The sequence below is a fragment of the Balaenoptera ricei genome, chromosome 20 (assembly GCF_028023285.1).
Source record: "Balaenoptera ricei isolate mBalRic1 chromosome 20, mBalRic1.hap2, whole genome shotgun sequence".
NCBI classification, from domain to species: Eukaryota; Metazoa; Chordata; class Mammalia; order Artiodactyla; family Balaenopteridae; genus Balaenoptera; species Balaenoptera ricei.
The window spans coordinates 17,755,452-17,816,399 of record NC_082658.1 but is presented as its reverse complement, the minus strand read 5'-3'; the positions used below and the strand labels follow the sequence as shown (position 1 = coordinate 17,816,399).

Sequence of the window (60,948 nt, the reverse complement as noted above, 5' to 3'; positions counted from 1 at the left end):
GGAACTAGCAACAGAGAAGGAACATAGCTTACTATCATAATCTGTGCTTTCTCAGGAAGCTGCCAGCAGCTGCCAGCAGACATGCTATACACCAATTAAAATGACAACCAAGAAAGAAATAAAAATTAAGTCTTGCCATGGTTTGGCTGATCATACCAGTATGGTCCTCTGAGACATCCGCCTCCTCTCACCCCCAAACAACCTTAACTTTTATCATAAATTTGACAAACTGTACAGGTATATTACATTACACTGCAATTTTAATCCACTCTAATTTATTAGGGGATTGATTATCTACCTTGTATTATATATACTAATCTTATGGATATACTCTTAATGCTTATTAGACTGACAAAGAAATTAAGAAGAAAACAGTATACTGAATGGCTGACGGTTTAATGGGAGAAGTCTCAAGACAACATAGAATACAAGATAATGGAGGAGAGGTGAAAAGAAACAGTTTATAAGAAAAAAATACAAAACATTTAAAATATTTGAGATGAATGAGGATGGGTGAGATGATTGTTGCTTTTCTAATAGGTCAGTTCGTTCGTCTATGAATGGAGCAGTTAAACTCAGGAGAATGTGAAGGAGTGTGGTAGGATGAAGTTAATGCTGTGGCCTTTACAAGTGTAAAGAAGTGCCTCCTCTCTATTCTTGTAACAATCCTAGAGTACACAGACTCTACTGGATAGACAGCATAACAGAACATGGCTTACAGAAGATCTCTTGGCTACCAAATCTGGTCTCTCCCTGCCCCTGCTGACAATCTTATTTCCTGTAAATGGAAGGTTCTAGACCTGTGTGTCCAAATGCAGTAGCCACTAGCCATATGCACTATTTAAGTTTAAATTAAATAAAAAATAAGTTCCTAAGCTGCGCTAGCCACATTTCAAGTGCTCAGTAGCCACCCATGGCTAGTGGCTACCATATTGGGCAGCACAGATATAGGTCATATCCATCACCAAAGAAAGTTCTATTTGAACTGTTCTATATCTAGTATATGCAAGTGTATTTTTTGTGTATGGTAGAAAATAATTAGTCTGTGCTTTTCTTTACCAACCTCATTGTAACAATCTGCTATTCATCTGAGAATACTGTATCCACTTAAAATGTTAATTCTGTTCACAAAATGTAATACAGATCCATTTTCCAAATTTTTAAGGGAAAAAAAAAAAACCCTACAAAGTGACTATCCCTTCTTATAAACCCACCTCCCAAAGACAATCATGACTAATAGATAAGTTTGGGGCATATTCTTCAGGCTATGTTTTTATACTCTAGTTTATGCACTTAATTATTTTTGGTAACAAAGACAGGCTGTGCCCCCTTTGCGTATTCCCCTTTGTAACCAGTGCCACACATTTTCAGTCTTTGCCTTATGAAGCCAAGTGTGCCAGGCTCAGACCTGCCTGATGTCATGCTTTAAGTCATGGAGCTCATCACCAAAGATGACTTGAGAACAAAGTAACATATGGCAAATGCATACCTTGAGAGCATTTCTTCCTTGTTTAGATTCTTTGGTTGGCGACTGTTTTCCAGCCTGACTGCCTGACACTAAGTGCCAGTTTTGTGGAGTGCACATATTTGAGGAATGTGGCTTTAAGCTCTCGGGCTCAGTTAGTTTAAGCAGTTCATGTAATGAATTCATTCAATGTTCTTTCCTTACTGGCGACGTGAACTGCACTATATTTGGAACTAACATTTGCAACCTTATACGCCACTGCCTGGGTATTTAGCCACAAGTTTTGATCCCCGTGAACTGGACTGAGGAAGTTATATGGTGACAGACTTCATAAAGACTGTGCTGAGGAGAGATGTAGCTGGCTTGAAAACCTTCAGGGACTTCAGCTTGCTGCAGCTGTCGAAATGAGGCCATGCGTTCCTCCCACTGGACCCTGCTTACCTGCTTAACGCCTGCCTCGCCAGCTTGAGCAACTGTATTACTTCCACTCCTAGGCTTGCACCATTAATTTGGTAACTATACCTCACTGCTTCCAACAAGTAAAACAAATGTGCCATCCAACTATAAATGACCCAGGTGTGCACCAAACCAAGACCTGAGATGCGAATAGTCAGAATAGCTTTCGTTTTTTTATTTTATTTTTTAAAATTAATCCTTTATTAAAAAAATTTTTTTAAATAGATTTAATTTATTTATTTATGGCTGTGTTAGGTCTTCGTTGCTGTGCGCGGGCTTTCTCTAGTTGCGGCGAGCGGGGTCGGGGGTGCTACTCTTTGTTGTGGTGCGCAGGCTTCTCACTGCAGTGGCTTCTCTTGTTGCGGAGCACGGGCTCTAGGCGTGTGGGCTTCAGTAGTTGTGGCTCACGGGCTCTAGAGCACAGGCTTAGTAGTTGTGGCGCACAGGCTTAGTTGCTCTGCGGCATGTGGGATCTTCCTGGACCAGGGCTCGAACCCGTGTGCCCTGCATTGGCAGGCGGATTCTTAACCACTGCGCCACCAGGGAAGCCCTGAATAGCTTTTAATGTCCCTGTCATCTGTGATCCACCCTTGACCGCTCCAAAAGGATGCTGGGCAAAGGTTCTCATTGGTATGTGAGCATCACAGAAACAACACAAGAGGTGAGAACAGCACCAGCCTTTTCTAGTCATTAACAAAGAATACAGTGTCACTGTGTTCTAACCTTACAATCTGCTATTGGATGTGGGAGGTGTGCATTTTGGTCACTAATCAAAGGACGTTGGTTATTGAAATATTAGAAGAAGCCTGTCAGAAAAGCCCCACAGCACTGGACTTGAAGGCAAGGTTTTGATGCATTAGTTCCATGGCTATGGAATCCAGATAGCAGACTCGTTACAAAAGCTTTCAGAGCAAAAGTATATTATACGAGGCACTGAGACTATAGAATCAATTAAGGCAGATTTGGTTTCTGCCTCATGGAGCTTACAGTCCAGCAGGAACAAGAATTATTGAATGAGTAACTTGAAGTGTGATGAGTCTTCGGAATGGGAAGTGCCAGGGGGTGTAAGAGGATATTACTGGGGAGTCCAACATAGCCTCAATGTTCAGGAAAGGCTCCCGTGAAGAAATGGTGTTAAACTGAGACCCAAAAGATGAGCAGTTGCTAGCCAGGCAAAGAGGACAGGGAAAAGTGTTCTAGACGGAAGAAATGGCATACACAACGCAAGGCCTACGGCTGGAGAGAACCTGACCTATTTAAGGAACTCAAAAGAAATCCAAAATAGCTGGAACAAAGAGAGGTCTTGGGAAGGTAGTGAAAGAGGGATCTGGAGAGGTAGGCAAGGCCCAGACTAGGGAGGGACTTAGGTCACGTTGAAGATTCTAAACTTTAGCTAAAGGACAATGGGAAACCATCAGTTTCCTTATCTGTAGAGTGAGAAGTAATAATCTCAGACTTACCAGGAAACAAAATGAGAAGAATGCAAGTGAAAGGTCTTGTAAGTTATAAAGCATGATAGGAATATTACTAACATTATGATATTAGTAGTAGTAATAAGCAGTGCTGCTTTCTTAAGTAACAGAAGTAACAGTTCAAATCTTCTAAGTGCAAATATGAAATTGTCTTTTTTTTTTTCTGACCGTGCCATGCAGCTTGCAGGATCTTAGTTCCCTGACCAGGGATCAAACCCGTGCCCCCTGCAGTGGAAGTGAGGAGTCTCAACCACTGGACCGCCAGGGAAGTCCCTGAAATAGTCTATAACATATAAAACTCTGACTTAAAGGAACTGATGGAAAGGTCAGAAGTTTATTTCAGTTGAAACTTCCAGTGTGAGGTTCACGAAGCCAGGCATGAGCTGAGCTGTTTGGAGCAGGGTCATGCCATTTATGGCCACATGTATTTCTCAACTCCGCACTGACTCCTCAATGCCACTTCCAGGAAAGATCAGTGTTCTGCCTCCTTCTCAAACCCACCAGAGCACAACGGCTGACACATTCTTTCCCCTTCATTTCTTCCAGCCACAGCTGGGGCCCAGCATCTCCTAGGTCAGCTTTTGTAGAAGCTGTTCCCAAAACATTACACTCTTCTGAGCTCTTCACGGCAAGATAATTATCCCAGTAAGCACCTGCATTATATTTTATGAGAAATTCCTTTACGAGAACACCTTTCCAAATCTGTGATGTTTTATTCTTACAGCGGTTCTGTGAAGTAGGCACAAACGAATCTCACAGAAATGATGCGAAACTGGGGGCCCTCCTCTCCTGTCTGACCGGCACAGATATGCTACCAGGAGAACTTAACTACCATAAATGCTCCACAGTACCACACACCAGAGGTTGCAAACTTGTATTTTGTCTTTGACTTATACAATGCCTTTTAAATCTTTTTGAAAATTTAAATGCCAGCTTTAAAAAATCATGATATTTCACATAAAAATCCAGATTTCCAGCTTTTCTTTTTTTAAAAAAATTTTTATTGGAGCATAGTTGACTTATAATGTTGTGTTAGTTTCAGGTGTATCTAGTTTTTCTTGAAAAATCAGAAGATCTGACATCAATGTCTGGAGCTGAGTACAGACTTATGACCAGCATACTCTACCACAGTCCCCACTCTGACTAGATCCTTTATGAAGGTCCCATGACAGGCCCAGAATATCTGAGTTTGTGCACCCACCCCTGTACAGACCAGGTATCATGAATACCGAATCCCTCCTTTGTGACCCTTTCATATGCACAGAGCTTACTCTGTTTGAATGCAACTTTGGGAATGTTTTGGAGACCTTTATGTAGATGAGAAAACAAGCCTTGGCCACTCCAGTCCATCTCTGGTGGATCTTAATTATTTGCAGCTACTTCCCGAGGGTAAAGGTAAAAAGCTTTTTTCTACCAGACTTCTCATAGGCCACTCCCTTCTGTTGTCTCCTCTATTCCATTCTGGCCCCTTTGTTCGTTCATTAGAAATTCAGAACTTTTTTTTTTTTTAATACTTATGAAGGTGCTGGGACAGTGGCCTCAAATCATTTTTGGAATGAGATGGAGAATTTAAAAAATGCATTACTGGAATCCCACTTCCAAGTATATATCCAAAAGAACAGAAAGCAAGATCTCAAGGAGATGTGTGTATAGCCATGCTCAGAGCAGCATTATTCGTGATAGCTAAAAGGTGGAAGCAACCCAAGTGTCCGCTGATGGAAGAATGGACAAACAAAATGTGCTACAAACAATGTAATACTGTTCAGCCTTAAGGGAGGAAATGTATCAACCTCGAGGACATATGCTAAGTGAAATGACAATCACAAAGAGACACATACTGTGTGACTCCACTTACGGAAGGTATCTACAGTACTCAAATTCATAGAGACAGAAAGTAGAATGGTGGTTGCCAGGGGCATGGGTGAGGGGAAAGTAGAGAGTTGTTGTTCAATGGATATAAAGTTTCAGTTTTGCAAGATGAGTAAGTTCTAGAGATTTGTTACACAACCATGTGACTATACTTAACACTACTGAACTATACACTTAAAAATGGTTGATGGTAATTTTTTTTAACCAGTTTTTAAAAAAGTATTTTAATGCATCACTGGGTGTCAGGAGACCTGAGTTCTGCTAGAGGCTCCAACGCTGACTTGTGCGACCTTCGGCAAGGCACTCTCTGGAACTCAGGTCGTCTGCAAAATGCGAGGGTAGAAGAGAGAATACTAAAAACACCAACCTCAGTATGGGGCAGACGGATGTGACAGTGCTGTGTGAGCAACGGAACGCTCTGCAAGTATTAGATGTGGTCATCAACTCAAACTGTGGTCTCTTGTGGTGACTTAAAATTAGATTAAAAAAAAAAAAAAAAAGTCGAAGGTCTGTGTCAAGTGCCAGAACCTTACAGAGGAAAGAACGAGAGCCTGCCCTCAAACTGCTCACTAGTGGAAAAAATAAAAACAGAACTAGAAAAAAATTTACAATATAATGTGTCACAGGTCAGCTTAACATATGCCAGATTCAAATACATACAACTTAACTTCCCTATTTAATGGGATGAAGGTTGGGTATACACTACATGTTGTTTGGGTAAATCAAAAGTCTCAAATTAGTTAGAACACAAGTTTAAAGCCTGATAATCTTTTCAAGGTGTTTAGTCTAAAAAAGAAAAAAAATGTGTGTGTATTGCTTAGACTCATTTTTTACTGATATTTTAATTCAACAATTAATTTAATCTATTAATGTATTAATTTACTAATTGAATTTAATTAACTTAACTCCCATTTAAATGAAAGAAGCCCTGGGTAGTTAGAACAAAGAGCACTCCTGCTGGCCGGAATGCAGTCTACAAGGAGGAAAGCCCATAAGTGCTGGGGTTGGTGGAGATCAACATCCATACTCTGTTGACACAATTATGCCTCCATAAATATTATCCACAGCCAAGCTAGTCTACTATGATTAAGCTTTGTTTCTTTCTCAGTTTTTTAAAACATTTTTTTCCTGGAGTTAATCATTAATTCAAAACAAAACAAAACAAAAAAATTTTTTTTTTGCTTAGTTTTCCATGTCCCTATAGAATTTATTCTCCACCATCACCAGAGGTGTAAATTTTTCCTCTATTCATTTCATCTGATTTCTTGGAGACGTCCCTTCTGTCCTCCTGCCCCAGTCCTGATTACTCTCAAAGGCCGGCAGCCAGGTTATGTCACCCTGGGATTTCCTTTCATCATCTTGAAGATTCTCTTCATTTCTCACCTCTGTTGAATATCCTGTTTCCAGGATCACGTCTTCCTGTTTCTTGGTTTATTCTCATTTTGGTGTACCACATCCTCCAGACGTTTCCTGAGAAAGGGCATATGGGTAGGAAGTAAAATTTTTTAAGATTTCACGCATCTGAAAACATGCTTACTTTACTGAATTTACAATTTGGCTAATTCATAAAGTTATAGGTCATAAATAATTCGAAAGCATTCCTCCACCATCTTCCAGCATGGCTGATGGGAAGCATGGTACCATTCTGACGGCTGGTCCTTTGAATGTTAACCACTTTTTCTCTCGGAAGTTTTTAGTAACCTTCCTCTATTTACTCGATGACCTGAAATTTCTGATTTCTTTTCCATCCATTATGTTGGGAACTCAGTGGGCTTCTCATTCTGGAGATGTAGGCCATTTAGTTTTGATTTGATTTTTTGAATTATTCCTTCAATGATTGCTTCCCCTCCACTTTTCTCTATTTCTCTGTAACTCCTCTTAGTTGAATGTTAATCCTCCTGGGCTACTTCTAGCTTTCAAAAATCTTTTCATGCCGATTTTCCAGGTTATTTTTTCGGGGAGGGCCAGTCTGCGCAGCCTGTGGAATCTTAGTTTCCCGACCAGGGATCGAACCCGGGCCCTTGGCAGTGAAAGCGCAGTCCTAACCACTGGACCGCCAGGGAATTCCCCAGCGTTTTTTTTAAAAAAGGATATATTCTCAATTTTATCTTCCAACCCTTTGATTGAAGTTATTGGTTATCATATTCTTAAGATCTGTTTTATTCCTTTTTTTTTTTCCTTAGGAATTCCTTTATTTTTATTATTTATTTATTTATTTATTTCTACCTGTGTTGGGTCTTCATTTCTGTGCAAGGGCTTTCTCTAGTTGCGGCAAGCGGGGGCCACTCTTCATCACGGTGCACAGGCCTCTCACTATCGCGACCTCTTGTTGCGGAGCACAGGCTCCAGACGCACAGGCTCAGCAGTTGTGGCTCACGGGCCCAGTTGCTCCGCGGCATGTGGGATCTTCCCAGACCAGAGCTCGAACCTGTGTCCCCTGCATTGGCAGGCAGGCTCTCAACCACTGCACCACCAGGGAAGCCCCCGTTTTATTCCTTTTTAACATACATACCCTTCTGTTCTTATTTCTTGGATGTAACATCGCCATATCTGAGAATATTTATCTTTTTTTTTTTTTAAATAGCAGGTGATATACAAGCTGGCTTTTTATTTTTATTCTTATTTATTTAAACACTATTTTATTTATTTATGGCTGTGTTGGGTCTTCGTTTCTGTGCGAGGGCTTTCTCTAGTTGTGGCAAGCGGGGGCCACTCTTCATCGCGGTGCGCGGGGCCTCTCATTATCGCGGCCTCTCCAGACGCACAGGCTCAGTAATTGTGGCTCACGGGCCTAGTTGCTCCGCGGCATGTGGGATCCTCCCAGACCAGGGCTCGAACCCGTGTCCCCTGCATTGGCAGGCAGATTCTCAACCACTGCGCCACCAGGGAAGCCCCTATTTATCTTTTTATAAATTTATTTTTATTTATTTATTTTGGCTGTGCTGGGTCTTCGTTGTGGCATATGGGCTTTTCATTATGGTGTGTGGGCTAAGTTGCGGTATATGGGATCTTAGTTCCCCGACCGGGGATCGAACCCGGGCCCCCAGCATTGGGAATGTGGAGTCTTAGCCGCTGGACCACCAGGGAAGTACCTATCATCTTTTTTTTTTTTCAATATTTACTTATTTTTGGCTGCACTGGGTCTTAGTTGCAGCATGCAAACTCTTAGTTGTGGCATGCATGTGGGATCTAGTTCCCTGACCAGGGATTGAACCCAGGCCCCCTGCATTAGGAGCTCAGAGTCTTAGCCACTGGACCACCAGGGAAGTCCCCTATCACTTTTTTTTTTTTTTTTTAAATTATAGGGACAGGAGATGGATCAGCAGGGGTGAGAAGAGGGTGTTTTAATTAATTAATTTATTTATGGCTGTGTTGGGTCTTCGTTTCTGTGCGAGGGCTTCCTCTAGTTGTGGCAAGCGGGGGCCACTCTTCATCGCGGTGCGTGGGCTTCTCACTATCGCGGCCTCTCTTGTTGCGGAGCACAGGCTCCAGACACGCAGGCTCAGTAATTGTGGCTCACGGGCCCAGTTGCTTCGCAGCATGTGGGATCTTCCCAGACCAGGGCTCAAACCCGTGTCCCCTGCATTGGCAGGCGGATTCTTAACCACTGCGCCACCAGGGAAGCGCCCCCCCCCCATCATCTTTTTAAGTTATACTTTGTTTTGTTCTGGTCTCTGTGCTGTTTCTGTATCCTCTAAGTTCCTTTGTTCTTGTTTATTTGTTTGGTCTTTGTCTTTCATGTTAGAGATTTTCTTCAACTACCTGGTAATCTTTGACAGTCCATTCATGTTTAAGACTGAGGCACTAAAGTTTTCTGGAAGCTCTGTGTTCTGAGACAGGGCTTCGCAGTTGGACATTACTATAGCGAGTTGACTTTCACTTGGGACTCTCAGCTCTTAGTGGGTTGAATAGTGTCCCCCCCAAAAGATATATCCACATCCTAATCCCCATAATCTGTGAATGTGACCTTATTTGGAAAAAGGGTCTTTGCAAATGTAACTAAGTTAAGGATTTTGAGATAAGACCACCCTGGATTATCTGGGTGGGCCCCAAACCCAATAACAAGTGTCTATAAGAGATACACAGAGGAGAGACAGAGAGAAGAGGAGAAAGTGATGTGAAGATGGAGGCAGACTGGAGTGATGATGCTACATGCCAAGGAACACCTGGAGCCACCAGAAGCTGGAAAAGGCAAAGAAAGAAATGCTTCCTAGAGGCTCCAGAGGGGATGTGGCCCTGCTGACATGTTTTCAGACTTGATGGATTTCAGACTTCTGACTTCCAGAACTGAGAGAGAATAAACTTATTTTGTTTTAAGCTACCAAGATTTTGGTAATTTGTTATAACAGCCCTAGGAGACTAATACAGTATCTATAGGTATTTCTTCTTGAGCTGGTCAGTTTTCCCAAAGGATCCTCCAATCTACTGATTGTAGGGTATTAGCCTGGCTAGGAGAATCTTAGGGCCAAGTGTGACAAGGGGGCCAGGTCGCACCTTCTGTTATGTAGGTTTGTTTCAGCTATGCTTAGCATCCCAGAGTTCAGATTCTTTCTAGATTAGTTTAACCTTTCTTTCCTTCTTCTTTTTTATAAATTTATTTATTTATTTCTGGCTGCGTTGGGTCTTCGTTGCTGCACGCGGGCTTTCTCTAGTTGCGGCGAGCAGGGGCTACTCTTTGTTGTGGTGCGCGGGCTTCTCATTGCAGTGGCTTCTCTTGTGGAGCACGGGTTCTAGGCATGCAGGCTTCAGTAGTTGTGGCACGCGGCCTCAGTAGTTGTGGCGCACGGGCTTAATTGCTCTGCAGCATGTGGGATCTTCCTGGACCAGGGCTCGAACCTGTGTCCCCTGCATTGGTGGATTCTTAACCACTGCACCACCAGGGAAGTCCCTAGATTAACCTTTCAACAAGGTGTATTAATCGTGTTTTCAAAAATTTTCTGTGTTTGACATCTTGACATCTTGGGGCTTTGCTAGCCCTGGACAGACTAGCCCTCCCAACACTAGCCAATTCTTAGAGATAGTAAACCATTCTCCTGCCAGTGCACCTTTTATGTATAAACCAACCGATCCAAAACCCTTACTCCAACCACCTACTTTATCAGGCTCTCACAATCAGAGTCACTATTCCTCTGCCCTATCACCCCAGGGCCAGATACCAGACAACTAGAGACAGTCCCTATGCCCACTGAAATTATTAAACTAGCCAATCCTAAGCCTGCTTACCCAGCTTCACCTGTTCCTTCCTGTGGAAACCAAAATAAAGGCTCTGGCCAAGTTGTATATCCATGCAATGGAATACAATGAAAAGGAATGAACTATTGCTATGTGCAACAATGCTGATGAATCTCAAAAAATAAATAAATAAATAAAACACTGAGCAAAAGAAGCTAGGCACAAAAGAGTATATGCTGCATGATTTTATTTATAGCTTTTTTTTTTCTTTTTCTTTTTGGCCACGCTGAGCGGCATGTGGGATCTTAGTTCCCTGACCAGGGATCAAACCTGTGCCCCCTGCGTTGGAAGCATGGAGTCTTAACTACTGGACCACCAGGGAAGTCCCTAGAATCCTTTAAAAATGCAAAAGAAAGATGGCAGAAAGCAGACTGTGGTTGTAAGATGGAGGGTTGACTGCAAAGGGGCATAAGCTGTGGTACTGGTAAACTGGTTCTAAAAAAATTTTTTAAAGCCCTGATTTGTGGCGCTTTACCAATTTTTGTGGTGTAAATATTCCCACCATGGTCAATTTTTTTTTAAAATAAATTTATTTATTCATTTATTTAATTTTTGGCTGCATTGGGTCTTCGCTGCTGCACGTGGGCTTTCTCTAGTTGCAGCGAGCGGGGGCTACTCTTTGTTGCGAGGCGCAGGCTTCTCATTGTGGTGGCTTCTCTTGTTGCAGAGCACAGGCTCTAGGCGCGCGGGCTTCAGTAGTTGTGGCACACAGGCTTCAGTAGTTGTGACTCGCGGGCTCTAGAGCGCAGGCTCAGTAGTTGTGGCTCACGGGCCCAGTTGCTCCGTGGCATGTGGGATCTTCCCGGAACAGGGCTCGAACCCGTGTCCCCTGCATTGGCAGGTGGATTCTTAACCACTGCGCCACCAGGGAAGCCCACCACCATGGTCAATTTTGAGCTACTAATGTGATATCACTAAATGTAGATTTGAGAAGAGATGTACATAAAATTGGTTCTCCTGAGCTGGTACTAGGGTACTAGTCACCTTCAGCACGCCACTACAGAAAGAAACAAAGGCGATGAAAATGTCCCATATCTTGTTTTGGTCATAGCATGGGTTTATAACCTTTGTCAAAATTTATCAAACTGTACCCTTAAAATGGATGCACGTTATTGTCTGTAAATTATACTTTAAAAATTGATTATAATGTTTCAAATGAAATATCCACAATAATCAAAATGCCCAGTAAGAAGGGACTGGTCATGTTATTGTCTGTCTTCTTGACAGAATAGGATGCAGCCATTCAAACAACTGATAAAATTTTAGCAACATGGCAAAATGCGTTGCTATATTATGTTTTGTGAAAACGGCAGAATAGAAAATTTCATTTTTACCATGTGTTTGCCTATGCAAATTCTGTGGGCAGAGGGACAATGTTCGGCTGTTTTTTTCTTTTGGCCACGTGGCATGCGGGATCCTAGTTTCCTGACCAGGGACTGAACCCTTGCTCCCTACAGTGGGAGCGAGGAATCCTAACCACTGGACCACTAGGGAATTCCACCCCCCCCCTTTTTTTTCCTTTTTTTTTAATGAGTTAATTTTTTTCTTTGTATTTATAAGCAGTAGATAGCAAAATGGTTGAGAGCCCAGAATCTGCAGCTGGACTGCCTGGGTTAGGCAAATCCCAGGTGTTACTTCCCAGGTGGGTGACCTTGAACAACTTACCTAACCTCTTTTGAGTCTTAGTTTCTTGACTATAAAAAGGGCATAATAATAGTACCTATCTCATAGGGTTGTTGTGAAGATTAAATGAGTTAATATATGTAACGAGCTTAGAACAGTACAAAGAGTAAGGGCTTTATAAATATTAGCTATTATTCTTATGAGGCAATGATACTGTTTGGACAATAAACTAACTATGTGGAACATAGGAATTTATAAAACATCTGACCTCAAGGAGCAGTGGTTCTCAACTGCAGGAGTAGGAGAGTGATTTTTGCCACGAAGGGAAAATTAGCAAGGTCTGGAGAGATTTTTCTGGGTTTGAGGGGGTGTGCTATTGGCAAGGATGCTGCTAAAGAATCCTGCAGTGCACAGGACAGCTCCCCACAACAAAGAATTATTTGGTCCAAAATACTAATGGCACCAAGGTTGAGAAACCTTGAGTTATAGCCTAATAGGGGACAAAAGATACGTGTATACAAAATGTACAAATGTGAGATAACAGAAAAAACATATATATATTAATCTCTGCCCCCGGTTCCTGGCACATTTACCCCATCCCTGACACAGGGCTCCTGAACCCCTTGTAAATTTCAAGTGCTAATACTAGGAGCATCTTTTGTTCTAATAAGGTGACTCTGGCTGGGCTCCTGGATGGCAGCTGGTCACCAGAAAGACCAAGCCATAATTAGAAGCTTGGAATTTTCAGCCCTGCCTCTTACCCCCAGCTTCTCTAAAGAGGGCAGAGGGGCTGGAAATGGAGTTAATAATTGATCATGCCTACATGAGGAAACCCCTATAAAAATCCTAATAGTAGGGGGTTCGGGAGCTTCCAGGTGAGTGAACACCTGGGGGGTGATGCACTCCAACTCCATGGGGACAGCAGCTCCTGTGCTCAGACCCTCCCAGACTTCACCTTATGTATGTATCTCTTCATCTGGTTGTTCATCTGTATCCTTTATCATATCCTTTAATAAACTGGTAAATGTGTTTCCCTGAGTTTTGTGAGCCACTCCAGCAAATAAATAGACCCCAAGGAGGAGGTCATGGAGGCCTCAGATTTGTAGCCAAGTCAGACAGAAGTTCTGGGTCACCTGGGGGCCTGCTACTTATAATTGGCATCTGAAGTGGGGGGCAGTCTCATGGGACTGCGCCCTTAACTTGTGGGATCTATCTCCAGGTAGACAGCGTCAGAATTGAGTTAAATTGACCCTCAGTATCAGAGAATTGCTTGGTGGGGGAAAATCCCCATATATCTGATGTCAGAAACTGTTGTGAGAATAAAGGAGACACACAACAGGAAGAGAGCTGGGTTTTCCCCAAAACAACAAAGCAGGTAATCAAAATTGAGTATGTACTCAATTAAATAAAGAAAAAAAGAACAGAAGATTAGAGGAGCGTTGGCCCAGAACACAGGATTCCCTGTAACACCTGGCCAGGAAAAGAGGCCTCAGTGATCCTCAGGGTTTGTGATCCACTGGGCGTACTTCAATGATTTTCAATTTTTACCTTATTCTACTGGTACTTTTTAAAAAGCTTAAGTCAACGTTAAAAGGCTTCACTTACTTCTCCATTGCGCTACCAGTATGAAAACCCATTCAGAGCCAGTCCAAATATGTTTAGTTCATACTAATTTTTAACGCAACCTGACAATGAGCTGAACCAATTTAAAATTCTTGAAAGTACATTTTTTTTTTGGGGGGGTTGACAAAAATGTTACATAGTAATACTTCAATTTTCATTTAAAATTGAACTACGTTGAGAAGTATGCCAGTATTTCAGTGGTGGATGTAATTTGGGATTACAGGTGATTTCTGCTTAACTCTTCATGCTTTTCAAACTTCTCCAGTGAGAAGCATGTATTACTTTGATAATTAGAAAAAGAACAAAGGAAAAAAATAAAGGAGGACTGAATAAATGAAAGGAGAAAACGGCTGAGGGTGTCTGCTCTGTCTCCAGACTCTTTGGCAAACACAGAAGGCGGCAGGGGTAAGACTAGACAATCTGCTCCACTTCCTTCGCATCTCTTGGAGGCCCTCCTAACTCAGGATCCAGGAAGCTTTTATCTCTATATTGCCTTTTTTCTTTTTCTTCTTCCTTCTCTCTATGTCCCCAGTACTGAGTGCCTTTCTGCTTTGGGGTGGGGGGGATACAATTTTTTAAAAAATCACCTATTGGGACTTCCCTGGCAGTCCGGTGGTTAAGACTCCGCGCTTCCAATGCAGGGGGCGAGGATTTGATCCCGTGTCGGGGAACTAAGATCCCACATGCCATGCGGCATGCCCCCAGTAACCCCGCCAAAATAAAATCACCTATTTTCAGAGAATTGTTTATAGAGGCTTGGTTGTGCCAGGTGCTGCAGGGCCCTTGCCCTTGAGCTTGCAAATCCTTCTCCAGACTTTCTCCTTACCCCTTTCCCTTGATTTTTAAAAACTAATTTTTTAAATATATTTTTTGATCAAAAAAGTAATACTTGTTCGCTGAAGAAAAATTGGAATACACAGAGAAGAACAAAAAATGAATATAAAAATCATCTGTAATCCTACCACCCAGAGACAGCCATTATTAACATTTGGTTTATACATTCCCAGTCTTTTCCCTATTCATGAATACACAGGTATAATACATGCTTCCCTTCTTTGAACCAAACAGGACATCTATGTGCAATCTGCAAAACTTTTTGAGGTATACCATACATACAGTCAGTGCAAAAAATGCATGACTCTTAGGTGTACCTCTTGATGAAATTTTCACATAAATACCTACAATATTTTAACTTGTTTTCTGTACTTGGCAATCTACTATGAACACTTCCCATACGATTAAATTATCTTCTACAGCATAATTTTTAATGGCTAACTACAATTATAACAGTCCATCACACTAATGTATTGTAACTTATTTAACCAATCCATCACTGTTAGGTATTTAGGTTGTTTTCAGTTGTTAACCACTGCAGTAGTTTCCTATCACTACTGTAACAAATTACAACAATCTTAGTGCTTAGAGCAACACAAATTTATTCTCTTACAGTTCTGAAAGAAGTCTAAAATGGGTCAGCAGAACTGTGTTCCTTCTGGAAGCCCTAAGGCAGAATCTGTTCCTTGCCTCTTCCAGCTTCCAGAGGCTGCCAACATTCCCTGGCTCATGGCCCCACATCACTCAGGCTTTTACCTCTGCCATCACATCTCCCTTTCTGACTCTCATCCTCCTGTCTCCTTCTTCTAAGGACCTTTGTGTACACCAGGTCCACCCAGACAATCCAGGATAATCTCCCCATCGCAAAATCCTTAATTTAACCACAGCTGCAAAGTCCCTTTTGCCAGGTAAAGTAACATATTCTTGGGTTCCAGGGATTAGCACGTGGATATCTTTTGGGGAACATTATTCAGACCACCACAGCTATGAACAGTCCACTCTCCCACTTCTTTTTCTACCTCTGCTGTTCCTTCTTTTCTCCCTCTCACTTTTAGTGTCTGCTAGTTTGTAACCCCATTTCCAGTTCCAAAATCTTTTGCTTTTCTTTCTCTCTTTATAGAATGTTAAGACATAATTTATCCTTGGGAGCTCAGTGATTGTTTCTGATCTATTGACTTCTAACTTCTTCTTTCCCAAGCACCAGCCTTTCTCCCAAATCCCAATCAAGAATGTACAGTTTCTGGGAATTCCCTGGTGGTCCAGTGGTTAGGACCCAGAGCTTCCACTGCTGGGGGCCAAGGTTCAATCCCTGGTCAGGGAACTAAGATCCCTCAAGCTGGGCGGCCCAGCCAAAAAAAAAAAAAATGTACAGTTTCCCTTGATTGTCCCCTTATGACCTGCAAGACTAAATGTTTCTAAAACTGGATACACACGACCCCTCCCCCAACCTCTACCCCACCTTTCTGCACCAACTCAGCTCCTATACATGGTCTTGTTTTTAAAATGATTACTCTCAAAAATACTCAAGGCTGTGAGGATCCTGTCAGAAGAACTGATGTAGAAAGTGTATGCATATGGGCTTACTTTATTCAACTTAACGTCAAGGGCCAAGAACCAGGACTGCAGCTCAGGTCGTGCTTAATATGGAATGAAAATCGAACCAGAGGTAGAAGGGTGTATCATCTGCCTGGTTCAGTGCAAAGCAACAACCACTGCTTAAGCATTTTCACCGTGAGCCAGGCACTGTGCTAGGCACTGGAGATGTAAAGGTGAGCAAGACATACCTCTGTTCTTCACGACTTCTCATTCAGACGGAGTCCTTTTTTCCCGTCATGTACTCTGTGTAGCGGCCTTATATGTACTGGAAAATATTTTTTAGGGTTTATTTGAAACTGTGTAGATGAAGTCTTGAACAAAAATAGCAAGGTCTCTGACTTCAGTAAAAGGTTTTGGTGTTCCTTTAGACAAAGTGGAAATTTCCCATTTCCTGGTGAAATTTCTTAAAAAGTGGCATTTTCTTATTTAATCCATTTGAAGTAGGTACCTTCCCTTTATTATTCCAAATTCTTAAAATTATATTTTTTATAAATTGTACAGTAGTTAACATTTGGTAGTATTTGTCTTTTTAAGGTTACTAGTGTACATGTAAGAAAATTATAGCGTCTTAAAAACTTTATGAAAGAGTTAAAAAAAAAAAACAAAAAACTCAAGGCTGGAGACCTAGGACTCACCTTTCATTCTTCTCTCTCCTCTGTCTCTAATCAGCCACTAAATCCCATCAATTATTTTGTGACTTAGCATTCCTCTAATATTCACCTAATATCTTGGCTGTTGCTAGAGTGTGTCATCAGAGGATTTTCTCCCCATCCAAACCATACTGGTTGTATGGGGGTGGATTATCCTCTCCTCCAGGAAGCCCTCTTTGACTGCCCCTTCCTGGGATACTATCTCCCCCTTCTAGAGAAAAAAACCCATAATTAAGTGTCCACTATGTGCTCAGCTTTTCAACCATCTTAAAATTTAATCTTTAAAGTATGGTTTTAATGTTTACAAATGAGGAAACTGAGAAGCTAAGTAACTTATGCAAAGTAACAGAGCTAGTAGATGGCAGAACTTGAACCCCAGCCTGACCAACTCCAATGCCAAGCTTTTTGCCTCTATTCCACATGACCTCCCTGGAGTTAATGCCCGTGGTTTAAAAGTTGCCTGTTCATTAAAATCACCTGGCGGGGGGACTTACCTGGTGGTCCAGTGGTTAAGACTTCGCCTTCCAGTGCAGGGGGTGCGGGTTTGATCCTTGGTCAGAGAGCTAAGATCCCACGTGCCTTGTGACCAAAAAACCAAAACATAAAACAGAAGCAATATTGTAACAAATTCAATAAAGACTTTAAAAATGGTCCACATCAGACAAAATAAATAAATAAATAAATAAAATCACCTGGGGGACTGATTCTGAAGCCCCACACCAGAGCTACTAAGATTCTCTGAAGGTGGAGCCCAAAAATCTACTTTTAAAAATTTCTATACTCATCGTATGACATATTTCATTATTTATTACTAATCAGTATGCTTAAAATACATGCTTTATTCCACCAACTAGGTGAGGAAGTACTGTCCTATTCATCTTTGTGACCCATCCAGTACCTTTATAGAACAGGCACTCAAAAATATCTGTTAGTTATTTAAATGCTAAATAAACTATGAGGTATACTGTGAGCTACACTGTAATAAGAGTTCAGAGGATAATAACAATAATAACAGCTAGCACTTACTGAACCCTCATCATATGCCAGGCCCTCACTGTTCGAAGAAATTTACATGTATTAACTTCTTAGGACTTTGCAATAATCCTACAAGGCAAGATCAGGACACAATTTGCAGGGCCCCTTGTTCAAAAATTATTAAGAATTTCAACATGGTGACAGCAGAGCATTAAACCAAGTGAGGGGCCAGCACTTCTAAGCACCTGTGTGACTGTATAGGTCTCACACCTATAAGCCAACCCCGGCTAAAACTATTACCTCCATTTTACAGCTGAGGAAACTGAGACACAAAGATATCAAATAAGCATTCCCAGGATCACACTGTTAGTAAGTGAAGATATAAATGTGCACTACCTTAGTTACAGAAGGCTTCATTGCAAACTCTATATTTACATAGTTCTCCAATCCTTCAAGGTTCAGCTCAAAGCCCCCTTGTCTACTAAGTACTCTCACAAGCCAGGAAAAAAATCTCTCCTCCTCCTCCTCTATTTTAGCTCCATGACAGCATTTGGTTTGAACCTTTCTTATGGACTTTATCACATCCCCATGTTATACCTGAAATAACCTGGGAGGTGGGGGTACATCTAATAAATTCATGTAGTTGAATGAATGAACAAAGAAACAAACTTGTGCATGACTTGAAGACTGGGAGAGACGAGGAGGGAACCTAGGCAGGGGACAGGCCTAGGATAGTGCTGAGCACTCATGCAGGATGAAATGATATGACTGGCTTGATCTGACCAATGGTACACATGGGCGCTAGTGTGGATAACACCGGAAAAGACGGTGAAGTTAAGTTTTAAAGCGGCTTTTACAAAGCTAGACCATCACTTCTCACGGGCCATAAGGACGAGTTGCATGTACCCCTCTGAGGTCAGCCAGCTTTGCTCAGGAGGAAAAGGCATCAGGTCATAGCGTGATTGCTTCTCCCCTCGCAGACAGTCTCCTCACACATAAGCACCATGGGTTAGTGGGGGGACTGAGCTGGAGAATGCCATCTGATCTCATCCATTCACCAATTCATTGTTCAACAGATAGTGGTGAACAACTCCCGGCATAAGACACTTGCACCCGAGCACTTTCACAACTCCCATTCATGCTCAGATCACCCAATGGTGTGGCAGAGATTCTCCCATTTCACAAGACTAAGAGGTTAAGTAACTTGCTCAGGCTCAGACAGCAGGAAGTGGCAGAGTAAGACTGAAATCCACTTTCTCTCTTTAATTTCATAATTTGTTCATTGGACATGAATATTCCTGTTATAGAGAATAGCATATTAAAACCCATGGACTCCATACACAGCTCAAGAAATACAACCTGAAGCCCCAGTGTACCTCTCCACATTCACTAAACCACATGGCCTCCAATTCCTCCTACTTGGGAAACACTGCAAATGGCATCACCATCCAGAAATCTAGCAGGCACCAGTGACACCTCCCTCTCCTTCCAATCAATTACCAAGTTCAATACCTATCTCTATTTCCACTCTTCCTTCTACCTTTCTGCTTTCTACAAGTTATCAGCTCATATCTGGATTACTGCAATGGCCTCCTAACTGGTTTCCTTGCATCTGCTCTTCCCTCGTTCCAGTCTTAATCTTCACATTGCAACCAACGACCTTTTTAAAACCTTTGAGTAGCTGCCCTCTGGTCTTAGGATATAGACAAAAGCATTTGCATGGCATGCGAGGCTCTCACATGGTCTTTCCCTTACTCAACACTCTAGCTTTATTTCAATCCCTTGTTCCCTGTGTTTTGGGTGTGCAGGCTTTCTTGCAGTTTCTTATAATCCCTGAGCTCCCTCCCACCACAGGGCCTTTGCACATGTTTGTTCTTCCCTTCTCCACCTGAATAACTCTTCCCTTTCTCAAGTACGTTTTCCCTGAGCCTCCTGGCTGGGTCATTCTTTGGTGGCTCTCACTTTTACAACTTTACATCTGTTTGTGAGATTAATTGATTAAAGTCTTTCTTCCCTAATAGGCCAAGGGCCAAGAACCACTCGCTTCGTACAAACTACATGCTAAATAGATAATAGCCAATGTATATACAACATATACAAGATGTCAGGCGGTGTTACTAGCTCTTAACATGTATCAACTCACTAAGACCTCCTAAAAGTTGTGTATGAGACAGGTACAATTATTAGCCCCACTTTACATAAAGCAAAGAAAATCACACAAGCTAAGAAGTGGCAGAGTTGGGTTATGAACTCAGGCAGTCAGTTTCTGGAATCTGAGTGCTAAGCACTCACATTATAGCGCCCACTAGCATCTGCTGAATGCATGACAGTGTTGGCTGTTTTTGATAGGGACTACATAGCACCTATCTTAGCTCAACTAAAAAATCATTTTAGTTGGCTGTGGTAAGGACCTTATGTTTGACTAGAACTTTGCTGCAAAACATTTATCTTCCCAGCATTTTATTCCAGCTACTTTAAAAATCCATTTCCCCTCACTGGTAGTATCATGACTGATGTTGAGCAGAGGAGGTGTCTCAGCAAACTGATAAGAGGACAGGAGAAACTTGGCTTGGAGTGAAACAGACTTGCGGATCATCTGTAGTATGGGTAATCCTCATAAAGACAATACAAAGATTTTGATGGACGTCATCTCACTTAACCTTCATTGATTCCTAATAAAGTTACACACACAGGGCAGTTCTTCATCAGCTGATAGATGAAGCAAAAGGCTGAGATTAAAAGGACTGCTAAACCACAGGAAATCAACTAGTCACAGGATGGGTAAGGAACGGTGTCCCCACACTTCCAGCTTTAGAACTCCAGATATTTCTGGCAGAGAAAGATCTCGTCTTCCTTTAAGGAATAAAGGTAGGTGGCCAACCTTTCCTAATTCTTTTTTTGTGTGTGCGTTGCGTGGCTGGCAGAATATCAGTTCCCCAGCCAGGGATTGAACCCAGGCCACGGCAGTGAAAGCGCGCAATCCTAACCACTAGACCACCAGGAAACTTCCTAACTTGGTTGGAACTTCTCAGCAAGGACAGAGTTGCTCTTAGGCTTTCCCAGTATGGCTAGAGTAGGGCAATTTTTCCACAAGCTGAAGCTATACAGTAAAGAGCTCTATAAGCTAGCTGCATCCAATTAACCCTAGATCAATATGGTGAAAATGTAACAATTCTGGAAATTCTTCACCTGGAGCCCCTGTACCAATGCAAGGGGAAGTCAAGAAACTGTACGCACATTTTCTTTATGTGCATTTTGCTAAGGAAAAGCTTTCATTAGTTTCTTTGAGGGCTTATAACTAAAAAAGGCTAAGAACCACGATCCTTTATGCCTGTACACACATTATTTCTGGTTCACGGTTGCGCCTTTATAAAAGGGCCACCTTCGCAGGATGAAACATTTCTATTCTTTCAAGTACCTGATAGCTAAGAATGAGGGTGTAGGAGGAATCCAATTGTCCAAACCACATAAGTTAGACCTTATAACAGCACAGGCCTCAAACTATAAATAGGTCTAAAGGAACTGCATTAGCATTCACCTCCTTGGAGGAGATGCGTGTAAGGCCAAGAGCAGTCAGGAGCGCTTGAGTCCAGTCCCAATAAGGCCACTAACCGGCTGAGTAACCTTGGACAAGGTGCATACCCTCTCTCGGCTTCAGTTTCCACATCTGCAAATTGGAAGTTGAACCGCATGGTCTTCAAGGTCCTTCCCAGCCGAGAGCCTGGTACCAAGTAGGCCTAGCCAATAGAGCAGCTTCCTGTGGGCGCGGTGCAGGGTTTTAACGGTACCCCCTCCCCCGCTCGAGCCCGCGAAACCCTCTTCAACACGCCCCTCGGAGTGACGGCGCTTTCCCAACCGCAGCCCGGACACGGCTCCGCCCCTTCCCGGGGGCGTCCCGTCGTGCACTGCGCCGGGCTTCTAAAGCGGCGGGGCACCTCCCGCCTTTCCGACGCCTCGACCCCAAACTCCTCTCCCCAGTATTTTAGGGTGCCCTATCCTATCAACGTCTAGTTTCCCAGCCAATCACACGGGTCCGGAGTCTTACCTTCGGTCCACCCTCCTCCCAGCGCCCAGACAGCCTCAGCTCAACGGCCCTTACCAGGCCAATCCAATCAGCGGCCGGCTCTGGCCGGCCTCACCCCAATCTCCCGCCCCTCGGCCAATCCGCGCCCCCATCCCGCTGCCCGCCCAGCCAACCCCGGGCCTTGAAATCAGCGGGCGAATGGGCGCAGGGCGGCCCTTCAACGCTGACCGCCTGGCCAATTGGGGATTCCGCGTGGCCACAGCAGCAGCCAATCGACATGTAGCGCGGTGCCGCCGCGGAGAGGTCCGGCCCGAATATCCCTCCGCCTTCCTCCCTCCCCTTCTCTCCCTCCCTGAGAACCGCCGTTCACTCACCGCCTCCCTTTCCTTCTTTCTCCCTCCGCCACCCGAGCACCAGCCGCGCTCTGAGCTGCCCCCGGGGTACCTCCCCCGCCGTCAGAGGAGCAGCTGCCGCCGCCGCCAGTAGCAAATTAGGAGGGAGGAAAGACGGAAAGGAGGAAGGAAGGGGAGCTGGAGCGACTACCAAGAGGGAGCCGGTGAATGGGCTTGTGGTGACCCCCGCCCCCCACCCCACCCTCCCTTCCCACCCGACCCCCAACCCCCATCCCCAGTTAGAGCCGCCGCCCGAGAGGCCGGGCTGTCGTCTTAAGAGGAGTCGCCGCCACCACCTCCGCCATGGAGCTGATCACCATCCTCGAGAAGACCGTGTCTCCCGGTAGGACGCGGGGGCCGGGGGTCGAACTGAGGTGATTGGGTGGGGGGAGGGGAATCCCTGGCCCCTCTGACCCTGTCCCCTTTCCCACTTTCCTTCCCCCCAGATCGGCTGGAATTGGAAGCGGCGCAGAAGTTCCTGGAGCGTGCGGCCGTGGAGAACCTGGTGCGTGCCACCCCGCCGTCCCCCATCCCGCCGTCTTCCCATCCCCTGCATGCGGGCCTTCCCGCCCTCCCGGAGGCCCAGGCCTCTGGAACCCACCCCGCCCCATCCCGTCCCCCTCCCCCCCCGTCCAACCTAACCCCGCCATCGGGAAGCCGGTGGGTGTGTCCCGCCCCGGGCCCGGCAGCTGGCCAATGGCGCGGCGCGCCGGGGTGACTGCCACCCAATCGGCGTGCAGCCTGAGGGCGGCGGTGCAGCAGGAGGGAGAAAGAGGGAGGGAGGGGAGGTTAGGTTGCGCGGCGCTGCGTGTTCAGCAAGGGTGGGGGTGGGGGAGCCGGGCCTAGGGGCCATGTGGAAGCTACGAACCCCGCTGCCCGCCTTGTTCGTACCGGGGCCGGCCTCTCCTTCCTGTCCCATGGCCCCTGTGATTGTCCGCCTACTTCCCAGAGCTCTACCGTTTCCAGTCTCCCTTGGTCTGTGCTCATGGCCAGGCCTGCACCCGAATGCCTCTTAACCCATTTCCGGCAGTGTTTCTCCCTTTCTTGACTGGGTATTTCTCACCCGGGTTTTTGTATTTACCCCCCTCGCCCCCCCGGATCAGTAGAGACTAAATCTGCACCCAGATAACAGGCTGAGGCTCATCCTTGAGATCGGGCCTGTTTCCAGAGGAAAGTTCCTCGTTTTTCATATTTTCAAATTTAAAGGGTTCAGAAGAAGTGAATGTTAAGTCCCCTAGAGACTGGACCTCTGTATAAAATCGTGGGATGTATTGGTTGAAACAACCTATGTGCCAGTAATGTTTCTCTTTGGATTCCCTCCTGTTGGGGGGATGGGGAGCAGAGAGAAGGGTGAATGACACTAGATATCTTTTAAAGGTAATAGTTCTAAATAACACTATAATCAGATGTGTTCTTTTGTGTTACCTAGGCAAAATAACGCAAGGAAAAAAAGTGACAAGGCGTATTTTTATTTTATCCAAACTGCCTTTGAATGGTTTTTGGGTTTTTTGTGTTTTGTGGAGTTTCGTGGTTTTTGTTGTTGTTTTTTTTTTTTGCCTTTCCATGTGTTCGTTTTTATTACTAATATTTTTATCCTTAACTTTCCATAGAAAAGATTTTTATCCAGTAGTATAGACTGATAATATTTCCACTTGGTATATATTCCTCTTTTCTTCTTTTGCTAAATTTGCAAGGAGCCTTTTCTCTTATTTCTAACATTTTATCTTATTCCCAACATTCCTAACATTCTTTAGTGGTACATAATTAATAAAACTTTTAAGAATTATTTTCCATTGTGATTGCAGAACTTGTTAGTGGTAAACTATCTGCTTTTAGTTTTTCCTGTTAGCTTTTCCATTGGAGAGAGCTTTTTGCAGGGAAGACTAATGTGTGTTAAAATTTTTAAACCAAATTTTTAAACCAAACTGAGGACCTGAGCAGTACAAAAGATTGAGTATACTTTTCAAGAATCTACAGTAATGTTTAAATAACCCAAGAATAGGAACAACTCAAGGAATAGGAACCTTCAGTGTGTTAACTGTTGCCTATTAAACATGAAGTCATTTTCCTTGACATTTTTATCTTTTAGTTGCCCCCTGTTTCTAAATATTTGTTATCACTTTTTCCTTATAAATCTTTTTTCACTGTTACCATTTTGCTGAAACACTGAAAACTAAACTAGAGAACACTAGCCTCCTAAGTCTATGTTTTACATTTAGAAGGACTTCCCTCTCTTATACATGCTTCCGTGAGATCAAAAGCCACCCTGGGTATCGTTCTTTTTGGACTAAGATTTTTTTAATGTAAATTTTAAAAGTAACAATTTTACTTTCTACCCTGTCATAACATATTCATGTAACAAATATAATTTACTGAGTACCAGGTTTTGTTCTAGGTATGAAGAAGAATCCTCTACCAGATTGTCAAGCTTGCTTTAATTCTGGGGGACCTAATGTGAAGATTTGGGCACTCTTAGTTGATGTTGATAGGAAAATCTGTAACTCCTTGTTAAATGCTGAGTCTGTGTGAGAAGATGGATGACTTCCTCATGTACCAAATAACATTTTTATAGGAATCTTGAAGTAGATATTTTGGCATTTTCCGAAATATTATGATATATCCTAAAAATTTCAGGTTTTCCCCAGTTTTTTGGTGCTATTCTCAATTGGTGAAATTCCTAAGAGGTATTTTCATTCACATCTTAACAGCCCACTTTCCTTGTGGAACTGTCCAGAGTGCTGGCAAATCCAGGAAACAGTCAGGTTGCCAGAGTTGCAGCTGGTCTACAAATCAAGAATTCTTTGACATCTAAAGATCCAGATATCAAGACACAGTATCAGCAGAGGTGGCTTGCTATTGATGCTAATGCTCGACGGGAAGTCAAAAATTATGTAAGTAGCTTTCATCTCCTTTTGGTCATACTAGCCTGGGGAATGTCAGTTCTTTTGTCGTCTACATGGGAAAGAGCTGATAGTGTAATAGATGTCTGGGATCTAAACTTAACTTGAAGGTATAAAATGTATTTGATATAAGTCCTCTTTCTCAAACTGTCTTTCTCCAAGTGATTCTTCCTTAGTTAACTAGCACTTAGCTCTTGCTGAACTTCTGCTGTAGATAGTTCTCATTGTTTGGTGATTTAAGCATGGCACTGTGTGGAGTCAGAAGGGGAATTAAATGATCTCCTGGGCTTTCAAGCCCAAAGAGTTTGTGAAATAAGATTATGACATTAATCGTGTTTTTATCTACTTAGCAAATAATGAGAAACTTCTAGAAACATCTGGCTTTTTGTCAAGGTGTTTATAAAGCGAGCTGATGGATTTTTAGTTTTTATTTATTTATTTTTTTGAGGAAAATTGAATGTCACTTGTTGCACTGCATTATGGAGTTCTTGTGATTTGCTTGCTGAATTAGAAATCCATAATTCTTGCTGCAGCAAAGAACTCAGAATATATGGACATATATGTTTTTTTTTTTTTTTTTTAAATTGGGTTCTTTAGTGGCCTTTGTTACATGGATAAGGCACAGAGGGTAGTAAGTCAAACATGTGTGCAGTCATCAGCTGGTCCTTGGTATTTGAGGAGAAACCAGTGGGGAGATTCCTGCGTCTGTACTTGTGCTAGTCGTGGTTCTGCACATCAATCTTCTGTTTCCTGGTTCTGGGTGTCGGCATTAGGTAAATTAGTGCTCTTTATGGCAGTAACTTCTCTTTCTAATTATGCACCTCCTTCCCTCTTCGCTCTTGCATGGAGGAACTCATGACAGGAAACTAGGTTACAAAAGCCAACTTATTTTGAATCTTCTTTGGAATATGTAGAGCTATTTCTATCCACATTGGGTTTCCTTATATAATAACATTTTAATTCTCCTTTCAGTAATTTGATATAAATGAAGTTTATTCCATTAATCACTGGAAATCTTTTGTTGTTTGTTTGTTTGGTTTTGTTTTTTTGGCCGTGTGGCGTGCGGCATCTTAGTTCCCCACCCAGGGATTGAATCCATGCCCCCTGCAGTGGAAGGGTGGAGTCTTAACCACTGGACCACCAGGGAAGTCCCATAATCACTGGAAATCTTGATACTTAACTGTATTCATTCAATTTCTTGTTTTCCTCAAATTACACAATAGTAAATGAGAGAAGACATGATTGGAACTGTAGTTGACTTTGGAGGGGGGCACATCAATCTTAACATCAAATTTTTTTAAATTTTTGAGTAAGAATTTGTATAGGCATTATTGAGCTTTCATGCATAAAAAAAATAGCAGTTATCTTGGGCTTTTTTCCCTTTCATAGCACATCTGGTAATACTTTCTCAGTGCTGGTGGTTATTTTTTTAAATGCGGGTCTGGACACAGTTGAGAGCTAATTTCTTACTCCTCTTATTTCTGATAATTGACAGTTACCATTAGGATCACCCCTAGTTTTAAAAAAATAACTTTCAGTACTCAGGATTTAGACATTTGTAGTCTCTAAGTCACCTCAAGTAATATTAATTAATGGTCTTCTAGAAGCAATTTAAAGGAGAAAAGCTAAAGATAGAATGGGATTCACTGTGGCCATGTATGTACTAGGAGATGGTGCAATATAGTATAAAGGCACCCTGGATTTCTTAGTCAGGCTTGGATTAATACCTGTTCAGCCCCTGCCCTTTTGGACAATTCATCTCATCCCTGCTCCCTGCCCCCTTCCCCATAACAGTTTTTGTTAAAGTCCAGTCTAGCTCTGGTAGCCCTAGGGAGCAAAACCTTCATTTAGAATCAATCAGAACTGTTACTGGGTAGAGCTGTTGGGAGTGGGCAGGGATGATGATATACCCTATAAGGGGGAAGGATGGGGATTTCATTATTATTAGCTACAAAGCAGGATACTAAGTGACCTGACCTAGTCAGCAGAGCTGGCCTGAATATCTGGCAGCTACTCTTTGTCCTGTGTTCATGCCAGGAACAGTTAACTGTTTGCCTTTTGAGTGGACTGGTGATTCTTAGTGAGTTCATTGAATTAGCTGATCATGGTAATGATTAACCCAGGGTGGGTTGTGGCTTCATTCTTTATCTGTACCTATGCTTTTGCTACTTTCTTACCTTGTGGTGAACACTGAGGTGAGGTATCTGGCTTTGGAGATTCCATTTGGAAGTAGGAGATAATTGGTTTCATTTCTAGGCTCTGGGGCAGTGTTGATTGTGCTGCTGTTGGTATTGAGGCTGGCTGTTTTCCCAACAGGTGGCCTATACTGTATATGCCTTTTCCTACTTTCTGTATTATAGAAAATTCAGAGACTGATGTAAGAGGTATGCTGGTAGGCAAAATATATTCAAGTAGTATTAAAATTGGTATCTTTTGTCTTTTTGTGTGTGTACCTGCGTACAGGTTTTGCAGACTTTGGGCACAGAAACTTACCGGCCTAGTTCTGCCTCGCAGTGTGTGGCTGGTATTGCTTGTGCAGAGATCCCAGTGAACCAATGGCCAGAACTCATTCCTCAGCTGGTGGCCAATGTCACAAACCCCAACAGCACAGAGCACATGAAAGAGTCGACATTGGAAGCTATTGGTTACATTTGCCAAGATATAGTAAGTGCTGTATCTAACTTATATACCTCTGATTCCCTCTAGTTGTAACATGCATGGTATTAGAATTATTCTTTATCATCATGAAAAAAACCAAGCTATTGCAGAGTGTTTTGAAAGTAGGGCTGCTTTATTTGTTATTTTAGACTTCTGTATTTAGATAGTTAATTTATTCTCATATTGCTAAGCATGCCCTAAAGGAAAGAGACTCAAGGTTTACAAACTCAAGATGGAAATCCCTGTATGGAGGGGCATAGATATTCTCTCCTCTCCTTGATCTGATCACTTTCTGTAGATCCTCAGTGTACCAAGGATGCTGTGTTACTTTTTCAGTTACTATTTTACAGAAACAGTTTGCCAGCTTTTGCTGTAGTGGTTTAACCACTGGAGCCACAACACAGTATGTTAAATGCAGCCCTCCTAGGACTGTTGTTGCTGCTGAGGTTACTACTCTTGGTGTCTGTTTTGATATACAGATTTGATGAAGCAAAGAAGTCCACAGCACTTGACCTGGACTTAGACTCCATAGATGTGCCCAGGTGTTGATCCTTGGTCCTCAGATGTTCTGAAGCTTTACTTCAGTTGGTACAGATGGCCTGGAAAAACACACCAGACTGCCATCTCCATTTGCACAGAAGGGGAAAAAAAAAAGCCAGCATTACTTCATGCCCAGAGTCATTATGCTAAGAAGCAGAGATGAAGTTGATGAGTTTAACTTGTTTCAGTTCAATTTTGGACTACCAGACCCTGGGATATTTTGCAGGTGGTTTGTCCCTAAATGGAAGTGTGTGGGAAAAGATCAGGAAAGTCTCATGATACTCTCTCAAATAGATTTTACAGTTGAAAGGACTGCTGATTAGTCATGAGCTCAATTATTATATTCACTGCACTTCTCTGCTGTTTCAGGACCCAGAGCAGCTACAGGATAAATCCAATGAGATTCTGACTGCCATAATCCAGGGGATGAGGAAAGAAGAGCCTAGTAATAATGTGAAGCTAGCGGCTACTAATGCACTCCTGAACTCACTGGAGTTCACCAAAGCAAACTTTGACAAAGAGGTAAGTGTCTCTTGATTAAAAGGTGTAGGTTCAGAGGGTGAGGCGTGAGAGTTAAATAAAAGTTTTGTTTTGTTTTGTTTTAAGTTTATGACTTAGAAGGTACCATCTTGTTTAGAAGCATTTGTTTCCCATCTAGTTAAGATGTGTGTTGTGTGAAACGGCCATGGAGTAGGTGTTTGTCATTTCTCATCAAGCTTTTGGGAATAATGTGATCTAAAATGTTTCTAGGTTTAGGTTTTCCCTTTTGCAGTCCAAAGTGTGAGTATGCTTTGGGATTTTTTTTTAAATGTTATGCAAATTGGGCTGTTTCATACTTCCTTAGAAAAGTGCTTTTGAAGATTAATATATATATAAAGTTTATTTTGCCTGAAAGTATTTCCCCCATTATTAATTTTTAGTTGTGTTAAAATGTACAATAAAATAAAGTTTGCCATCTTAACCATTTTTAAGTGTAAAGCTCAGTAGTGTTAAGTATATGCACATTGTTTTGCAACCAATCTCCAGAACTTTTTCATCTTGCAAAACTGAAATTATATTATTTTTTTTTTTTTTTTTTAATTTATTTATTTATTTTTGGCTGTGTTGGGTCCTCGTTTCCGTGCGAGGGCCTTCTCCAGTTGCGGCGAGCGGGGGCCACTCTTCATCGCGGTGCGCGGGCCTCTCACTGTCGCGGCCTGTCCCGTTGCGGAGCACAGGCTCCAGACGCGCAGGCTCAGTAGTTGTGGCTCACGGACTTGGTTGCTCCGTGGCATGCGGGATCTTCCGAGGCCAGGGCTCGAACCCGTGTCCCCTGCATTGGCAGGCAGATTCTCAACCACTGCGCCACCAGGGAAGCCCTGAAATTATATTATTAACTCCCCATTTTCCCCTTCACAATCCCTGGCAACCACCTTTATACTTCTGATTCTATGAGTTTGTTTACTCTAGACAGTTTATGTTAGTAGAATCATACAGTATTTGAATTGTCTTTTTGTGACTGGCTTATTTCACTTAGCATGTCTTGGGTTCATGCATGTTATAGCATGTGTCAGAATTTCCTTTTTAAGGCTGAATAATAATTCCATTATATTCGTTTGTTGATGGGCATTTGGTTTGCTTCCTTCCACCTTGTGACTATTGTTAATAGTGTTGCTGTGTACATGGGTGTACAAATACATCTTTGAGAAGTTGTTTTCAGTTCTTTTGGATATATACCCAGAAGTCGATTGCTGGGTGATATAGTCTGAAAGCATTTCTGCGTGTTTGTTGATGCTTTTGTTGGGCTTTTTGCCTTTTCTTGGCCTTAGAGTGGACAAAGTAGGGAGGTCTAAGAAACCAAAGCAAACTGCAATTCTAATTGCTTGGAAAATGTAGTTCATTAGTCTTCTCCTGTATCTTACCACGTTTGATCTGGGTTTGTTTGAATTCTCTTAAATTTTATTTTTTTTATTTTTAATTTTTTTAACAATATTTATTTATTTATTTATTTATTTGGCTGCATCGGGTCTTAGTTGCGGCATGTGGGATATTACTTGTGTCATGCGTGATCTAGCTCCCTGACCAGGGATTGAAGCCGGGCCCCCTGCATTGGGAGCGTGGAATCTTAGCCACTGGACCACGAGGGAAGTCCCTCTCTTAAATTTTAAATACAAGGAAGGGGGTTTTCCTAATGTAGGGGGGTATTTTGTTTTGTTTTAACCATCTTTATTTAAATCCTGTGACCTACATTTTCCTGTCTGCTTCCTTCCTCAAGTCTTGTTAGTGAAGGTCATTTGGGGGATTAAAAGATTAAGGACCTCCTTAGAGGGCAGGTCATATAGTAGACACTGGGGGCAAACTCTGTAGAGCCTTCATAGTCCCATTACTGTGTCAGGAAAACCTGCTTGATTGGTCCAGGGTTGTGTGGGTCCCTGAGAGAGTGAGAGGTTTTCTTTGAAGGGATAGTCTAGTAACCTTCATGTATGTGGTTTATACTCTTCTCCTTTTCTTTATTTTTATTCTTTTGCAGTCCGAAAGGCACTTTATTATGCAGGTGGTCTGTGAAGCCACACAGTGTCCAGATACAAGGGTAAGTGAGAGGTCATGTGAAAACTTTGTCTTCTGTCTTTCCTAGGAAATTGTAACTCTAGCATAGTAGTTTGAAATGTTGGAATCTGGTGACTTCAGAAATAGGTTTGACTAATACTGTTATTAAATAAGAATTTTTCTTCACTGAATTGGAGAAGAGGGAAGAATAGTTCTTGGAAAGCTAACATGATGGAAGTTGCCACCTTCTTAAAAAAGATTTAAGGGAGAAATGGTTTTTGATCAACCTTGCTATTTAATTGCTGTAGGTTGTTCAAGTAATTGTTTTCCATTGTAGCCATTGAAACAGCTTTCCTATTGCAGTAACCTAAACCTTGACCCTTGAAGCCGGTGGGAGTAACGTCCAGTCTGAGGGCGTTAGTGAGTTTAGTCCTGCCAAGGGTTCCACAGATATCTTTAAAGTAAAAAAGAAGGAGAGGAAATACACTTCAATTGACCCTATAGATTATTAACCCATTTGAGTGAAGTGGTTATTTCCCTTTGTCAGATTGCATTGTTATTAAACTAAATAGTAAACTGTTTAATCTGATGTTTGCAAAAGGTACGAGTGGCTGCCTTACAGAATCTGGTGAAGATAATGTCCTTATATTATCAGTACATGGAGACATATATGGGTCCTGCTCTTTTTGCAGTAAGTATTTCTATTTTATGTAGTTGAGCATAGAGCTAATTGCAAAAGTCCATTATTCTTAGTTGCTGTTTCGTCAGTTCTGTAATTTTTTATTTAATGTTGTGAAATCAAGGAAATTCCCTGAGTCTGCGTATTAGATTTAAGTTCATCAGCAGTGTGCCAAGAAAACTTTTGCTACCTTTGTACTAATAAGAAGAGTATATTTTTAAAATCTGTTTCTTTTTCCTACCTTTCATTTCAGACCTAGCTTTCATAAATCTACATTTTTGAAACTTGAGTAGCTGTGGTTATAGGAGGGGTCGAACTTGAACCAGCACTTATTTGGGGCCTGGGGTGTCGTGTTTTCTCTCTTAAGATCACAATTGAAGCAATGAAAAGTGACATTGATGAGGTGGCCCTACAAGGGATAGAATTCTGGTCCAATGTCTGTGATGAGGAAATGGACTTGGCCATTGAAGCTTCAGAGGTGAGCCTGGGAGAGTCCATGTGGTGGGAGAGCTGTTATTCTGACTGGGCTTTGGGACTTACCTCTTTTGTGGATATTATTTTTCCTCTGGGAGAGCTTTATTGTGACCGGGCTTAGGGGGTATCTCCATTTGTAGAGATTTTGGGTTTTCTGCTAGCCAAAGGCCCTCATGAGGGAGACAGATCAGGAATGAAGCATCTCCTGTTTTTACCAGTCAAGATTTGTTGAAAATACTAGTACTGTGAACACAAGGGGGCAGCAGGAAGTCACATTTTAACCAGGTGACATCTGATGCTGAATTATTTTCTTTTGGAAGGCCTAATGCAAGCATGGGATGTATAATTGATAGCTTACTAACTCTGGTGAAGGAATTAGATACAGAGAAAGGGGTTAATTCTGTACTCGCAAATTCGAATTCAAGCTTTGTTTCCAACCTTGATTGTCTTTATGTCCTACAAAAAGCACAATCTTTGGCATCTTTATGTAAACTTCATACATCTCTTCATCCAGAGGTCACTTAGTGAAAAAAGAATATAATTCTTAAGGTTGCCTTGGTCCTTTAAGGTAGATTATATGTACGGCCTAAAAGAATCCCATTGAAGTAGCCCAAAAGTGAGCGCCTCCAAAGACCACACACACTGCATGTAGCCATGTGCTCCGTGTATTTCTGTGCAGACCTGTGGGCAGCTCTCACTGTATGCCTTTAGTATCATAGCTTGTTTGCTGCTGTCCAGAATTTGCTTTATGTTTCTCCTCAGGCAGCAGAACAAGGACGGCCCCCTGAGCACACCAGCAAGTTTTATGCCAAGGGAGCACTACAGTACCTGGTTCCAATCCTCACACAGACACTAACTAAACAGGTGAGTTACCTTCCATATCTAGCCAGGTGAGCTGAGAAGCCTTGTTAATGGTTGGTTTGCTGTGGAACAGTTGCCACGAAGGAACTCAGCAACTCTTGAACTAGTTGATGTTCTGTTATAGATGCCTCGGGAAGAGCTGAGCTGGATCTATAGGATCCTCTAGGCTCTGAGTAGTTTGTGACAAAATAAATGTAGCAAGACTTCATGAGGGATGTGGGTTTAATGAGTAAGTTAGAGAAATTATCTTATAAGAAGTGTATCTTGGTTGCCATTGTTCCCTTTTGGCTTTATGCATCACAGTTTTTCTCGGTATGGTGTTTGGAAAGATTCTTTCTGTCACCTCATCTCTTCTGGTGCATGTGAAATATTATCAAAGAGCTGGCAGCGCTTTGAGGAAACAGCTGTAACTTTGAGCACTGCAAAATTTCTTCGTACACAGGAATGTAATTTGTTTTTAGGGAAGTACATGACTCTTTTAATATAGCAATCTTGAAAGATAAATAGAGATACACTTAGTTTGAAATGGACTGGGTGTTCCCTTAAATTTTCATCTCATCTTTTAGTTTTACAGTTGCTATTTTTCTATCTTTGACCTTAGTATTTTCACTTTTGTATATTTTTGTTGTGCTTTTCTCATTTGGGAACAAATCATTCTTTAGGTATATAATTTTCTGAAGTTGCATAAGCAGCCTGCCTTAAATTACTCTGGTGTGAACAGCCACAATAAGAAGGATATACCTTGAATTCTAGTTTCAAGGGAGATCTGAATGGAATCTTTTTAAACTTTTTATTGAAATAATAATTACTAGCACTCCAGAACCACACTCCCCACCCCCATCCCCCCAGTGTCTTCTTCCTGGTCGTTAACTCCTCCCTCACCTTTAACTGCATAGATTTTGACTGATTTTGAACTTTATATAACTAGAATCATATAGCATGTATTCTTTTGTTCTGCTTTTTACTTTATGTGTTCAAGACTCATCCTTATTGCATGTAGTTGGAGTTTGTTCATCTCATTGTATAGTACTAAGAAGTATTTTCCCTCTGTCTGCATCTTGTTTAACAAAGGCTGTGCTGTGATGAATCTTTGTGGAAGGGATAAAGATATGAAGGTTTTATATTTTATTTATATCCCCAAAGCTTAAGTTGTAATGATATTTGGGAGTAGTCAGAGGACCTTTTGAGTTAAAGTGATTCTTTGAACAAAAACTTAATTAGTGCCACATTCTTGCACTAGGATGAAAATGATGATGACGACGACTGGAACCCCTGCAAAGCTGCTGGGGTGTGCCTCATGCTCCTGGCCACCTGCTGTGAAGATGACATTGTCCCGCATGTCCTCCCCTTCATCAAAGAACACATCAAGAACCCTGATTGGCGGTACCGGGATGCAGCAGTGATGGCTTTCGGCTGTATCTTGGAAGGACCAGAGCCCAATCAGCTCAAACCACTAGTTATACAGGTGAAGCTGAGGGAGTTTGTGGGTGGAAAGTGGGATATTTATTGTTTATTTAAACTTTTTGCTTGAAGATTTGCCTTTATTTTAAGGACAAAGCTGTAAATAGTCATCCACAAAGGTTACTTCTAGATAGCTATTTGCTGTCAATGAGGCATAAAATATATTTCTTTTTTTATTACAAAAATCACATGACTTGAAAAATGCAGAAAAGGCCAAAAAGAAAAAGCTACCTTTAATCCCATTGCCCAGTGAATAACATTATTAATTCTTGGTATTTATCCTTGAAGGTTTTTTCTGTGTGCATGTATGTGCAACAGGATGGAGATCTTACTGTACAAATAGTCTTAAAACTTGTTTTTTCACTAAATGCTATATCATAAACAATTCTCCATAGTGTTTTTTTTTTCTAATAAATTTATTTATTTTTGGCTGCATTGGGTCTTCGTTGCTACGTGTGGGCTTTCTCTAGTTGCGGCGAGCAGGGGCTACTCTTCATTGTGGTGCGCAGGCTTCTCATTGCAGTGGCTTCTCCTGTTGTGCATGGGATCTAGGTGCATGGGCTTCAGTAGTTGTGGCTCGCGGGCTCTAGAGCAGAGGCTCAGTAGTTGTGGCGCACGGGCTTAGTTGCTCCACGACATGTGGAATCTTCCCAGACCAGGGATCGAACCCGTGTCCCCTACATTGGAAGGCGGATTTTCAACCACTGCGCCACCAGGGAAGCCCAAGAGTACATTTTAATTGAGCTTAGTGTATGTAGACCTCAACCTTTCAGGAATAGCTAAATGCCATCACAGCTGCATCCTGGGATCTCTGCCTGAGTAATTCAGTAAAGATTGCTGACAGTATTCATACCAAACTCTTAATAAAACTGTATACTGGGGGCTTCCCTGGTGGCGCGGCGGTTGAGAGTCTGCCTGCCAATGCAGGGGACACGGGTTCGAGCCCTGGTCTGGGAGGATCCCGCATGCCGCGGAGCAACTAGACCCGTGAGCCGCAACTCCTGAGCCTGTGCATCTGGAGCCTGTGCTCCGCAACAACAGAGGCCGCGATAGTGAGAGGCCCGCGCACCGCGATGAGGAGTGGCCCCCGCTTGCCGCAGCTGGAGGAAGCCCTCGCACAGAAATGGAGACCCAACACAGCCAAAAATAAATAAATATTTTATTAAAAAACAAAACAAAAAACTGTATACTGGGATTTGGTGAAGAGAGGCAGACTTTTTCACTTTTCCAGTTACTTTTATTATATTGTCGGATATTTGATAAGCATGTCTTATAAAATGACAAAACCATCTTGATACTTTGAGTTAGATTCCAAACATCAGTATTTCCTCTTCTGAGGTATCAGTCAGCATGAACTTTAATCTTTGTTTCGCTTTGCCAATAACTGTTGTATTTTCAGGCTATGCCCACCTTAATAGAATTAATGAAAGACCCTAGTGTAGTTGTTCGAGACACAACTGCATGGACTGTGGGCAGAATCTGTGAACTGCTTCCCGAAGCTGCCATCAATGATGTCTACTTGACTCCCCTGCTGCAGTGTCTGATTGAGGGCCTCAGTGCTGAACCCAGAGTGGCTTCAAATGTGTGCTGGGTGAGGGACTTTCTTCCTGGTGAGATAAGGAGGCTGGCCAAGCCATTGGCAAGGAAGTAGGAGGTGTGGGAGAGAAATGGGTCTACCTCACTAGAAGGCTTTTTCTGAATAGCATCTCCTTTCTAATTTCTTCAATTAAAATGTGGGGGAGATGCGAGCTGCATGACCCAGTGGGGGCTGTTGACTCATGGTGACTGGTTCCCGAGCCATTTAGAACAGTCATGTTAACCCAGTGGGAAAACTATCTGGACTTGGTTTTTTTTCTTCAGTTGCTTGGGGACAAGAAATTTTGATTAAGGTAGAGAGTTGCTGGCTATGAAAAGTAACCATTGCTGAGAAGGGGGTATGAGGGAAGGAAGGTAGGCAGCTCAGTGTTGAGTCAGTATAGGCTGAATGTAGTTTGTTAGGGACCTTTGGGGTTTAGGGGAGGAAGGTAAAATAAGGAAGGAGTGGGGCAAAAAGGCTTTCTGTGAATGGAAAGAGAAGAAATGAAGTGGCAGGCATTCGTGGTAGGTGAAAATACTCTGCTGCTTAGAGAGTTGTGCGTAGATTATTAGGCAGGAGAAACAAAATATAAATAAACATATATACATACATACATTTATTTAATTTTAAGGATAGCTGTACATGTTAAGTTGTCTTGAGATGACCTTGATAGGAAGAATTGAGGATTCACTGCCATTGGTTTATTCTTAGATCAGTTGGAAAGGAACTCTGCCCCAGGTATCTTAAGGGAAAATGAGGCAATCCTGGAGTGGGATTCTTTTCAAGTTTAATTAATATTTACTCTGTCTGGGTTTAAGGCTTTCTCCAGTCTGGCTGAAGCTGCTTATGAAGCTGCAGATGTAGCTGATGATCAGGAAGAACCAGCTACCTATTGCTTATCATCTTCTTTTGAACTCATAGTTCAGAAGCTCCTGGAGACCACAGACAGGTAACTGATACTACACAGAAATGAGTGAAATGAGTGGTGTCTTTGCATCCAACTCCTTTTGCCTCTTGTGTGGGGACTGTTTAACCTAATCATAGAAACATTGCAATAGGAGAAATTAAAAGAATCCTGTTGTAGATTGTTTAAATAAGAGTGAGAAAAGAAATGTAGACTTTTGACTACCTTAGAATTGTACAGTTTATAATTAAAGTCAGAAAATAGTCTCATTTCTCTACAGGTAGAGAGTAATTGACCTAGAGAGGTCCCTTCATTTTGCAGTGTCTACAGTTAATAGGGGTATTTGATTATGGTATAAGAGAAATAGTAGTTCTCATGAATTTAGTTGCCATACCAGATTACTAACCACCATTTATGATATTGGGTGAGGAACTTGGCATTAAACACAGTTGTTCTATAAATGAGTTTTGGAAATGTAGTTTGAAGGGGTTATAAGTTGGGGACAACCTTTAATTATTGTGATTTTGGGTAAGCTATACCTAAAGCCATGCTCAAAAGAAACCATTAGGAAGAGGGCTGGGTATCAATTCTTCATGCTTAACTAGTTCATTTCTTCTTCTCTATTCGAGATTGTATATAAAGGCGTCTCTCGCAGATGAATGAAGAAAATTGATGTAACCTTTTTTTTTCTTTTTTCCAACCGCACCACGCGGCTTGTGGGATATTAGTTCCCCGACCAAGGGTTGAACCCAGGTCCTTGGCAGTGAGAGTGCCAAGTCCTAACCGCTGGACCGCCAGGGAATTCCCAAGTTGTCTTTTTCATAGCTGTTTGTGCAACCTCTTCAATTGTCCACATGGGTTCTTCAGCATTTTTAACTATTTTTCCTACAATTTTAGCCCATTTCCAAAAGGGCCGTTGTAACGTTTAACCAGGTCTGGAAACCATATTGAACGTAGTCATTGGCTCAGAGATTGAAAATTTGGTTCCAGGCTGTACTGTGTTTGCCAAACTCAGATCAGGTCTGCAACCATATCGGTTTCTGGGTTATTTTCAGTGAGAGAGTTTCTATATTATAATGACTTCTCTGTCCTTTCTCAGTTAAGGCTTTACGATTTTTGCTGTGTGTTCCTTACAGACCTGATGGACACCAGAACAACCTGAGGAGTTCTGCATATGAATCTCTAATGGAAATTGTGAAAAACAGTGCCAAGGATTGTTACCCTGCGGTTCAGAAAACGACTCTAGTCATCATGGAACGACTACAACAGGTGCTCCAGATGGAGGTGAGACTGAGGGCGTTCCTGGTTCCTGGTGGGAAGGGTGTGGTACTTAACACAGAGCTCTGGTTTCAAGACTGTTCTCTTTTTTTTAGTGTTTAAGCATATATGTTCTCAGAAAGATATAAGGCTTATATAAAAAATGTTGCAACTTAAAATTGTATTGCTTGCTACAGTTTATTCATACATGTGTAACACCATATACGTATATAAGCTTTTTATTTACTTTCCTGCATTAGCACCAGTAAAGATTATTTAATGGTCCTGGTAAACCCAGCAAAACTGGAAGCATTGAGGGAGTTTAGAGTCCTTTCAGAAGGTGTTTATTCAGAACATGATCTTTTTTTTGTAGTCACATATTCAGAGCACATCGGATAGGATCCAGTTCAATGACCTTCAGTCTTTACTCTGCGCAACTCTTCAGGTATGATGGTGCCTTATCACTTAATAGCTCCAGGGAAGAGAATCATATCTCAGGATGACAAGTTCATGTACACACAGAACTCTGAAGATGATGTTATAGATGATGATGGTCAGAAGCTCTCCTCAAAAGGCCTTAGTCTGATTCATTAGGAGAGTAATTTCCCATTTTCCTTTCTTGTCTGTCCATAAAAATGCAGTTTGTCTTTTGTACAATGTAGGGAAGGAAACTACTCCATTTGTGATGGTCCTCCCAGCTGTGCAGCTATTTTGTATTAACAACTTTTAGTCTGGTTTTCATTGGATTGTCCAAGTGTAGCCCAGTCAGATTTGGTTCCCAGCTATGGTTCACTGAGCTAAAAATATAGCCTTGTGTTCTTACCATCATCTTTTGAAACAATTACTGTTGGAAACTTTATTATAATTTATTTATAGTATTTGGTGTTCACAGTAGACTTTTTCTGAGGAGAGACTGGGAAAATTAAACTGTTAACTCCTTGCTCGTGACTGGAGTCATGGCGTGGCTGAGGAGCTATTCCCTTTTTTATCCAAGAACAGGAAAACCTTGGAACTTGTCTAGTGCTTAGGTGGGTACTAGGTTTTAGAATTGAGTGATGCTGACTAGGTCATCTTACCTATGACTCCCTTCTCTTTTTCACTCCAAACTTAATTTTTTAAAACATGACTGTTAAGAGGTCTTTCCTGATCCAGTAACATTAGCTGAAACAAATTAAAGGGTAGGGAGGGAGGTTTGAGGAATATTGCATTGGGAAAAATCAGATTGGCTTCAGTTTATCAAGACAATTTCTTGACCATCATCTGTAAATGGCTTAGGCTATAGAAAGGGTTGCTCTTTTGTTTTATGAGTAAGAACTCTAATATGACATGTCCTTCTTCAAAGCTGAAATAATTTAACTGCCATTCCAGTACAACTAGATTATGGAGGCTGCTGACAAGGATTTGTCAGACTTAAATGAAACACAGAGGAGATGACTTTTTGCACCATGGAAGATCATCTTGTGTTTGTTCTGAATTGGGAAATAGATGAGATATTTAAATATATTAAATGTATGTTTCATTGCAGATGATTTGCACTGTCAAAACTTCTGAGCATAAAAAGCCTTCCCCCCCCCCAAAAAAAAAATTCTAGGGACTTAATTGATTTAAAAAAAAAAAAAGTATGGTGTTCTGATTGAAGGGTTTGGAATCAACAGATTCTGAACTCTTATTCATTTCACAGAATGTTCTCCGGAAAGTGCAACATCAAGATGCTTTGCAGATCTCTGATGTGGTCATGGCTTCCCTGTTAAGGATGTTCCAAAGCACAGCTGGGTCTGGGGGAGTGCAAGAGGATGCCCTAATGGCAGTTAGCACACTGGTGGAAGGTCAGTGAGCCAGAATTGGGCAGGAATGTCTTTAGAATGCAAGCGTATCAATGGCCATGAAGAATTTTTGACTGCAAAAAAGCGTAGTCCCATCTTCTCACTTATTGGGGTATTGAGTCAGTTCAGAGCTGGATTGAACATAAGTGTAAATTTGTGTATAACTGCCTTGCCACTCTCCTTGAAGTGAATGGGGAGCCAATTTGCACATCAGATTGAAAACCTTTCTGGGGGTGGAGGGAACTGTTACCTACCTCATGTTCATCAGGTTCTTTTTTCCCCTAAAGTCTACTTGCTTTATTGAGGTTTGGCTCCTGTAAAGGATGGCACTTGGTACCTTCTGGTTTGGGTTGTAACGCTTTGGATTCAGGTTGACGCAATATGGTGCCTGGTATGGAATGGAATGAAACACATCGAGTTCTAGGAATTAATTGATTTTCTGGGTGTTACATGTCTAACTATGCAGAATTGCTTTGGGGAAGCCATATCTGACTTAAAGCTCTTTGAAAGGCCATTAAAAGCACATTAAAGAGCACTTCAGAAACCTGGAATGCTTCTTCAGTGGTGGTCTGTAGGGTGTTTTTTTTTTTTAAGAATTTATTATTTATTTATTTATTTATTTATTGGCTGCGTTGGGTCTTCGTTGCTGCACGTGGGCCCCTCTCCAGCTGCGGCGAGCGGGGGCCACTCCTCGCCGTGGTGCGGGCTTCCCACTGCGATGGCCTCTCCTTCTGCAGACACGGGCTCTGCAGTGAGGCGCGTGGGCCTCAGTAGTTGTGGCTGGCGGGCTCCAGAGCGTAGGCCCAGCAGCTGTGGCGCACAGGCCCAGCCACTCCACGGCATGAGGGATCCTCCCGGACCAGGGCCCAAACCCATGTTCCGCGCATTGGCAGGCAGATTCCCAACCACTGCGCCACCAGGGAAGCCCTGTAAGGTGTATTATTATTATTATTATTTTTTTAAACTAAACTTTTTTTGATTATTATTTTTTATAAATTTATTTATTTATTTATTTTTGGCTGTGTTGGGTCTTTGTTTCTGTGTGAGGGCTTTCTCCAGTTCTGGCAAGCGGGGGCCACTCTTCATCGCGGTGCGCGGGCTTCTCACTGCCACGGCCTCTCCCATTGCGGAGCACAGGCTCCAGACGCGCAGGCTCAGTAGTTGTGGCTCACGGGCCTAGTCGCTCCGCGGCATGTGGGATCCTCCCAGACCAGAGCTCGAACCCATGTCCCCGGCATTGGCAGGCAGATTCTCAACCACTGCGCCACCAGGGAAGCCCCGTAAGGTGTATTATTAAGGCAGACCCATTTCTAGCATAAGGAGCCTATGTGCAACTGGTCTGGCAGGGCACAGAAGTTGATTTTGGTTCCTGGAATGGCTGATTTGGATATGAAACCCAGACAGCTTTTCTTGACTGGCTTATTAAGTAAGTCCTTGATGGAATTGGCTAGAGACCAAGCTGGCTTCCAGGAGTTCCCTGGTGGTCTAGTGGTTAGAGTTCGGCACTTTCACTGCCGTAGCCCAGGTTCAATCCCTGGTTGGAACTGAGATCCCACAAGCTGCCTGGCGAGGCCAAAAAAATAGCTGGCTTCCAAAAGAGGACATGTTATAATCAGATGAAGAGGTGGACAAGAGGCAGTATCACTAGCTCAGGCAATTCATAATTAACCTTGACATTCCTTGGGGGCCATACCACTTGGTAGTTTCAGCCAGAGTGAAATCCCACTCTGTGGAGATTTGGCATTATCTCCAGGGTATAAGAGTTAGGCCCTTTCAGCAGTTCTGAATTTGGCTTGTCCAAGGCAGCCCAAAGTCTTTGTGATAGAATCTGTAATTAACTCACATTCTACTTAACTTTTGACTGGAGTGCATACATTTTGGGAGAGCTAGGATGGTTATTTTTGCTCACTTCTGCGATATCCTGTGGTACTAATAGTTTGTTTCTTTACAGTGTTGGGTGGTGAATTCTTAAAGTACATGGAGGCCTTTAAACCCTTCCTGGGCATTGGATTGAAAAATTATGCTGAGTACCAGGTAAGCTATGCTTTTCACAATAATACATTTATATTCTCATTTATACTTGGTAGTCATTGTAGTACAAAAGTCTGGATCCTGTAGCCCAGGTAGTATTTCCCTGTGTATCACCCTTAAGGGTTGAGCTACTTTGTTGCCCTGAGTGTCTGAACTAGAAATAGTCAGTGAAAGACAGGATATTAGACACATCAGAGTAGCACCCTAAGAAGGGGTTTTGTTTTGTTTTGTTTTGAATAAACCATCCACCTCTGCCACCACCACCCCTGCTGAATATTGTCTTTTCTGTCCTTTCTTAATGATAGCTTAGATAGTCCTAGTTCTCTTCCTGCCATATTGGTTGTTAAAAAATGAACTAATCTGAGAGAGGAAGGGTGTTTTCTTCTTTGACTCTAGGTTCAAGTGATAAAGGACCAGTAGCTCGGTAAAAAATCATGCCTTACCCCTGCAGGCAGCCTTTTCTGTTCTAGAGGTCATTTTCTTGATTCTTTGCAGGTTTGTTTGGCGGCTGTGGGCTTAGTGGGAGACTTATGCCGTGCCCTGCAATCCAACATCTTACCTTTCTGTGATGAGGTGATGCAGCTCTTACTGGAGAACTTGGGGGTGAGTGTCTATACACACAATCTAATTTACCGTTGGTTAGAAAGATGGTTAAACATCAAGATCCGTGACAGGGAATGTATATGTCCCAGAATGTTGGCTGTGGGCTTATGAAGGGAATTGTTCATTTTCACAAGATGATTCTAACCTAAGGATGTGAAGTTAATTAAAGGAACGCATGGTCAATGCATGGAACTTGAGTGGGGCAGGTGGGGACCAGTAAAGTACAAAGGAAAAGTAAATATATAATTTCTCTATCTAGGGGTAAGCATTGCTAATTTTTGTGTATGTCCCTTAAGGTCTATACCCAACATATCAGTAGTTGCTTATTTTAAAAAGCTTTTTGAATCTTTGGACAGAGCTAACTTTTTTTTTTTCTCTTTGTCAGAATGAAAATGTCCACAGGTCTGTGAAGCCACAGATTCTGTCAGTGTTTGGTGATATTGCCCTTGCTATTGGTGGAGAGTTTAAAAAATATCTAGAGGTTGTATTGAATACTCTTCAGCAGGCCTCCCAAGCCCAGGTGGACAAGGTAAGTTTAAAGCTATCTTTAAGTCCAGCCCTGACTGAAGCAGCAGGACTTTTGACAAATATACAACTAAAGGCCATCAATATGATGGAGATTCTGTTCTTTTTCTCTTACAGTCAGACTATGACATGGTGGATTATCTGAATGAGCTAAGGGAAGGCTGCTTGGAAGCCTACACTGGAATTGTCCAGGGATTGAAGGGAGACCAGGAGAACGTACACCGTTGAGTATACAACCCAGTTGACTTAGTCCAGTGTGCACTTAGCCAAATGGGCTGTGTGTTCATTGTGTAGTTTACTTGTAAACTAACACCTATTGCTTAAAAGAAGGGGAGAAGGAGGAACAGTGCTCTAATGAAGGGAGTAGCTTTGGAGGAGGATATAGACTTTTATTTCTGATCCCTGCTTCTTCAGCTACCTTGCTTCACGTTTCTTGAGCATTGCAAGGGATGGGATCCAGCAAGGCTGTTGCTGCTGGTTGCATATGTACCAACCCTGAGTGGGAGTTTCCTAACCTCCACCATGCATCTGAACTGAAGGATTGGGGGGATTAGATTTCCTCTATCACCTGATGTTTTTGTTACTGATTGGGGAAATATTTGTACTTCACTCCTTTGGTATTACAGGCTTAGAGGAAAGGTTCCATTTGTGCTTCTGCAGATATATATATCTGCTTATAAGAAGAGGGGTATCTGCCTCTTCTGTTGACTTGAAGAATGACATCTTAATCTGAGGAAGAATAATTTGGTATAACTGTATGCAACTAGTTCTCCAGCCCAAAACCTGCCTGATGGGAGTAGAGTATTTGGGAATTTTGAAACAGGGTGTAGTCCTGCCAAATGTGGGACAACCTCATCAGACCTCTTTCTTTTATAGCGGATGTGATGCTGGTACAACCCAGAGTAGAATTTATTCTGTCTTTCATTGACCACATTGCTGGAGATGAGGATCATACAGACGGAGTAGTAGCTTGTGCTGCTGGACTGATCGGGTAGGTTATACCCTGCTTCTGATAGCTGAATAGAACATGTCACGGAAAATGAGAAGACGTGTAGTAAAGAATATTGAGAGTAGCCTGTGGATGGCAATTACCCACCTTTTTGGCACAGGGGGGATTTCTTTCTTTAATAGAACCCATCATATCCTGTTTTGAGTTCTCAGATAATAATTCATTCCAGAATTTAGCTCTAATCTCATTTCAGACCCTCCAGATTTCTAATTTCTCCCCACCAAACTCTATGAAGTGAGCTCTCAGAGGTATAGAAGCAGCATCAGATCTATGTCCATCCCATATTCTGATGTTGGTCAACAAATTGCCTCTGTTTAGCCTCCTCTACTGAGGGTTTCTGAGGTATCATTAGAAGAAAGAACATTGGTTTTGAGCAGCTCAAAGACCTGGAGTCTAGTTCTGATTTTACCATGAATTAGCTGTGGAACCTTGGGTAAGTTATTCTCCTTTTTTAGACCTCATTTTTTTTAATCTGTTGAGGGCAGGTGTTAGACTTATCTTTAAAATTTCTTCCAGCTTTAAAAAGTAGGTAAATACCAAGAAACCTATATCTAGCTTAGCACTGGTTCGGAAGGTTCTAAATATGATCTTGTTTTAGGTCCAGGAGCCCATTTTCAGGTGTGTTTACTTTGTACAGGGACTTGTGTACAGCATTTGGGAAGGATGTACTGAAATTAGTAGAAGCTAGGCCAATGATCCATGAACTGTTAACTGAAGGACGGAGATCGAAGACTAACAAAGCAAAAACCCTTGCTACATGGGCAACAAAAGAACTGAGGAAACTGAAGAACCAAGCTTGGTAAGAGCTTGTCTCCACTGCCCTCTTTCTTCTACTTTCTTGGGGAGGAGGTACATTTTCTTTAGACTGTTCTGACAAGGGCTTTCTTTAGGTGTTTTGTTTTGTACTCTTTCCCATATAAGTGCTTCTGAGCCAGGCCTTTGTTCCTCAGCCTTGTACTAGTGGAAGGGTCAGGCAGCCAATCTTTCCTTGAGCCAAATTTTTGGTTCCTCATGGTGATAAAGAACAGAACTTACATAACTAGAATTCACTGAAGTCCCCAAATCATTTTGGGACCTTAATAAAGTCATCGATAATGGCATTTTCCCAAAATTCTCTTTCTACTCTTTATTTCTTTCCTCATTTTCTTTTCTTTCTTTACTGCAGTGCTTTGAGACATTGCTTCTTTTACAGAAGATATCCAAAGTCGGAGTTGTCTGACCTCTGCTTTGAAATGTAGTTTTAATTTATTTTCCTCTCACTTACTGAGTTATCTTACAGCACAGATCTCAGTAAAATTGGCTATTTTGCGTTTTATCTTTTCAGTTTCCCCCCCTTCGTAAGTGCTAATGAGAGCAGGTAGATGGCACATAGCAAAATAATAAAAATAATCAGTCCTTGAAAAGTTGACAAATTCCATTCAGGTCTATAAGCACTTAATTGTAGGAATCAGAGAGGTGTTTGACTCTACTGGCTATATGGGATCTCAAAAATTGACCTTTTTTCCAATCTGTTTTTAGATCTGTTACCATTGGGATGATAACCTGAGACCCCCACTGGAAATCTCCAATCTTTTGAGAAACCCGGAAGTGAGGAGTGTGCACGGATGCTGAATGTTTGGGAATGAGAGGATGAGTGAGTGAGGCTTGAAAACACACCACATTGAAAATCCTGCCACAGCAGCAGCTGCAGCCATCAACAGCGGCGCTGTTAGTGAGCTAAGTAATCACTGACTTCGTAGAAAACCATAATGTCGGCCATCTTGGAAAAGAGAAAAAAGGTGGATTTACTTGCTTAAAAAAAAAAAAAGAAAGCTCTCTCTTCCCAGGAGAGGCTAGAACTAGCTTTTCTGTCTTTTGGCCGGTGCCGAGTGGAATGACTAGTTTGGGGGAGAGGAGGAGGGACTGGGTTCAGCTGTGGTGCTTTGTTGTAAAAGGCATCCTGGCCTTTGCTACTGATGAGAAAGATGGAGCCTGGGTCTCAAGCCCACCTTTGGTGTACCTTTGCCACATGGTACTGGTACTGTATGTGTGCTGGCTGAAAGGAGGGTGAGGGATTCTTTACAGTCTGAGAATGAGTGTGTGTGAGTGAGGCGGTATCCACATTCTCAACTTCAAGTCATTGCAGTTTCTTTTTCCCAGAAAAAAAGGGGTTAGGATGTTGCATTTCATGAAACTAACTGAAGTTCTGTCTACTGATGCAGCACAAGAGATATAAGAGAAAAAAAAAGGAAAGACGCTCTTAGGTTTTGTTTTTTGGGTTTTTTTTCTTTTTTCTTTTTTAATTCTAGGGAAAACACTGACGAATGGTCAGAGCTCCCACCCTGATCTTTTCATCAAGGCGCCTTTCCTAATAATATGGTTCAACTGTGAATGTAGAAGTTGGGGGGGGGGAACTCTGGAGTTAGAGGATATAGAAAAAATAAAAATACAATTGTTACAAATAAAGAATGCAGACTTCGAAAACAAAAGAAAGCCACAACCCAAACAAATCAAAATTTAAATGCTCATAATTGGCAGCACAAAAGAAAAGTTCTCTCCTGACATGTATCTTGGCAGTCTGAACGCCCCCAGAAAATTGTGCCAAAGAGTTTAGAAAACAAACATACCATAAAAGTAAACACACACAAACAGCAAATTTCAGGTAACTATTTTGGATTGCAAACAAGGATAAATTTAATGTTTAAACAATCTGATAAAATAACCATTTGGAAACTGCTTGGCCTTCTGTTCTCTTTTATTTGATTGATTATAATGCGGTATTGGTCTCTTGCTGCACTTCAAAACCAAGTAATCAAAACAAAGGAATATATATGTGTGTATATATATATATACACATATATATATATGTTAGAACTCTTGTGATGAAAATGGCACTTGAAAAAGGTTATATTTTTCCACTGAAGTTGAAGATTAATAAAATGGTGTCAAAACATTCCCCTGGTCACACGCTGTAATATTTTTTTTAAAGTGTGATGTGCTATGATAATGATAAATCAGACTTAATTATTTTCCCTTTTACAAGGAAACAGGGCACCCTGAATTTTGGTTTTAGACTTTTTCAGCAATAAGGAGGGATGTTGGTAAGCTTTGATCCCCTTTTGGTTTTGCAGTTATTAGGAGTTTTTGCTGGCATTTTGAATATGCTTTCAAAAGCACCAAGGAAGATTTTTAAATTGCTTCCAGGTATTTGGAGGATTAAAAAACAAGACCTTAATTTCCCACTTGCATTTCCATTCTAGCAAAAAATATGGGCTTACATGTTTCTCTTTGCCAACTCCCTGTTCAAGCCTTCCATTCATAAGTGGGATTGGCTCAGTTTTGCCCATCCATACGGCAGCATCTCTAATAGCTCTTGTACAGGGTATCAGATATTGTGCCTTTTGGTGCCAGGTTCAAAGTCAAGTGCCGATCTATGAACCAGTGTACAAAAAAAAATCCAGGTGTTTGAAGGAAAGACACTCCATTGTGAATAAAGAGCTCACACCAGCTCCTGAGCCCTCTGAAGAGACCTGGCCCTAAAATGCCTTGTTCAAATTTTAGTTGTTCTTGAGGGAAAGGATGATATACTAACCATTCCTGGTAAGGGTTGGTCAGGGCTTAGGGAGGGGGCAGGAATATTGGGGAGAAAAAAAAATCTGATCATTCCTCAGTGCTACCCATTTCTGTCCTGTGTGGGCTGCTTAGCTAGACAGCAGGAGAATAAAGTACACCGAGAACCATAATGAAAACAAAACCTTCCGTGTGTTTTTTCATGTTTTGTTCCAGGGAAGCAGTTGACAAATGCTGTTATTAATGCTTTCTCCCAGATCCACTCAGTGATGGAGAGGAGGAAAATGGGCTGGTTGGACTGTGGTCTTGGTGCCTCGCAGTTACCCTGCACTGGTTATGCATTTATTACCCTCTTTTCTAGTTACCTTTGGCTAGTGGGTCTTCCCACTAGGTATTTGTCCTTAATTGTACCACCTAAGGCAACTGGATGCAAAATGCATTCTGCCCATTCACTGTCTGGGCGTTCCCCACTCTAGTCTTGGCACATTCCTTCAAGAATGTAGTTACCGTCTGGTAAGATGTCAGTGCAAATGTGAAGAAAATAGGCATCGGACTAGGCTTTGGTTTGCCACAAGTGGCAGCTGCCTATATCAATTACAATTACATTTATTAATTTTGCTTTTCATTTTCCCAGTTCCTCTCAGCTCCCCTGTTGAAATGTTGAGATTTTGGCTGTCAGAGGCAACTGCAACATTGCCTTACGGACTTGTGGAGGAGGGGAATTGCTCAGTGTAGTGTTTTCATTTTCAGAACCAAGTAATCTAGTCACTCATATATAAGAAGTGTGTCAGTCCAACTTTAAGAAAAAATTCCAAATCCAAACTCCATCATCAGCTTTTGACAGCATCTTGGATTTTGAAACAACTTCAGTCTGTAATTGGCATTCAGAATGCCCTTGGCATGCCAGTCTGTGATGGCAGTAAAGACCTGTTAAAACACTTGAGCCCAACTTTATTAACCAAAACTGATACCACCACCTTTATCTTCTAAATAAAGTCCGCTTTATTTTTATTTTCAACATTTTGCTGCTTCATTTTTGGTTCCAGATGGTGTCACCTCCTTGGAGGTGAAATGAGTTGTTTGAAAGAAGCTGGTGCATGTGATGATGTGTGAGTTGGGGAGAGGAAGGACACATCTGTCTTAAAAATTAACTCTACGTAGTACAATGGGAAATGAATGAAAGTTTTCTACAAATGACGTAGTGAAAAATGACTACGTGGAGGTGGTTTCCTGTCCAGAGAGAGATCTGAAACTGCTGGAGATTGTCCTCTGTCTTGTGCATATTTTTCAGGCGAATGATCTGGTCTGTTTAATGGCTTATCCAAAGGTTGGATTTTTACTTAGTTTGCAGCGTGTATTTAATTTCTACTTCCACTTTTCCCCCCCTAGAGACTTGTAGAGGAAAGAACACTGACTTGAGATTAAGAAACTGGGTCCTTTCCTTCACCCTGCTGTTTATTAGTGCAGTGAGATGCCTGCAGGCTACTTTATGAAAAAAATGCACTTTCTTAGTTTATGTTGGGCAAGTAAAATGAGGGCAGACCTTCATTTTCCTACCTTAGCCTCCATGTGGCCTTTCACCATTTCTAATTGCACACCCCTGCAGTAAGGAATTTTCGATCATGCGTACCCCCATGTGTTGATAAATTATATACCTGTACTACTGTACCCATATATTGTGTAATAAGACACAAAAATAGATAATTAAAAAGCAATTATATGAAAAATAAATATAAATAGGAGTTCTAATATTTTCTTTCTGTACCCAAATTTGGAGATTACTGGGTTATAGAGGGTAACTTGTAATTCTTGACTAGACTGCGTTAAATATTTCTCCATTGAAGGTATACTTAGAGGAAAGAATGGTATCGGTTCATTATCAAATGGTAAGGAAGAACTGCTTCTCCTAAGAATTTTTTTTCCAGCAGTCCTCCAGGTAATTCCCTGTTCCCATATACCCGCCTCCTCAACAAACACTGAAAAAGGGACATACAGTACAAGGCTACAGTGCCACCTGGCCTCATCAAGGATTCCAGCTTGACCTGTCTGATGTGAAAAACAGTAAACACTGAGAAGATTTTATGTTTTATTATATCTTAATTCCCACAGCAACCTTAACAGTCAGATTTCTGTATAGGGGAATATATAGGAATGAGGAGCAGAAAGATTAATTTATCAGATCAAGGTCACATGGAGCTCGAGTTAAAACCCAGTTCTGTCATACCAAAGCCCAAGCTTTCCTCACATTTGTCCTAGACAGATGCTGTCGGTATCTTAGTAATACAAAACAAGGATCCATGCCGCACATAGTTATGCTATGCCATCCGTTTACAGCACTGTCTAAAGGTAGATTTGTTGCTTATTTATTGCCAGTTTTCCCAACTATAATGAAAGCTCCCAAATTTGGTGACCTTGACTGTCTTTCCCCAGCTTAGAGCAGTGCCTGATACACAGTAGACCCTCACTCAGTAAGTATTTGTTGAACTAATGACATGTCAGTACAGTTCAGGGAGTTTCTGAAATGGCATCACTTAGCCTTTGAAGGGCAGAGCATCCAGAAACCTGGGAATGGCAGAGCCTCAAGAGACTTGGGCTCCTAACTCTTATCCTCCTCGTTTGCTGGATGACTTCAGGCTAGCCTCTTAACCTTGGGTTAACTGGAGGAATGGGAACAGGATTAGTCAATAATTAGTGTTGATTTTATGCACTTACCAGATGCCAGGCTTGTAATAAGCATCTTATATAGAATAATGAAAGTAACCCTCATCAACCCTTTAACAAAAGCACCATTTTAGTCCCAGGTGACAGATGAGGAAGGAGAAGCACAGAAGGGGCAAGAATCTTGCCAAAAGTCACGTGGGCTAGCCAAGCAGTCCCGACTCCATAGGCTGTGCTTGTCCTGCTGGGCTGTTGCAGACTGTGTGCTATGCGGGGTTAGAAGATGAGCAGATGAGCCTCTGCACCCAGCAAGCTTCCAGGTAACAAGCAGGGAGAGCCCTGGATGAAGGGGCTTTGGAATTAAATGGCAAAGTCATTTTGCCGTAATTCTATAGTGAGGTCCATTGTTAACCTTTGTCAACTATCAGACTCAATTCAAGGATTGGTGGGAGGTGGCATATTTCCCTAAAGCCAACTTTCCTCCCAACTGGGATTTGAATCATCTCCCTGCACTTCTGCTTCATTTTCCCTCTGAGCGAGAAGCTTTTGGGAACCAGGACTGGGGGGCAGGGTGGATGCTGGTGCCTGGTGGCCCAAAAGGCCACAGGCTGCTGAGTACGCACCACGTCTGAATTACCCCTGCGCTGTCAGCCGACCCTGGGCAGTGCAGCGTGGGTAGGAGGCCTGAGCTGTTCCGTCTCCCAGGTGCTCTTAAGCCATAAGTTCCTGAGCTTAGCTGTGTGTGTGAAACATACCTTCCTGTTTGAAGGCAAAGTACATCGCAGCTTTGGTGCCCAGCCTGAGCTCTGGATGCAGAGGGGCAGCCTATCACTATCCTGAGGAAAAGAATTAAGACATGGCTTCGGGGCTTCCCTGGTGGCGCAGTGGTTAAGAATCCACCTGCCAATGCAGGGGACACTGGTTCGAGCTCTGACCCGGGAAGATCCCACATGCCTCGGAGCAACTAAGCCTGTGCACCACAACTACTGGGCCTGCGCTCTAGAACCCGTGTGCCACAACTACTGAAGCCCACGCGACTAGAGCCCGTGCTCCACAGCAAGAGAAGCCACTGCAATAAGAAGCCCGCGCACTGCAACAAAGAGCCCCCTGCTCACGCAACTAGAGAAAGCCTGCACACAGCAATGAAGACCCAACACAGCCAAAAATAAATAATTAAAAAAAAAATTCAATACAGGCATACCTCAGAGATACTGCAGGTTCTGTTCCAGACCACCGCAATAAAGTGAATATCTCGATAAAGTGAGTCATGCCAGTTTTTTGGTTTCCCCTGTGCATAGAAAAGTTATATTTAGGGACTTCCCTGGCAGTCCAGTGGTTAAGACTCCACGCTTCCAATGCAGGGGCCGCAGGTTCAACCCCTGGTCAGGGAACTAAGATCCTACATGCCTCGTGGCGTGGCCAAATTAAAAAAAAAAAAAAAGGTATATTTACTATAGTCTATTAAGTGTGCAAAAGCAGTATGTGTAAAAAAACAATGTACGTACCTTAATTTAAAAATAATGCTGTTGGGGGACTTCCCTCGTGGTCCAGTGGTTAAGACTCTGCACTCCCAATGCAGGGGGCCCAGCTTTGATCCCTGGTCAGGCAACTAGATCCCACATGCTGCAACTAAGAGTTCGCATGCCACAACTAAAGATTCCACGTGCCACAACTAAGACCCGGAGCAGCCAAATAAATAAATATTAAAAATAATAATAATAATGCTGTTGGAAAAATGGTCCCAATAGACTTGCACAATGTAGGGTTGCCACAAAATTTCCATTTGTAAAAAACGCAGTATCTGAGAAGTGTAATAAAGCGAAGCACAATAAAACAAGGTATGCCTGTAGACTAATTTTTAGTTGTTTGGGAGAGAGCAGAAATGAACATAGTCGTGGAGAATATGAAGCACAAATAGTTATAAACTTTCCACCCAAACCTCGCAAATTTGATTGGAGGATGTGCATTACCTCCACAGGAATTGGAGGATCTGGGGAAGGAATGAGACTTTCCACCACTGCCCAAACCTCTGATTTGATGGAAGGCTAGCAGCTACAGTTGGAATCCCAGGATGGTTCCGCAGCAAACCCTAATTTTCTAGGATCTAGAACTGAAGGGCTAAGGTGGCAACCGGATCCTGCATTGTCACGTGTGTCTAATCAATTTTTCTGCCTGCCTGATTCTATTTGAGTCATCTGCGTTTTATTTTGATTCAATTTTTTGCCAGCTGCTAACGCCACCTCCTCCTACTCTTTTCAGGCAAGAATGGGACAGGAAGGTTAAAGTGTTTCTCCAAAGCAAGGGTCCTGGGAGTGGGAAACAGTCTCCCCCTGATGGTTTCCAAGGAGGAAACATGCAGGGGTGACCTGGCTCCTGCTTCTGCACTGTCTCTCCTACCAGTAACACCTGGAGGCAGGTCCTCTCACAGCACCTGTGAATGCCATTTACAAATGTCGCACAACTCGAGCCTGACCAGCTGCCCACCACATTCCCTCTTCTCCTCTCACTTCCCTCTACCACCCTTCCCCTTTCACCAGGACCCTGGGTTTTACCTTTTTCTGTCTCTATCATGATGAGCCCTGATAATATCATGGGTTCTTAGAAGGAATTCAGACCAATCTCCAGTTTTCTCAGATGACGAAACAGGCCTACAGAGGTGAGAGTAACTCATCCAAAGTTACACAACTTCATTCACTTATTCATTCAACCAGGAACACTCCTTCCTACCCTTTAAGATTTAGCTTAAACATTACCTCATCAGGGAGAACTTCTCTACTTTATCTAAAGCAGATACCCCCCTCCGATTCTTCCCTATTGTTGCCCCTTGTGTCTTTTTACTTTTTAATCACAATTCATAATCGTTTCATTTATTAATCTCTTTCTTTTTTTGTCTAAATCCTCTACTAGAATATAAGCTCCAAGAGGGCAGGAGATACATGTTTGTCCTTCAGAGACATGCTCATCACTGTATTCTCAGCATCCAGCACATAATAGGTGTTCAAGAAATCTTTGTTGAATAAGTAAGTGTATAGTGAGCAGATACTATCTGGGCACCTGGGGCTATGAAGACAGATGGGATACAGTTTCTGTTCTCACAACTGTCTGTCCAATATGAGCAACAGAACCAGAAACAGGGAGAATGCAATGAGATCAGGTCTAGATTCCAGGGAGGTATTTCGGGGCACCTGAACCAGACGTAATCTCTGTTGGGCTTTTGCTACCAACTGCTTAGAATCCCAGATAAACCACTGGGCTCTGCCCGGCCGGGTGACTCAGGCCTGTACCCTGAGCAGCCCAGCAGCATCAGGACCTGACAACTCATCCTGTAGAGTGTGTGCTTAGACGGTACCTGGACCCATTACCCTTTTCAGTGAGGAAAGGCTTGCCAGTCAGTTTCAGGCCAGTTGATGGCCAAAATCCACACTCATTGAGGCCTCAGAGACAACCCCACTGCCTTTAAGCCCAGCCTCCAATCTTTTGCCTGGTCTTCTAAGTTTTAGAAGAGAACCTGTGCAGCCTTAAGGGAGATGACACCTGTGGGTAGCCTTTATATCTAAAGGGCAGGTGGGTTGTCCCACATGGCTCAGAGAAAGCTAGTGTTCTGGACTGTAAAAGGCTAGCAGGAGCAACTGGAAGGGAACCCAGCAGGAGGAGGAGGAGGAAGGGAGCCAGTGAGAATCCTTCTTTGAAAATAAAGAGTACACAGCCCCTGCTGGCTCTCCTAGGAGGAGGAGCTCACCCTCCAGCCCAATCTTCTCCCTACAGTGGGACAAAATGGGAGCTGCTGCTGCTGCTTCTCAAAGCTCACAGCAAGCAAGAAACCTTTTCTCCTGCCCCTTCCAGATTCAACACCCACCTCCTCCAGAAGCCAAAAAGATAGGCTCAGGTTCCCAGCAGCCTGAACCCTCTCTCCAGATGGGAGGCTTCAAGTTAAATTCTGAGCCTACCAAAAGCCCCCTCCTTAGCCTATACTCTCTTTCCAGGGTTGGCTTGTTAGGGGTTAGCCAGAGTCCTCCAGAGTTTCCCTTGATCATTCCCTACCTGCATCCAGGCTGACCATGCCGCTGCCCATGGTTTTTTAATCCATCAGGGAATAACCAAAATGACTTATTAACACCCCCCTGAGGATTCACAGAGCACCTTTAGTTCTGATCCCCATTCCTCTCCCACGGTTGCCCAGGTCAGGAATTAACTCCAATTTATTTCAGAGATGTTAAGTAACTTGCCCAAGGTCACACAGTGGGAAAGTGGCAAAAACTTGTGACTCCTGCCCAGCAGTTTGGCAGGTGCTCAAATAATCTTTGTGGAAGGGTGAAATCTGTTGTTTGTTCATTTCGCTGGCCTGTGGGTGCGTCTGTGTGTTGGGGGGAGGGGATTGTGTGTGGGAGAGGAAAGCTGTCCCCCTTCCTAATGAACTTTGATCTTCTTAGCTCACTCTCACTTCCAAAGAAGTTACTGATTTAACTCTCATCTCTCCGACTGGACCCTAAGGTCATTGTATTCATTATCAGTGCAATGCCCCCTCTCCCAAGAGCTATGAAGAGTAGGTCTAATATTTCCTTCTCAAAAGATCAAAGACCAAAACAATCCAAATAAAGAACCTCACTTTCCCCAAAATATACAGCCCCAAAGCAAATTCCAAAGCACCACCCGAGCCCCGGCGCTGTCCGCAGACTCCCCCACACACGCCGCCACGCCACACTGCGTTGGGAGGCGGCGGGGAGGGGGCGCGGAGCGTGGGCCGCGCGGCAGGGAGCTGGTGGGCGCCGGGCGCGCTGCCAGGCGGGGCCGCACGCCGGGCCGGCCGCCCCTCGCCACGTGGTGGTGGCCGCGGCCGGGTCCGGGGCGCCTTCCCAGCCGGAGAAACCCGGAGCAGCCGGGGAGGAGGAGGAGGAGGAGGAGGAGGAGGAGGCGGCGGCGGCGGCGGCGGCGGCGGAGGAGGAGGAGCGGGGCGGGAGCGAGGGAGGGGGGTTGGGGGGAGGGGTGGGGGGTGGGGAGAGACCCGGCGGCGACAGGGCGAGAGCAGAGCGCGGTGCCAGGGGGGTGGGGGCACCGGTGCCCGTCTGGGGAGGGAGCAGGCGGAGGGGGTAAGCTGCGATTACCAGCAGGAACCGGCAGCAGCTGTGAGTCCCGGCTGGGCTGGGCGGGGGGAGGGGAACGGCGTCCAGGGCCGGCCCCTGGGTCGCGGGGTGGACCGGAGGAGGGGGCGGGAGGTTGGCCCGCAGCTGGCCCAGGGTGGCGGAGAGGGGAAGGGTTCGGCGTCGGCAGCCCGCATTCCCCCTTTCCCCCTCCTCCGCCGCTCCTCAGGCCGCACCGCCTCCGGAGCCCCTTCCCTGGCCCGGCGACGCCGGACTGGGGCCCCGGGGCTGGGCCGGCAGTGGGGGAGGGGGCTGCCTGGTCTCGGCCCCTGAGAGGGGAGGGGCGACAGTTTCTGTCCGCCGAGCTAAAGGGGTTTAAAGGGCGGCTCTTAAAGGGACCGCAGAAGGGGCCTGGGGCCGAGGAGGCACCCCCTCCCCCTCCCCATCCGCCTGCTGTCGCTCTCGCGCGGGGTCGCTGGGCCGAGGGGGGGATGCAGCGGAAGCAAACACTGGTCGCGGCCGCTAAGGGGCCAGAGCCCCGGCTAGTGGGGTTGGGCCCGAGGTGGCCGGCCAGCCGGGGGTCTGGGCGGGTGTGGTGAGCGCGGACGAGCGGAGTTGGGGGAGAGGGGATGGGCCTGGGGAGGAGAGGGTTAAAGGTGGGGCCAGCCGTACAAATACGCGCACACACTCCTTACTCAGACCCGGTCACACGCGTTTCCCTGGCACTTAAGGCGGGGCAGTGTTGGGGCCTGGGCCTGGGCCCTCTCCACCCCAGGCTCCTGCTGCCCGATTTTGGGAGGTCGCGGACCCCACTGCTTCAACTCACACCTCGGGAGCCCCCTCTCCTACGCGCACACACGCTCTGGGGCGCGCGCACACACCTCGGACATTCCCATAGTGCCTCACGTGACACACGGCCCCGAACTTGCCCACCCTTCACACACGCTCACGCACGCGTGCACACACGCGCACACAAACACACACGGCCTCCTGGCCACTTCCCCACTCCCTCCGACCCCCCCCCACCGCCCGCCCGCAGCCCCGCTAAAGCACTCATTGACTGTGACACACCTACACTCATTCACAGACACACACATTCCCCCCACACATGCCAACCACAGACACACATTCATAAACAGGGCCAGGAAAAGTACACACGCACCCCCTCGCCTACTCTTTCGGGAGCCCTGAGTCATTCCTGCCCCCTCTCAGGGCTCCCCATTTCCCTGTGTGCAGGCACACAGGCCGGGCTTCGGAATTCTCTGTCAGCCCTCTCCACCTGCGCCGGGCCCTCTCCCAGAGCCCCCTTCCCCTCTGTGTACCCTCAGACACTCAGCCGATGACCTCCTGTGGGTCCCAAGTCAGGGGTGAGGAGGGCCTGGAGGGTTGCCACAGCTGCCGGTGTGAGTGGGGGAAGCACTTCCTTTTCCTGAACTCTGGGATCCTAGAGGAGGAAGCCAGGGAGTTGGGCGGGGGCCCAGCAGAGGATGTTGTGACAGTGGTGGGGCTGACACTCCCAGAAGCACTGGGCCTTCCTTAGGGAGGAGCCAGGGGTGCCAGAGGCCTGGCATGAGGAGCTTGGAAGAGAGGTATTTGGGGAAGTGAGACCTGGGGTGGAGAAGGGGCTGAGGAGTGAGTCAGGGCAGGCCCCATCTGGGCCCCGTGTGCTGGGAAGGCAGCCCTCTCCTGGCCACAGTTCTCCCTGGGTTCCGGAAGGAGCCCTTCCCTGCTGCTGGCCTCGCTTACTTGTCCCTATTTGTCACTGCTCCCCGCCCCCCCACCTCCGTCTGGTCCCAGCTCCTTCCCCCAAAGGCAGCAGAGAAGAGAAGATGGGTCTGGGAGAGGGCTGTGAGACACGGGGGCAGCACCAGGCTGCATCTCAGCTGGCCGCAGAGCTCCTCAGGCCAGGACAAGGGGTATTAGGGACAAGCTCTGGGCCACCCTCTCCACCGTTGCTCGTTGCTCCTGCTCTCCCAGGAGGCCCAGGGCGGGCCGGGGCCCAGGCCCTTGCCATGGAGTCCATGTTTGAGGATGACATCAGCATCCTGACCCAGGATGCCCTGGGGCCCAGTGAGGTGTGGCTGGATGCCCCTGGAGACCCCTCGCTGGGTGGGGACATGTGCTCCGCCTCCCACTTTGCCCTGATCACGGCCTACGGAGACATCAAAGAGCGGCTGGGGGGCCTGGAGAGGGAGAATGCCACCCTCCGCCGCCGCCTCAAAGTCTACGAGATTAAGGTCAGAACCTGGAGATGACGGGGGTCTGGCTGTGTGTGTGACAGGGGAGGGGGCTGCTGGGTGGCAGGAACTGGGGGTCTGGCAGAGATTCCAGGGATCCAAAAGAGGGGTCAGGGTACAGACTCTTGGGAACTTGAGAATCCCTCACGAGGGATGTGGCTGCTCTGGACGGATGGGAACTCTGGAGACCCCAGCACCAATCAGGAAAGGATCAGGAGGGATCCGCTTTGGAGTGCTGGACCTTGGATCTAAAAAAGATCTGGTTGGTGGGAGATGCCTACAGGGCCATGGGAATCAGGATGTACAGATCCCACTGGAGTGGGGAGGGAGAGGCGAGGATTCTGACGCAGGTTGTGGGATGGGGACACAGCAAGGCTGAAGCTGTCCTGAGGGCCTGCCCCACCCGCAGTACCCACTGATCAATGACTTTGGAGAGGAGCACGGCTTCTCTTTGTATGAAATCAAGGATGGCTCCCTGCTGGAGGTGGAGAAAGTCAGCCTGCAGCAACGGCTCAACCAGTTCCAGCACGAGGTGAGCCCTCCCTGAGCTCTTTGCTCCAGTCCATTTCTGATAACCTCCCCAGCCTCTGACCTTCCATCTCCTTGATCAGAGATGGCCATGGTCCTCCCTAGAACCAGCTGCAGCTCCTCCTACCCCTCCACTGGGTGCTGGGAGTGGGGGTGGGAGGCACAGGGTGCTGCTCTGCCCCCAAGTCAAGATGGGCCTGACTCTGGCTGCGCTCCACCCCCTCCGGGCCCCATCCAGTTGCAGAAGAATAAGGAGCAGGAAGAACAGCTCGGGGAGATGATCCAGGCTTACGAGAAGCTCTGCGTGGAGAAGAGTGACCTGGAGACGGAGCTGGGGGAGATGGTGAGGTCCAGGGAGCCCGGGTGCTTGAGGGTGTGACCTTGGCTGTGTGCTTGTGGAATGCACCCCACCGTGTTCGTGTCTGTCCGTGAGTGAGTGCCCGTTTGGCCTGGTGAGTGGGCTTGTGTGTATCATACAGGTTGTGAGTGACTCTGTGTACATCCTGGCCATGCAGTGACAGGAGGTGACTATGTGAGTAGCCCTGTAGAACACTGTGAATCTGTGTGTATGTTTGGTGCTCACGCTGCGTTGACCCTGCGCCTATAGCACTGAGCTGGAAGGCTGTGTGGGTGAGGGCAGAGGTGACTGAAAGTGTTCGTGGCTGCTGGGATGGGCCTTGGCCTGTGTGTGATTCTGAGTCAGGGTATGGCCATGCATGTGAGCAGGTGGGCAGGTGTCAGAATCAGGAGGCATGGTCTCTTGCCGACTCCTAGCTGTGAGCTGGGCCAAGTCACTTAGCCTCTGTCCTGCCTCTGAAAAGTGGGGCAAATAATAACAACCTTGCTGAGCTGTTGGGCATTCGTGTAAAAAATGCTTTGACTTAACAATCATAAACACTTACATGGCACTTAACTGTGTGCCAGGCATCATTCTTATCTCTTTAGATATATTTACTCATTCTAATCCTCGTAACAAACTTACCTAAGAGGTAGGTGTGGTTAGCCCCATGTTATAGATGAGGTAGGTGAAGCCCAGAGTGGTTAAGTCACATATGCAAATGGAAGTTATTATGCTCCTGAGGGGGTGGTGGTGTCTGGACAGGGGGCTGAGTGTTCTTATAAGTGTCTCTGCGTGTTAGTGACAAGGAAGAGGCATTAACTCTGATCTTGCAAGGGGCAGTAGCCAGAAACATCTGCATTGCAGTTGCTGGGAGAGGAGACTCATGGCCACTTGGAGAGTGGAGTTGGGATATGTGACCTGGGGTCTCTGCTCAGTTTAGCGGGGTGATGGATACCCAGACATGGAGAAGTTCTGGGTTTGGGCGGCCCACAGGGGTGCCCTGACCTGATGCAGACCCTCACCCCTTTGTCTCCCCCCCATAGCGGGCCCTGGTGGAGACCCACCTGCGGCAGATCTGTGGTTTGGAGCAGCAGCTGCGGCAGCAACAAGGCCTCCGGGATGCAGCCTTCCCCAGCCTGAGCCCCCCCACTGCCCCTGCCCCGCCCTGTGCTGATCTGGACCTGCACTACTTGGCACTGAGAGGCGGATCTGGCTTGAGTCACGGTGAGATCTCAGCCACCCCTGATTTCCATACTCTGAAGTTCCCAAGCCAGCCCCCCATTTCAACACCATTGGGCACCTCCGGTGTTTCAGATTGATAGTCAACAACCCGTTACAATGTCTTAAACTTCTCCCATAATCACCTCATCCCTCCTTACCAATTGTCCCCTCACCTCATCAACTATTACCCCAGTTTCTCCCACTGACATCCCCCCCCTTTAACTCCTTTATTCCCAGGCTCTCCCATGCAATTCCTGTATGTGCCAGCAGAGGGCGGCCCCACCCAGAGTCCCCTCCGCCTGTCTTCCGCTGTGATTAGGAGAGGCCCCCGAGGATGCTTGCAGACTTGAGTCTGGCTGGGGACACCCTTCCACAGCCCGTCTTATTTCTCCCCTGGCCTCCAGAAAGATTAGAAAAAGCAGCTCAGCCCATCGTTCCCGTCTGCCCTCAGTAGAGGTCTCTCTCTCATCCCGGGATATCTACCCTCTGGATGTCTCTCTTGGATCCTTCCTGCTGCAGTTCTCACCTGTTTCACTTTGTATTGATCTGGGAGTGGGTGGAGAGTGTCCCGCAGCTGGTTCCAGCCTGACATTGTCCCTTCCTCTACCGGCAGGCTGGCCAGGCCCCACGCCGAGTATGAGTGAGCTGGAGCGGCGGCAGCTAGAAGAGGCTCTGGAGGCTGCCCAGGGAGAGGCCCGGGGGGCTCAGCTTCGGGAGGAGCAGCTCCAGGCCGAGTGTGAGCGGCTGCAGGGGGAGCTGAAGCAGCTGCAGGAGACCCGGGCCCAGGTAAAAAGGGGGGGGCGCTGACCCGGGGTCCCTGCTCTGGCACCTGCAGAGCTCCTTGAAGGTCTGGGGGCTGCTGAAAACAACTTTAGAGATCTGGGACTTCCTCACTGAGTACCGACCAGCCCTGGGAATGGTAAAGAAGGGAAGTTTAGGCAAGGTGAGGTTGGGGTCTGACTGCTCCATCTTTCCCTTAGGATCTGGCCTCCAACCAGTCAGAGCGCGACATGGCATGGGTGAAAAGAGTTGGGGATGATCAGTAAGTCACTCTGTAATCCTCTTCCTCTTAACCTCTGCACCCCCGGGGATGGCATTTCCCAGGTTCCCCCTTTGGTTCTCTCCTCCCCCTCCACATTGTTTGGGGGACCTCTCTTCCACGCTGTCAGGGCTGTGAGGTTTGGGTTGCTTGTGTGGCTCTGCGCCGTTCACAGGAAGGAGGCGAGCTTCTGGAGGTGCTCAGGTTCTGGGAGGTTCCCTTTGCTTTCCTCTGGCACCCAGGCCTGTGTCTTTTCGAGG

At 44.4% G+C, this 60,948-nt stretch overlaps 2 protein-coding genes and 1 long non-coding RNA gene across 7 annotated transcripts in view; 2 read left to right on the top strand and 1 right to left on the bottom strand.

Moving 5' to 3' along the window:
* Nucleotides 1-4,371: 4,371 nt before the first annotated feature.
* On the bottom strand, nucleotides 4,372-21,908 carry LOC132356000 (uncharacterized). Of its 2 annotated transcripts, none has more exons than XR_009499730.1 (5): nucleotides 21,841-21,908; nucleotides 17,315-17,399; nucleotides 16,359-16,435; nucleotides 6,646-6,732; nucleotides 4,372-5,585 (listed from the first exon to the last, which is right to left on the bottom strand). It is a non-coding gene; the product is annotated as an uncharacterized LOC132356000 (long non-coding RNA). The 2 variants fall into 2 exon arrangements; XR_009499729.1 differs by lacking the exon at nucleotides 21,841-21,908 and adding an exon at nucleotides 21,438-21,799.
* A 263-nt stretch (nucleotides 21,909-22,171) lies between these two features.
* KPNB1 (karyopherin subunit beta 1) lies at nucleotides 22,172-48,605 on the top strand. The gene is made up of 22 exons (XM_059906647.1): nucleotides 22,172-22,554; nucleotides 22,658-22,716; nucleotides 24,920-25,102; nucleotides 27,575-27,775; nucleotides 28,679-28,831; nucleotides 30,819-30,878; nucleotides 31,437-31,526; nucleotides 31,882-31,992; nucleotides 32,751-32,852; nucleotides 34,090-34,314; nucleotides 35,710-35,901; nucleotides 36,705-36,835; nucleotides 37,927-38,074; nucleotides 38,421-38,492; nucleotides 39,729-39,873; nucleotides 41,822-41,904; nucleotides 42,397-42,504; nucleotides 42,890-43,033; nucleotides 43,147-43,252; nucleotides 43,906-44,020; nucleotides 44,676-44,837; nucleotides 45,557-48,605. Coding segments are annotated over exons 1-22 (2,631 nt in total). The 5' UTR covers nucleotides 22,172-22,514; the 3' UTR covers nucleotides 45,558-48,605.
* A 6,686-nt stretch (nucleotides 48,606-55,291) lies between these two features.
* The window catches only part of TBKBP1 (TBK1 binding protein 1), a 17,478-nt gene continuing 11,821 nt past the window's right edge, over nucleotides 55,292-60,948 (top strand). The window contains exons 1-7 of one of the 4 annotated variants that reach the window (XM_059907584.1): nucleotides 55,292-55,368; nucleotides 57,301-57,560; nucleotides 57,970-58,092; nucleotides 58,327-58,431; nucleotides 59,472-59,652; nucleotides 60,263-60,435; nucleotides 60,630-60,691. In XM_059907584.1, coding sequence (XP_059763567.1) covers nucleotides 57,336-57,560; nucleotides 57,970-58,092; nucleotides 58,327-58,431; nucleotides 59,472-59,652; nucleotides 60,263-60,435; nucleotides 60,630-60,691 — 869 coding nt within the window. In that variant the 5' untranslated portion in view covers nucleotides 55,292-55,368; nucleotides 57,301-57,335. Of the gene's footprint in view, nucleotides 55,369-55,950; nucleotides 57,561-57,969; nucleotides 58,093-58,326; nucleotides 58,432-59,471; nucleotides 59,653-60,262; nucleotides 60,436-60,629; nucleotides 60,692-60,948 lie in introns of those variants that run through there. The other 3 variants (XM_059907585.1, XM_059907583.1, XM_059907582.1) reach the window with 3 other exon arrangements.

Coding starts and splice junctions, on each gene's coding strand:
- KPNB1 (XM_059906647.1), top strand. CDS start 22,515: ATGGAGCTGATCACCATCCTCGAGAAGACCGTGTCTCCCG. Junction 42,505..42,889: donor TCTTACTGGAGAACTTGGGG/GTGAGTGTCTAT, acceptor TCTCTTTGTCAG/AATGAAAATGTCCACAGGTC. Junction 44,021..44,675: donor TGTGCTGCTGGACTGATCGG/GTAGGTTATACC, acceptor TACTTTGTACAG/GGACTTGTGTACAGCATTTG.